Source organism: Medicago truncatula, chromosome 3 (genome assembly GCF_003473485.1).
Source record: "Medicago truncatula cultivar Jemalong A17 chromosome 3, MtrunA17r5.0-ANR, whole genome shotgun sequence".
In the NCBI taxonomy this organism is placed as follows: domain Eukaryota; kingdom Viridiplantae; phylum Streptophyta; class Magnoliopsida; order Fabales; family Fabaceae; genus Medicago; species Medicago truncatula.
Window position 1 is genome coordinate 3,934,790 of NC_053044.1, and position 62,127 is coordinate 3,996,916.

General features: G+C 33.1%; 8 protein-coding genes, 1 long non-coding RNA gene and 1 other non-coding gene across 11 annotated transcripts; 4 read left to right on the forward strand and 6 right to left on the reverse strand.

Moving 5' to 3' along the window:
- Positions 1 to 2,273: 2,273 nt before the first annotated feature.
- Positions 2,274 to 2,347, reverse strand: TRNAT-AGU (transfer RNA threonine (anticodon AGU)). The gene has a single exon. It is a non-coding gene; the product is annotated as a tRNA-Thr (tRNA).
- Positions 2,348 to 5,037: 2,690 nt separating this feature from the next.
- On the reverse strand, positions 5,038 to 6,541 carry LOC11434380 (glycine-rich RNA-binding protein 5, mitochondrial). The gene is made up of 4 exons (XM_003598414.2): positions 6,424 to 6,541; positions 6,279 to 6,335; positions 5,351 to 5,478; positions 5,038 to 5,151 (listed from the first exon to the last, which is right to left on the reverse strand). The coding sequence occupies exons 1-4, from the start codon at positions 6,539 to 6,541 to the stop codon at positions 5,038 to 5,040; spliced, it is 417 nt and encodes a 138-aa protein (XP_003598462.2).
- A 2,760-nt stretch (positions 6,542 to 9,301) lies between these two features.
- Positions 9,302 to 12,609, reverse strand: LOC11420362 (50S ribosomal protein L27). The gene is made up of 4 exons (XM_003598415.4): positions 12,477 to 12,609; positions 10,171 to 10,279; positions 9,958 to 10,082; positions 9,302 to 9,832 (listed from the first exon to the last, which is right to left on the reverse strand). Exons 2-4 carry the CDS (start codon positions 10,250 to 10,252, stop codon positions 9,593 to 9,595), a joined length of 447 nt encoding a protein of 148 aa, XP_003598463.1. The 5' UTR covers positions 10,253 to 10,279; positions 12,477 to 12,609; the 3' UTR covers positions 9,302 to 9,592.
- A 2,160-nt stretch (positions 12,610 to 14,769) lies between these two features.
- Positions 14,770 to 16,343, reverse strand: LOC112419958 (uncharacterized). The gene is made up of 3 exons (XR_003010124.2): positions 15,632 to 16,343; positions 15,499 to 15,505; positions 14,770 to 15,022 (listed from the first exon to the last, which is right to left on the reverse strand). It is a non-coding gene; the product is annotated as an uncharacterized lncRNA (long non-coding RNA).
- Positions 16,309 to 24,438, forward strand: LOC11423024 (ATP-dependent RNA helicase DEAH11, chloroplastic). The gene is made up of 5 exons (XM_003598417.4): positions 16,309 to 17,229; positions 18,586 to 21,718; positions 22,413 to 23,797; positions 23,895 to 24,019; positions 24,154 to 24,438. Exons 1-3 carry the CDS (start codon positions 16,381 to 16,383, stop codon positions 23,624 to 23,626), a joined length of 5,196 nt encoding a protein of 1,731 aa, XP_003598465.2. The 5' UTR covers positions 16,309 to 16,380; the 3' UTR covers positions 23,627 to 23,797; positions 23,895 to 24,019; positions 24,154 to 24,438.
- Positions 24,439 to 25,589: 1,151 nt separating this feature from the next.
- Positions 25,590 to 29,707, forward strand: LOC112416086 (putative disease resistance RPP13-like protein 1). Its single transcript, XM_024778592.1, has 2 exons — positions 25,590 to 28,136; positions 28,223 to 29,707. The coding sequence occupies exon 1, from the start codon at positions 25,664 to 25,666 to the stop codon at positions 27,257 to 27,259; it is 1,596 nt and encodes a 531-aa protein (XP_024634360.1). The 5' UTR covers positions 25,590 to 25,663; the 3' UTR covers positions 27,260 to 28,136; positions 28,223 to 29,707.
- LOC11415267 (putative disease resistance protein At3g14460) lies at positions 27,626 to 28,858 on the forward strand. The gene has a single exon (XM_024778619.1). It carries the CDS (start codon positions 27,626 to 27,628, stop codon positions 28,856 to 28,858), a length of 1,233 nt encoding a protein of 410 aa, XP_024634387.1.
- Positions 29,708 to 37,728: 8,021 nt separating the features above from the next.
- LOC11434284 (14-3-3-like protein B) lies at positions 37,729 to 40,326 on the reverse strand. The gene is made up of 4 exons (XM_003598420.2): positions 39,835 to 40,326; positions 38,279 to 38,401; positions 37,871 to 37,984; positions 37,729 to 37,749 (listed from the first exon to the last, which is right to left on the reverse strand). Exons 1-4 carry the CDS (start codon positions 40,324 to 40,326, stop codon positions 37,729 to 37,731), a joined length of 750 nt encoding a protein of 249 aa, XP_003598468.2.
- A 4,565-nt stretch (positions 40,327 to 44,891) lies between these two features.
- On the forward strand, positions 44,892 to 50,251 carry LOC112419843 (protein FAR1-RELATED SEQUENCE 5). The gene is made up of 3 exons (XM_024777841.2): positions 44,892 to 44,975; positions 45,626 to 48,685; positions 49,533 to 50,251. Exons 1-2 carry the CDS (start codon positions 44,960 to 44,962, stop codon positions 47,707 to 47,709), a joined length of 2,100 nt encoding a protein of 699 aa, XP_024633609.1. The 5' UTR covers positions 44,892 to 44,959; the 3' UTR covers positions 47,710 to 48,685; positions 49,533 to 50,251.
- Positions 50,252 to 50,940: 689 nt separating this feature from the next.
- LOC11429182 (putative disease resistance RPP13-like protein 1) lies at positions 50,941 to 55,711 on the reverse strand. Of its 2 annotated transcripts, XM_013603507.3 has the most exons (3): positions 52,132 to 55,711; positions 51,798 to 52,026; positions 50,941 to 51,693 (listed from the first exon to the last, which is right to left on the reverse strand). In XM_013603507.3, exons 1-2 carry the CDS (start codon positions 55,547 to 55,549, stop codon positions 51,806 to 51,808), a joined length of 3,639 nt encoding a protein of 1,212 aa, XP_013458961.1. In that variant the 5' UTR covers positions 55,550 to 55,711; the 3' UTR covers positions 50,941 to 51,693; positions 51,798 to 51,805. The 2 variants fall into 2 exon arrangements, with proteins under 2 accessions (XP_013458961.1, XP_003598470.1); XM_003598422.4 differs by having other exon boundaries at positions 51,798 to 55,711.
- Positions 55,712 to 62,127: the final 6,416 nt, after the last annotated feature.

The window sequence follows — 62,127 nt, forward strand, 5'->3', positions numbered from 1 at the left end:
AAATAGCCTCATTAGAATTACCTACGTTTTGTCCGTAGATAAAGGTGGAAAACATGTAATGACAACCATTTGCCGCCTTCTCCTTCATACCCTCCTGATCTTATCTCCCCCTCCCTATCATATTACAATATCTATCTTATTCATTAATCTCTCGTTAAACTATTTTTTCCTCCTCCATCTTTCTTTCTTTTCTTCCTCTCTCTTCCCTCTATCTCTATGGTATTCCTCTCGTTTTTCCTTTTTCTCCTTTCTTTCACTCTCTCATGTAAATGAAAAATGAAGAGAGAAAGAAGAAGGTGAAAAGGGGAAACGAGAAACTGAAGAGAAAAATATAAAAAGACAATAAAAAATAAGAAGAGAAACCGAGAAAGAGAGAGAGGAGAATGAGCGAAATGAAAAGTGAATCTCGAGAATAAAATAGAGAGATAAATATTAGAAATGTGAGAGTTAACTTAAAATCAGGTTTCTGCATAATCGTGGCACGATGGGGTCACATCGTGGCACGATGGTGCGCTGGCGGCGAATAATATAAACGTATTTTTGGGTGCAGATTTGTTTCAAATTTTAAGCGAAACTTTTACTATAAATATAGACCTTGTATCAGAGCAAACTTGGAGATAGAGGGGGCTGAAACAAGGGTTTAGAAAGGCAACAACAAAACTAGGGTTTGTATAGAGTTTGTCTCTTCGGAACAAACACTAGGGTTTGTGGGTTGATTCACCTTGGGAAACACTATTAGGATTGAGTCTCTTGGTTACGGGAAGAGGCTGAGACTTTGGGTAGAATTAGGCGGGAGACTTATTCTTGTAACACATTGATTTCTCTTTGTAACAATACTCATCATATAGTGGATCGTAGGGCTGCTCTCTCCCCCAGACTAGGTCAATTTGGACCGAACTGGGTCAACAAATTCTTTTGTGTTCTTCTCGCCGTTGTTTTCTACTTTTGGCTTGTATTTTAATTGTTTCATACACTTTGTTTTGGTTGCTTAACTATCCCTTATTCCACACATCAAGTTGTTATTGGTGTGACTTTTCGATCGAATTCACAACAAGAAAGAAAGAATAAAAAAATATGAGATAAATAAAAAGATGATTAAAAAAATAGAATAAAATAATTTTGACGGACGGTAAATATAAACTTTTTGTAAATGTGTTTTGAGCTCTAAGTGTTTCCTTACCTTTTTTTGAAGAAAAGTTTTTCCATAACTTAAATTAGGATATCACCCCTTTATTCTAAATTATTATTATTAAAAAATAAAACATCTTGTAATATAGTACCGTAACTTTTAAAAAAAGTACTATATTTTCTTTTTATTGCAGACCCCAAAAAGACAAAGAAAAAGTTTTTGGTTAGTTCATGCTTCATGAATTCTGTTCATTATCCAAATGGTTTCGCTCATTCTCAAAATAAAAGATATTTTTACCCTTACGCAACTTAATATGCGCTAGTGTAAATTGAAACGTGACTTAAGGCAGGTAGCGTGACTTAAGGCAGGTAGCGTGACTTAAGTCACGCTAGTGCAATATGAAACGTAACTTAAGTCACGTTACTAGACTTAAGTCACGTTGCTTGACTTAAGGCACACTAGTTCTGTCTCTGGTACAAAGCATGCACCAAAAACTTCAATGAGTAGCGTGAGTAGCGTGACTTAACTCACGCTGGTGCTTCTGCTATGCACGCTGCAGACCAGAGTGACAGTGGCAATAGCTACTGCCTTTGTTCCTTCATTCCCTATTTAGTGAACATGCAATTATTCAATAATAATTTTGGTACAACCATAACGAATAACTTAGAGAACGAATAATTTTAGAAACACAATTTTAACGAAAAGTTGGGAAATGAGGGAATTGTGCTGCTGTGTTGCTGAAAACTGGCTTAAGTAACGTCGCGTGACTTAACTTACGTTGCATGACTTAAGTCATGTTCGCCTTATAACTAACGTATGTTAACTCACGCTACGCAAGTTAACATACGTAGGGCGTTTTCAACTTTTACTTTGAGAATGAGCGATACTGTTTAAGTAATTAGCAAAATTCATGCTTCATTATACAACAAACTTGAAGTTTTCACTTTTTTTATGGGTGATGTTTTTATTTTGGGTGAAAGATCCATGTGACCGACCAGTGAGTGATTTTAATTTTTAAACTGGCCACAATAATTTCGTTAAAAAAAAGTTTAAAAATTAATTAACCACAAAGTAGTGTATATGTTTGCAAAATTTGGTCCAAAAGATGTATAAAATTTAAAAAAAAAACAAAATTAAAATAGTTTGCTTTCATTGAGAGTTGAACTCAAGACCTCCCGCTTACTAAACGGGTGCTCTAACCAACTGAGCTATGAAAGCTGCTTGTTGGTTTTTTGAATCAAACATATAAATACAATATTGGTAAATGCTTCAAAGAAATTGTTTCACTCAATGAAGAACTAATAGAGAAAGCATGACACATATGCTCGGTAATCCTACTATTGGAACACAAATTTTTATTTTATTCCTCAAATGAATAACACACTTTTTATTTTATGGGTTTGCATAACATGTGTAATATTGCAGATGTTAACATCAATTTTTTTAATTGAAAAACAACAATAAAAATTTGCACATAACATATATTTAATGTAGAATGCACAAGTTCTAAAACAAACATTATTTTAAACTTCTTAACATATACAAATTTACATATGATAGGAAAACTCTTATTTTATTTTGGATGAAACGGTACTTTGTTATAAATACAAATTGAAACAATATTGTACCGCAAATAATGCACCAACGGCGTAGCCTGTGCGTCCGTGCAGATATAACACTAGTTGTATGACCAAATACCATAAATCATCCTCAATGGTCTCATCACTAAAACATCGACTCATCCTTCAACCTCCTCCATCAGTGGCGTGCCAGGAACCTAGAGCAGGAGGTTCAAACTTTTAAAATTTAATTAATAATTATAATATTATATAATAATATATATTAATATAATTCACAAGACAATTATTGGTTTAACGATCACTATTATGATAATAGAATTGCTTACATGAAATTATAGATGAGACCGTTGATTTTAATGTTACCCGTCATGTTAGGTGGGTTTTTTTGACAGGAAAATTGCCATCATTTTGCATCAATTAAGATATACTTCATTCGATCACATTTATAAGCAATTTATATTTTTTTTTCTAGTGCATTAAATACGTGATGTTTATATACTACATTATATTTGTAATAAATCAATCATGAGTCTTTTGTTCATTTTACATATATTAAGAAGTGTATTAGTGAAAAATAGAGATGAAAATTATTTTGAGTGTCTTGTCAAGGATTGATGCATTCCACATTATCATAAATGCAAATTAAAATATACTGAATTGAGAGTGATGAAAGTAATATTAATTAGAGTTATAATTGAAAAAAGTAATTAAAATTGTATTGAAAAGTGAAATGAGTTAATTATTTTAAAATAATTTTTTTTTGCAAATGACTCACTTATTATAGGATGGAAGGAGTAATTTATAAATTGTTTTTTAGACAAGATATTTTGTAGGTCAAAATATTAGTAATTCCACTTCCAATTACTCGATAAAGTAGTGTGTTTTGACTTTGTAGCCTGCACAACTAGCTGATTTTGACTATAGAATGGAGTGTGTGCATCTTTAATTGTCCAAAAGTCCAATATGCTGGTGCAACACACAGCTTTCTTTGCACATAGGTGAGATATTGGGTTCAAGCTGCAAATTTGAGGGGGGTTCAAGCATTAAAATAACATGACAAATAGGTGTAAATGTAAAAAGTGAGAGGTGTAAATGACAAGGTAGTTTAAATTTGGAGTAATCATGTGTCAATGCCATGTTCGACACTGACATGCGTCGGGTATTGAACACACCTTCAAATATAAAGCGTCGGTGCTATACAAACCATCATAATAAAATTACTATAAATGTAGTTGCAATCAATCCTTGAAAACTCTTACATTTACATCATCAGTCATTAAGCTGACAAACTATCACAATGAAGTTCTGAAAACTAAATGGGGAAAAAGTAAACAAATGTTTGAAACTCAATTGATTATATCATCAAAACCCACATGTTTCTTGCTTTTTGCAAGGAGTATCTTCAAGTATTGTCAGCAAACTCCGCAGGTTGAACTCAACCTTCTTTGCACTTATACAATCATCTTGGTCGCTATCAAGTTCACCATCATATTCTAAATTGGAGTTAATGCTGAATTCACCATCAGCAGCGTAACTACAGTAGAAACTCTATAAATTAATAATGTCGGGATCGGAGAAATTTATTAATTTAGAGAGTTATTAATTTATCGATAAATTAATAATTATTAATTTAAAGAGTTTTTAAGTAATTATATTGTACATACCAAACAAAAAGGCAAATTAGTCTATGTCTCTTAGAATTACGTTGCACCAAATCTTGGGACTCAATGTAAATTAATAAGGGTTTGTCTAACATGTGCAATATTGCACATGTTAAGGTAACTAAAGGTAGTAACTTTTCATTGAAAATCAGCAATTATTGATTAAAAGCTACATATTTAATATAAAAAACACAAGTTCCAAGCTAAAGTTACTACTTTAAACTTCTTAACATGTGCAAATTTGCACATGATAGAAAAACCCAATTAATAAATATTATATTCATATCCATTGGAAATATGACTTTTGACTTTTGAAGTGTATAGTAAATGTAAACAAGTGGAATGTTCAATGTATTCTTAAGCAAAAATACAACACCTCAGCTATTGGATGCAATAAGAAAAGTTAGAGATGAGTTTCAAACAGACTTGAACTTTAAAGGAAAACAAACAACTATTGAATCATATTTCAACAAAGTGTAATATTTTTTTTTTCAGTTTCTATGAATTATTAATTTATGATTTTCTTGGGACCGAAAATTATAAAGGGATCTCTCAAAAAATTATTATCTTATTATTTTATCGAATTATTCAATTTTTTACACTGGCCCAAGTCGGGACCGGACAAATTTATTATTTTAGAGAGTTTATTAATTTACCGAGTATTAATTTAAAGAGTTTCTACTGTAGTCTCGAGATGGCAGCTGTGATAGCCACCACCACTAAACCCAGGACCCGACTTTTCTGTAGCATAGTTCACTCGTACCTTCCGACCATAAAGATCCTGTGACAACACAATTTTAGATGCTACAAGAAGCATTGCCAACATTTTGAGTTTTGCAAAGAGCAGCAAAATGTGTCGAATGAAACAAACGGCAAAAATGAGTTATGGTGAAATTGCAATACAAACTGTCGTATAAAATTTTGGCCAAATATCTCTCGAGGTTCTTTAAGGTAAAGTAGTTTAGTTAAACTAACAATACCTGGTTTTTCATGGACTTAATGGCAAGACTCATGGTCTGAAGGGCAGCAGATGCCTCCTCCGTCGTTGCAAAAGTTACAAAACCAAAACCTCGAGGCCTTCCTGTTTCACGATCTCTGATAATCTTTGCTGAAGGAACATTAAAAACAACTACAATTGTAAATTAATTCTAACAAAAAGAGAGGAACAAAGAACAAAACAAAGTACACCCACACAAGAAACAATAGCATTTAAGAGTACACAGGTATAAATAAGTGACCTTCACTTGAAAATTTCATTTTATCCAAACAAAGTAACCACTCAATCAAATCATATATAAAATTAGGGTGCGTTTCATTTGCTAAAAAATGAGACAGGACAGAACAACTTTAGTTGTCCGGTGTTTGATTTGTAAAACTGTTTCAGGTACAAGACAAACTGGAGGCAAAGGACAGGACAAAAACTCATATTTTTGTCCCTCGCCAAACCACAACACAACTTTTTGTCCCACGTACAAGTTGTCTAAAATACCAAAATAGCATTTTGTCCCCAAAAATCATATAAAACAAAAAATTACTCAATGCCATAAAAAATTTGTCCTGTGCTGTTATGCGTTATGTTGTAATGTTCTATCTTGTACTGTTCTGTGCAGTACTTACTGTTTTGCAAACCAAACACCCAGGTTAAATATACTTTTACCCCTTTCATTTGAGCCCATTCGGGTTTATTCCCGGTAAAAAGTCGAAGATTCTTCTCTTTAAAACCTTCATAACATCAAATTACAAGATTAAGCGTATTATCATCCTATGTCATCTGTGTAAACTAAAATTCGCTCAAATGATAGTAGACAAAGTTACATTTGGCCCACATTGAGAAACAATTTAAAAGCGGGAAACTCGTGTTTTTTGTTATTGCATCTAGTAGATTGTGAGACTGAAAAAGTAAATTACCATCAAGAACTTTCCCATAGAGAGAAAAATGTTTTCGGAGAGTATTATATGAAATACCTGCATTTTGATTGAAACTTGAAAAATTATAGCCACATTACATTACATTTAGACTTAGAAATATGAACATGATAAATTACTAACATACCTCCTAGAAAAAGATTTGCAGATGACATTGATCTAGTTGCTTGAAATACCGACATAGATAAATCATGATTGACAGCAGAATTCTTGAGTAGCTTCCCCGTTTTACCAAATAACGCCATTGCTCAAAGCTTAAAAAAAATCAAGCCACGTAAAATTAGTACTCCGTCTCAAATTAGGTGTCGTTTTGAGTTTTTACATCTATGAAGCACAAACATCCATCGTATCACGCGTATCTCGGTGTCGGACACACTAGGACACATGTCGAGTGCGACACCGACACTTGCAAATGTGGTTTTTTCAAATTATTAGCTGTGTCGGCGTGTCAGTGTCCGTGTCTGAGTTTGTGCCTGTGCCCGTGCTTCATAGGTTATTAACGATTCTTATACTATATGAAAAACTCACATAATTCAGTATAATTACAAGTGTCGGTGTCTGACACGACACGTGTCCAAGCTCATGAGAGGAGTGTATGTGCTTCATAGGTGCTCCGTCTCAAATTAGGTGTCGTTTTTGAGTTTTCACATAATTCATATTTTTTTATTTTATCACATGTATTATTTTTGGCAAAATGTGACCTTTACGAGTACGTAGTTATGAAGAGTAATCAACGATTTTTTTTGTTTTCAAGTATTTTGACACAAGTTAAAATACGATGATAGAGGAAAGGATATACATATCCTTTTCAAAGCCATCTCTTTGTCTGTTGACAAATAATGGAGTTCAGGAGTCTTGGACTGGACTCAATTACTGAAGAACTACCCAGTTGTCTATATTTTGAGAGATGATAGTGTAGAGAGAACTAGAATTATCAATGGTCAATGGTTAACGCTGGTGGCACTATATCAATAACTATTCTGAAAGCTTGGTTCTGTGTCATTGAAAGTAAGTTCCTCTTCGACGATTTATTTGAATTTTCGTTAATTCTTGTATGTTGTTTGATCTTTTATTTTATTATTTTCGCTATTGGCAACGGTGGAAATTGGGGATTTTAGAGGGCAGAAAGATATTTATGGGGAGTTTAGAGGTGATTCGAGAATTGACTCAAAAGACGAAGAAGGTCTTGGAGTAAATGATTTACAATTGTTCAATTTATCTCTATTTAACAAATGGGTTTGGAAATGTTTGTCGGATGAGAATGCAATCTGGTTTAATGTAATTAAATTTATGTACAAATTTGTGGCGACTAAATTGCTTAGTTCGGAAGGTGAAAGTGGTAGAAGGAAGGGATTTTGAAGGTGAATCAAAAAACTGGTTTAGAATTACGATTAGAAGAAATGTAGGAAGTGGGGAAATACTGCATTTTAGAAGGAATTGTGGCTAGGGTATCGTGTTTCTCCCATGAATATCCTGATTTATTTGTGCTTGTATAAGAACGTTTCAATAGCGCAGAAAAGAATCTGTGATGGAAGATCTCATGATTGGAACTAGAATTGGCTTCACGACCTGAATCAGAATGAACCTTTGGAGGTGAAAGATTTGGTGTCAAAACTTATGGCATGGATCTGCAGACCGGTGTGGAAGATAGGTTCGGCTGGAGATTCGAGGATGGCACAGGTTTCACTGTCAGAGGGTGTTACCAGTTGTTGTGCAGCCTGCAATTGCATGATGATTTCAACGACGATTGCAGATTAATACTAAAATACCGTCAAAGAGATGTTTATTCGGTTAGAGATTACTCGAAGACAAGTAAGGCAGGTTGAATTATGGAGACGATGCGTTATTAGTGATATACACGAATAATGTTGCGATTTTTTTTGCAGAGAAAGAATCATTTGATTTTACTTATATGCTTTTTCTTGATAATGATGCTGCTCAACTCATTTTCGGAGAAATTTATTGTCCTTTTAGGTTATCTTTTAGGATTATGTTCTACAGCTCAACTCTTTGTTGAACTTCAAGTTGACTCTGTAATATGCAATTTAAGTGCACTTTTACAGGACCATTTGGGTATGATAAGAATAGTAAACGTTTAGAATAATTGATTGAAAGAACTGAACTAAAAACGACTAACAAGAAAAGAATGGACGTAATAGGCAAAACATCAGCAGCAACAATTTATAAAAATGATAGAATGAAATTCCTAATTGTTTCCACACAAGTCCTCTGTAAACTATTTTCTACATAAGTGTGCCTCCATTGATACTCTACTAATACAAGAGACACACATTGACATATTGTTCTCTCACCCTCGCCTTCTCACACTTGTCGTTGACTGTTCCCTCGGGGTGCGTTTGATTTGTTAAAAAATGAAGGACAAGACAGAACAACTCCAGTTGTCCGGTGTTTGATTTGTAAAACTGTTTCAGGGACAGAACATACTGGAGACAAGAGACATGACAAAACCTGAAATTTTTGTCCCTCACCAAACCACAGCACAACTTTTTGTCCTACGTACAAGTTTTCTAAAACACCAAAATAGCATTTTGTCCCCCAAAAATCATATAAAACAAGAAATTATTCAATACCATAAAAACTTGTCATGTGTTGTTATGCCTTGTGCCGTTCTGCATTGTACTGTTATGTTCAGTACTTACTGTTTTGCAAACCAAAGCACCCTCGGTCTCATCAATTTGATTCTCTCTTCATCGTTGTCTCACTCAAACTCTTTCTAACTCATCTCTCGCGTGCCCTCCAAATTACTAACCTCCAAATTACTAATTTTGTTCTCTTTCGGATTATATAATCCAAACAATTTCCATGATTTATCAGAATTTATAATTTGAATCATAAAAAGTAAAAATTCATAAAACACATTCAAATCACTCTGGTTCCTCACTGGTTCCTCATTTGACCAATTCATGGTTAAACTGATGAATGCCATCTGAGATTTTGAACCAACAAAATCTAAATTGTCTTGTTGTCAAGCTCAACCAAAACTATTCAAAGGTTAAAAATCGAAGGAATTATTTAGGTCCGCAAATACCTCTTTATACAACTATTCAACCAAAACAAATGTTAACCAACTGATTGGTTATATAACATTTTGACAAATAAAAAAATGGCATAAAACTGAAGCACCAACTACTAATTCCTTCTAGAATCAACCCATTAAATGCTCTCAGTAGAAAACCATGTGAAAAACAACACACTTCAGAGTTGGAACATTTAGGAGCTCACATAAGCCAAAAAAATTGATCACTGATAAAAACTTTGATCATGCGTGAACTTGGTCAGATTGCGACACCAACTTTTGGTTCAGATGCAGAAACATCGGCAAACACGGGGTGGAGGACATGACCTTCCTTAGGCTCAACATGCACCCACTTGCGACCAGTCAGCTTGTTGCGTTCAAACTTCACCCATCCCTCTTTCAAAGCAAAAAGAGTATGATCTTTCCCCAATCCAACATAGTTTCCTGGATGAAAACGAGTACCACGTTGCCTAACAATGATGTTTCCAGGTATTACCCTCTGCATAACAACAAAAATAAGAAAGAGTCTCTTCATGGTGAATAAAATGAATCATGTTCAGAAAGTCCAGGTTCAGTCCTCTCCCACTAATTGCATGTCATAAACTTGAAGCATAAATCTCTTACCTCTCCACCAAATTTCTTCACTCCAAGGTTCTTAGGTTTTGAATCGCGTCCATTTTTTGTGGACCCAGCTGTCTTTTTGGTAGCCCAACGGCGGAAAACTAGACTCAACCCCTCTCCAGAAACATCTAAAATAATGAGTTTAAAAAGTCATTAGTCTAGCTTGCTTCTGAAAGTCATGATACAAATAGCCAACATAGGATCATTAAGGTATACCGGCAGTGCTTCTGTAGACAGGAACATTTGTCACAAGTTCCTTGATATTCAATCTTCTGCACAACGATGATGCAAAATTCATGCTGTTTTTCTGCGATAATGACAATCCCTGAAACACAAAATAGTACAACAGCGTTGGAAAAAAAAATCAAATACTCAGAAAGTTAATCAATGATGTCCTTTCAAACAACATATTGAAGCAATTGTGGTCATGGCAGTTCATTCACCCGTGATCATTACAGGGTATTTCTATATTTAATAAGACCAGAAATTATAATTAAGATAAGATGTCTCATAAAAAAATAAAGGTTGTTTTGAAAAATAAAAACCATTCATGAACATTAACCTTAAATGCTATCAATAAACTCTACAGCAAAAGCCCCTCAGACTTGGAAAGTTATGAAAAAAATGGCTAACCCAATAACTGATCCTACAACCGCCACTGTTGAAACCAATGAAGCAAATGATTGAGCCAATAATATCATCCAGATAAACGGAAAATACCAAAAAGTTCAAATCCATATCTAATAACATTGATTCATTGTATAGGAACTATGTAAAATGAGTGATGGAAAAAAAATATTAACATATACTTGAAGCGTTCATGATGTTCTGGTCTGTATATCAAAGACAAGCTGGATCAGAAACCACCATATATTACTCAAAAATAACCAACCGAGGCAGAGACTTAAGTGTAAAAGTACATACAAGTTCATAAAAAAAAATTGGATTAGTCGGTGCGAATTTCGGTGGACTTGTCCATACAGAGCTTTGCTCTAGCTTCTAAATGCTCCCCACAAGTTGACAGTGGGATTGGACCCCTCAGATTAGTCGGTCCTTGAACCGGATACCGAATTTTAAAAAAAGTGTAGAAGTACAAGTTCAAAGAACAGCTGAAAATGGGAAGTTGAAAGAACTGAGAAGAACTAAAAGTCCACTATCAAGTAACCTTGAAAGCCCCGTGCAAATTTGGAGTACTATGCAATCTGGAAAAACTTTTGGAAGAATGTATCTCTAGCAAATGCAAATCCCCTTTCTTCGTGTTGTCAGCACAAATCAAAGAAAACAACATGGAGAAATAGATTCAATTGCACTAGGCTCCCATTTGGATTGAATTATCTGAGCTTATGAAAAATAGCTTAGCTTTTATGTTAATTCATAAGTTCTCATTAATGAAAAGTGTATCATCATATGTTGTTTTTTCATAAACTACCTTGACAAGCTTATGAACAAAACATAAAAGCTTATTTTTTTGCATAAGCTCGATAATAAGCCAATCCAAATGGGCCCTGTCTTAGACATTAAAAAATCTGGTACCTTCCCATCTCTCCTACATCCTCTCTCACGGTTTCATGTCAATCTGATAACATAAGACTTGTTTATAGAAGGCACATTATTATAAGTTCTTTTCATTCTGAACATATTTTCTGACTCATTATTTATCAAAACAAAAAAAATAATATTTCTTTCACTCACTATCTTCTTGAAGCCTAATTTATTTTGGTACTCTACCATGGCTAAAGAATATTTCTAGGCCTTCCTATGCCTCTAATGAAATTGATTTCATTATCCTCCATCTGATTTACTCTCCTAACTATAGAATCTACAAGTCTTCTCTCTACATGCCAAAACCATCTAAGCCAAGTTTCTATTATTTTTTCTACAATACGTGCGACCCTAACTTTCTCTAATCTTACCACATGTCATTTACACAAACAATGTGTTAGGACTTAAGCCCATGAGGAGAGCCCAACCCAAAAGACTAGTCCAAATGGTGGGAGAGCCTCGTAGCTTAAGTACCACATCAAGCATTTAAATCTACTCGATGTGAGACTCCTAACACAATGCCTAAAAACCAAACAGCAGAAGTATCAAAACTCTTTTAAAAACAGATCAAGCTTTATAAAAACCCACATTCAACTTTGAAATTATAAAAACGATATAACAGTTAACTGAATAGACACAAAGCAACTAATTAATCAATCAAAATGATAGAGAGAAAAAAAAAGAATGCATAGATACGTAGCTTAGAAAAATAGTATGTGACAAACATTTTGAAGTAAAAGCCGTTGTGGCATTTTATCAAACATATAATGTGCACAAGATGCAAATTAAGGAAGATAAGGCTAATCATAATTTTTTTAGGGAAGATGCAAATAGAACAGTGTAGAATGAAAGTGAAAGCACCAATTTGAGATTTGAAGAGTTAAGGTTTATACCAGAAGAGGGAAAACCATAAAATTGATCAAATGAACCTTTTAATACACAAAAGAGATAAATGAAGAAGGATGATGAAGAGAGCTTACCGATGAGAGAAGAGGAAGAAAGCGACGGTGACGAAAAGATAGCCGCAGCGGTGTTGGCTGTTCTCCGGCGGGGGAACTGATTTCCTGGGTTTTCACTTGAAATGAAAAGAGGATCAAGGAAATGGCGTGAATTTCTATAGCTTATTATATATATATATATATATATATATATATATATATATATATTTTCTTTTTAAATTCTATAGCTATTATCTATCTACGGTACTAGAATAAAAAAATACTCATAATCATCATATTAATGTTTTTTTACAAGATATTAGTTTCATTTATAGTTTAATCGTGGTGGATTGATTGTCAAAAACAATTTTACATATGACTGATCAAAATATTTTCAATTGTCACGTCAATTAAAATTAGAGCAATAATTTAATTGATATGACAATTTAAAAATGTTTTGATCGGTCGTGCTGTGCAAAATTGTTTTGGGCTGTCAACCCACCACCATTAAACTCTTTTATTTACTTGTTTAAAAAAACTCTTTTATTTAATTTGACTATTTATAATTTTTTTTTTTTGTTGATGGGTATATAATGTCATTTTCTAAGATAAAAAAAATTAATTTATTCATTTTTATAAAAAAAATATTTTTCTAGTTATCACTTCCAAATGCCTTCATCAAATCATGTATTGAGGCTACTGATGTTCCCTTTTAATTCGCTTCAACAGTTTACCATAGATGGTTTTTCGTCTCCGATGTTTTTCCCAGCAGACGGTCTACCAAATACGTAGAAATTTCTCATAATATGTAACTGTGAGAATCTAACATTCCTTCCTCATGAATACTTGGACAATTACACATCACTTGAGGAATTGAAAATATCTTATAGCTATAATTCAATGATATCATTTAACTTGGGTGCTCTCCCTGTTCTCAAGAGTCTGTTTATTGAGGGCTGTAGAAATTTGAAATCGATATCAATTGCAGAAAATGCATTAGAAAAGAGTCTTTCATATCTTAGAAGCATTAAAATATGGGACTATAATGAACTGGAGTCATTTCCTTCAGGTGGATTGGCGACTTCAAACCTTGTTTATATTGCATTGTGGAAGTGTGAAAAGCTTTATTCACTGCCAGAAGCAATGAACAGTCTAAAGCTAGCCTTCAAGAAATGGAAATTAATAATCTACCAAATCTTCGTAGATGATTTGCCTAGCAGTTTACATGAGCTGACTGTTGGCTCTGTTGGAGGGATTATGTGGAATACTGAGCAAAATTGGGAACAACTCACTTGTCTTTTTGTGTTGCAAATTAACGGTAATGATACGGTGAACTCGTTGATGGTGCCATTGCTACCTGCATCTCTCATGACACTATGCATTTGTGGTCTTATTAATACAAGCATCGATGGGAAGTGGCTTCAACATCTCACTTCTCTCCAAAAACTTTGAGATTGTTAACGCTCCCAAACTCATGTCCATTACTTGAAGCAAGTTTGCGGAGGAAGCGAGGGAAGAAGTGGTGTAAAATTGCTCACGTGCCTGCCATAATTATTGATGACGAACTGATCACATAAGTTTCATGTCTAGGTGAGTCTTTGAGATATTTCTCTAGTTTATTAATTCAATGAATATCATTTATGCATTTCCACATTTTGTGTTTATCTAACTGTCTTGACTTAATATGTTTGCTCCTGTTTGTCAATTAGAACTATTTCCTTGAAGAAGGTTCCTTTCGAGCAGAAGTAAAATTAGTCATTTCGAGGGCGCGCGAGAGATGAGTAAGGTAGGGAAAGATATTCGAAAAAAACTCAACTTTTTTTTAATGCCTACTTAAGACTAGGTGTGGACACGGGGCGGGTTCGGACCCATAATAGCAACCTAGTCCAAACCAAATGTTGAGACATATGTCCCAATTCTACCTCAAAGTGATGTGTGGCTGGTGCGGGTTTGGGTTTATGAATTCTTTAGGTCTACGAACGATTATATTTAGGTTAGACCATATTTGACCCAAACTGACATTGTCAACCCAATTGAAATTTTTAATTTTTTTTATCAAACTTACTGTGTTTTTTTATTATAAAAATGGTGCCAAAATCTACCAAGTTGAAAACTCTTTAATTTATCTTGATTTTTAACTTATTTTGCGAAATCGTCTATGAATAAAAATTGAAGTAGGTGTTTGAAATTAAAAATGTATCAATTGTTGATTAACTTTCAAATTATCAAACATAACAATGAAATTTAAATTTATACTAGATTAAAACTGAAATTTTAAAATCATCTTTACCAATGTAAATATTAAAAATTTAATACAGTCATCTAGATGGGGAAAGAAAAGTCATTATAATTCAACTATGTAACAGATGTAGGTGTATGCATTATACAAGTTAATTCACAATGGGGCACCATCGCACCATGAAAAACAAGATATTTGATAAACTATAATTTTATCAACAAACTAGATAAAATAAACATGATAAAATACTTACATCATCCAAAGTAAAATGGATCATGATGCTTTAAGATTCAAAGCAAATTTGCAACTTAACATCATCCATAGACAACATTGGCATGCTTAATTAAAGCTGCAGATGCAAAAACGGTAAACCACAAACATGAAAACGGTGAAAATATTGAATCAATTTCAAACCACAAGACATTGAGCAAGAATACCTATGTATTTTCAACAAATGTGAACGCACAAATTCACTCAAATTAAACTTTTGGTTCTACATAATCACAATTAGATGATATCAGTTCTAAAGTTTTAACCAATAACCTATTTGACATATAATCCTTAGTATTTTTAAAAAAAAAATGTACCAATGATTCAAGTGTCAACCAAGTTTTCTCCAAATCAGCTAAGAATTTTTTTTTATAGAAAACTTTTTATGGTATGACACTTATTGAATATTATCAATATAACCAAGAAAAGATTAATGAATTATTTTCATTTTAAATAATTGGACAAACAACACTAACTTTTTTTAGTGTGAACGTGTATCTTAAATTCTAAAACAAGGGACAAAACCTAATAATTTTTTTTAGTCTAAATATGTACCTTCATTCTGCAGCAGATCATGGAGGGCAAAGATGTGAATCATGAAACAAAAAACAAAAACAAAAACAAATAGTAAAAAACCCTAAATCAAGAAATAAAATAAATAGTAGACATTAAGAACAGAAGATTTTACCTTTAGATTTGTAACATATGCAGAGTAGAGATGTGAATCATGAAACAAGAAACAAAAGCAAATGGTCAGAAACCCTAAATCGAAAAAAAAATTAGAAAAAAAAATGACAAACATTAAAAGCAGAAGATATGACCTTTGATTTGAGCGTAGTTACACATAGAGAGAGTCAACAAGATGAATGAAAGATCGAGATCTGGGTTCGAAATTGTTTCTACGTAGATCGAGTGAGTCGTGAGGGCTAGATGTGGTGGTGAGTGCGAGTTAAACAACGACGATGACTGAAGGTTCTACGATTGTGTTCGTGACTCAGAGTGAGATAGAGCTTGAAGACCAGCCTCCATGTTTTTGTTAGTGAAGTGAGAGAATCTAAGGAGGCAAGGCAACAAGATCGAGTTTGAGCGAATGAATGGGTTATGCAAACCCTAAAAATCAAAACGCAAGCGTTTAACATCAAAACGACGTCGCTTGATATACCATATACATGGAGGTTTGGTTATCCGCAATCTAAATCTTTCCACTCGAACTTGCCTTCAACTTGCTGACTCGTGACCACCCGTTTCGCTCTTTTTCAGTTACTCGTAGGTTGAGTCGTCGTGTGTTTGTCCAACTCTATTTAAGACTTGGACATCAAGTTTTAATCAATAAAAAAAAACTATTTAATCAAAGTCTAGTGAGAATCAACCTACTTTTACTTGTTTTTGACTTAAAACAATTAGGGTTAAAATTAGGGTTTAATTATTTAATCCCTGATGAAGAAAACCTTTCCCACCACCAACCACCGCACCACCACCCGGCATGACTCTTATCTCCGCCGTCAACCACCGTGGCGAGCTGACCATCACTGGAACCCCAGATTCCAATCCAACCACCTCTATTATCGCCCCCGCCTCCCCTATTTCATCGTCAACCTCCGCCTCACCCACCGCCTTAACCTCCGCCGTGAAGAGATCGAGACCCTGATCGCCGATTGCAAACCAAATCCTGACAAATTTTCATTCCAACCAAACGAAAGCATCACTGCTTCTCTCAATTTCAATAACGGAACAGATGCGATCAGCGCCGTCGTTTGGTTCTGGGAATCACGTTTATCAGAATGCCGTCACGAATTATCGCCCGAGTTCATCGAAATGAACTCCGACAATTCCAAACACGGAGACGAACTCAAAGCTCGTCTCCGAAGCGTATTCATGAGCCATGTGAAAGAACTAATGGAAGGAAAAGAAATAAACCGTTGGATAAAAGAATGGGATCGTTTATCAAAAGAGATTAAAGAAGTTAATAGCTTATTAGGTAAACCTTTTCCAGTTAGGGTTCAAGATGAGAATATTGATAGAAAAAAAATGCTTGATGGTGAAAAAAATTTGGTTGAGAAAAGATTAAAGGAATTTGAATATGCTATGGAGAATATTTTGATGTATTTAGAAGAAAATAATAATAATAATGATGATGATGATGATGTTAATGTGATTAGGTTTGGTGAAAGGTTTGATTGGGAGAAGATTTGTAATTTTATTGTTAGGGAAAGGAGGAGACTTGAAGATGGTTTGCCTATTTATGCTTATAGGAAGGAAATTCTTCAGCAAATATATCATCAACAGGTACCTTATATTTCTTCTATACAAGCTTGAAAAAGTAGTAATTTTTTAAGATGGTACTGGCCCCATTTGGATTGATCTTATTTTGAGCTTATGAAAAATAGCTTATGCAAATAAATAAGTTTTTATATTAATTCATAAGTTAGAACTAACAAAAACTTTACCTTCTTAAGTTGTTTTTTCATAAACTACCTTAACTAGATTATGAATAATAAATAAAAGCTAATTTATTTACATAAGCTGTTTTGTATAAGCTCAATCCAAACATGACCTAAGCCATTTTAGTGTTTAAATGTGTAAGATATTTTTTAAGGGTGTCTTTGATTCGCAAAACAATGAAAACGGGACATAAATGACAGTACTAAACTATGAATTGTATTGTGCATAGATAGTTAGATAGAGATAATATTTTTCTATTTTTTATTTTGGAACATAAAATACCTATTTTTCTATTTTTGATAGTTTGTTATCTAGAAAAAATTGTCCCATGGTTTAGTAAGGACAAAACAATTCATGTTTATGTCAAGTCCCTTGTTACCTGTTTTGTCTAGTTCCATGACTAGTTCCTAAATAAAAAAGGGCAAGGAGAAAAAGTTGTCAAGTTCAGTTTGTTTTCTAGCAAATCAAACGCACCCTAATGTATCAAGAGTATAATAAACATGTTCCCAAGTGTCTTTTTAGTTAGTCATGTTGCTCCTTTTGTTAGCGTCACATGTGTTTAATTGTTGGTCAATTTCGTCCATAAAATTACAAACAAAAGAGATACATAATGTATCTGCACATTTGATACATTGAAGGTTTAAAATAGTCCTTTCTCAGGCAAATGCTAACATTAACATAAGGAACATGTTAGTAAACTAAATGCTATGTAAATATTATCATGAAATTCATGCATTTAATTCCTTGAAATTTATGCATTCTATTTTTAGATTCTTATATGAATCCACTTAGTGGGATAAGGCTTGTCGTCGTCGTCGTCGTTGTTGTATATGACCCAATTTTTATAGGTTTGATAAGTCATCATTGGGGTAGGTCAATCATGTATGAACTCAAAAAGTACTATATAATTGAAGACTCCTTTTGACTCGACTTAATTTGGTATTAAAGACTATTTTAAAATTAAAGCTAAAAATAAGAGAGGTAATTATAAATTATTAAAAAGCTCAGGGGCTTAATTATAAATTTGTAGAGTAATTTAATTTTTTTTAAAGACTTTCTTGTGTAGTGTTCATTGGAAGAGATGCAAGTTTTACAAATTTGAAAATTTAATTTTGCTCTTTGCCGGTTTATACTATTGATTATGTTGATATTTAGAGATCTTGTTGTTCTTGTTCATCTGATTAGTGTATGCATGTACAGATAACAGTGTTGATTGGAGAGACAGGTTCTGGGAAGAGTACTCAATTAGTGCAGTTTCTTGCTGATTCGGGTGTTGGGGCCAATGAGTCAATTGTGTGCACTCAGCCTCGCAGGATTGCTGCAAAATCATTGGCTGAAAGGGTCCGGGAAGAAAGTGGTGGATGTTATGAAGACAGTTCAATCAAGTGTTATTCTTCATTTTCATCTTGGAACAAGTTCGATTCCAGGATAATCTTCATGACAGATCATTGTTTATTGCAGCACTACATGAGTGATAAAAATTTTACTGGGATTTCGTGTATTATAGTGGACGAGGCTCATGAAAGGAGTATAAATACTGATTTACTGTTGGCATTGATAAAGAATTTACTTTCTAAGAGGGTTGAAATGCGGCTTATCATCATGTCTGCCACAGCTGATGCAAAGCAGTTATCTGATTACTTCTATGGTTGTGGAATTTTTCGTGTGCCAGGGAGAAACTTCCCTGTGGAGGTGAGATATGTTCCATCTGAATATGAAGGACGATCTCATTCTTCTGTTGTGGACCCTTATGTTTCCGATGTTGTTAAAATGGCAACTGAAATTCATAGAACAGAGAAAGAAGGAACTATTCTTGCCTTTCTTACATCACAGTTAGATGTAGAATGGGCTTGTGAAAAGTTTGAAGCCCCCTCTGCAGTAGCTTTGCCCTTGCATGGAAAACTTTCGTCTGAAGAGCAATTTCATATTTTCAAGAACTATCCTGGAAAAAGAAAAGTGATATTTTCAACGAATGTCGCAGAGACATCACTTACAATTCCTGGTGTTAAGTATGTGATAGATTCTGGATTGGTTAAAGATAGTCGTTTTGATCCTAGCAGTGGGATGAATGTACTTAAGGTTTGCTGGATCAGCCAGAGTTCTGCTAAGCAACGGGCTGGTCGTGCTGGGAGGACCGAGCCTGGTAGATGCTATAGACTGTACTCAGAAGCTGATTATCAGTCTATGGAAACAAATCAAGATCCCGAAATTCGAAGAGTTCATCTTGGCGTAGCAGTTTTGAAGATCCTTGCTTTAGGGGTGAAGAATGTCCAGGATTTCGATTTTGTGGATGCTCCATCCACTAGCTCTATTGAGAGGGCAATCGGGAATCTAATTCAATTAGGAGCCATTAAACTCAACAATGATGTTTATGAATTAACTCCTGAAGGTAGGCGCTTAGCAAGAATGGAGATTGAACCTAGGCTTGGTAAACTCATTCTTGGTTGTTTCCAATATACCTTGGGTAGGGAAGGCATTGCCCTAGCTGCCATGATGGCCAATGCTAGAAGCGTATTTTGCAGAGTTGGTAATGAAGGTGATAAGCAAAAATCTGATTGTCAGAAAGTGCAATTTTGCCATTGCGAGGGTGACCTTTTTACTCTTCTCTCTGTGTACATGGAATGGGAAGTCCAGCCTCAAAATTGGAAGAATAAATGGTGTTGGGAAAACAGCATCAATGCCAAATCTATGAGGAGATGCCAAAACACATTTTTGGAGTTAGAATCTTGCCTAGAGAGTGAACTTGGCCTTGTTGTTCCAAGTTACTGGCGCTGGGACCCTCATAACCCTTCTATTCACGATAAGAACATGAAAAAGGCTATACTGTCCTCACTTTCTGAAAATGTAGCCATGTACTCTGGACGCAATCAACTTGGTTACATAGTAGCTCAAACGGAGAAACATGTTCAACTACATCCATCTTGTTCCTTGCTTGTATTTTCCCAGAGGCCTAGTTGGGTGGTTTTTTATGAGCTTCGTTCAGAGTCTAATGAATATTTGTTCTGTGTGAGTGCTGTTGACTTTCAATCATTATACAGCCTTAAACCTCCTCCCTTGTTTGATGTATCCAAGATGGAAGAGCAGAAGTTGCAAACAAAGACGCTGGTTGGTTTTGGCAAACATGTTCTCAAGAGATTTTGTGGGAAAGGAAATTTGCTCGGTCATGTTTCTCGTATTAGGAAAGCTTGTATGGATGAAAGAATATTTGTTGACGTGAATTTTGACGAGAACCACATTCAGTTGTATGCCTGTTCCAATGATATGAATACAGCTAGTAAGCTGGTGAATGATGTTTTACAATATGAGAAGAAGAGGTTACACACTGAATGTATGGAAAAATGTTTGTATCATGGGTTTGGTTCCTCATCACCCGTGGCTATGTTTGGCTCTGGTGCTGAGATAAAGCATTTGGAACTTGAGAAGCTTCCCTTGAGTGTTGATGTGTTTCACCCAAACGTAAATGCAATTGACGAAATGGAGCTCCTGATGTTTTTTGAGAAAAATACTTCTGGTTGTATATGTGACATGCAAAAGTTCACAGGCATGGTGAAAGATGTTGAGGATAAAGCAAAATGGGGCAAGATAACATTTATGACCTCCAATGCTGCCAAAAGAGCTGCTGAGCTGGATGGAGAAGAGTTTTGTGGTTCGCCCCTAAAAATAGTTCATTCACAGTCAGCTATGGGAGGGGATACAACATTTTCATTTCCTGCAGTTGAAGCAAGAATTTCTTGGCTTCGTAGGCCTATCAAAGCAGTTGGCATAATCAAATGTGATAAAAATGACGTGGATTTCATCATTAGAGATTTTGAAAACCTCATCGTAGATGGAAGAAGGTATGTTCGTTGTGCTCCCAGTGATAAGTATTTGGACAACATTCTTATAACTGGGCTTGACAAAGAGGTTCCTGAGACTAAAATTTTGGATATACTAAGATCTGCTACTAGTAGAAGGATTCTAGATTTTTTCTTTAAGAGAGGAGACGCTGTTGAAAATCCACCATGCAGTATGATTGCAGAGACAATATTAAAAGAAATCTCCCCCTTAATGCCCAAAAAAAAACCTCACATTAGTTCTTGCCGTGTTCAGGTGTTTCCACCTAAGCCGAAGGATTATTCGATGAATGCTTTAATTCATTTTGATGGAAGATTACATTTAGAAGCAGCAAAAGCTTTGGAGAAAATTGATGGAAAGGTGTTGCCCGGATTTCATTCTTGGCAGAAGATAAAGACCCAGCGTTTGTTTCACAGCACCTTGATATTTTCTCCTCCAGTGTATCATGTGATTAAGGGACAACTGGAAAAAGTGCTGGCACGTTTCAACAATTTAGAAGGTATTTCGTTACAATGCTTCTTTTCTTTTGTAGATGCTTGTAATTCATCTATTGATGCCTTTTCAAAAGTCAAGCCTTCTATTTACACACACGGCGGCACCTTAACATGTACCCCAAAAGTGTTGATTTTCGCAATGCCTATTGTTCATTTGCGAGTGTATATATATATATATATATATATAAAATTAATTAATTGTTGTAGCTTAACTTTAGCAGTATGTTTTCATTCTCCTTCCCCCATCCCAAATAAATAACAGGTTTGGAAAAACTGAAAGGAAAAGAGTAGGAGTGTTTTTTGTTGTTGTTGTTGGTCCCCTTGTTTTACTTGTATCTTAGTAGTTACTGCATTTAAATGTATGATCTTGGATTTAAGGCAGTCTTTGTTTAAGCTTAAAATAATTTAAGGTAGTGTATAAAGTTATTTTTATTTTATAAATTAATGTATAGTGAAAATTATTATGTGTTAATTACATTTTTACAACTGTATAGACCATCTATTATCAGCCATTTAATACCTCTTATTTATTTATTTTTTTGTTTGACAATTGTAACATTGACTAGATTAGTTATTATGTTAAATTTTACAAACTGGCCATTCATGGTTTGTTGGAATCCTATTTTTATTGTGAGACATTCAATGGCATTATAATCTTATTACTATTTTACCGCTGACACTGATTGGTCTTCTTATTAGGTCTTGAGTGGAAACTAGACATAACTCCTAATGGCTCCCACCGAGTGAAAATAACAGCCAATGCCACAAAGACGGTGGCAGAAGGTAGGAGACTTCTGGAAGAACTGTGGAGAGGGAAAGTCATTGTCCACGACAACCTCACCCCTGCCACTCTACAGCCCATATTGTCCAAAGATGGTTCTAGTCTTACAAGCTCAATACAGAAAGCGACTTCAACTTACATTCAATTTGATAGGCGCAACATGAAGTTACGGATATTTGGTTCGCCGGACAAGATTGCTTTGGCTGAGAAAAAGTTAATTCAATCTCTCTTGTCCCTCCATGACGAAAAACAGTCAGTAATCTGTCTGAGTGGAAGGGACCTACCTTCTGATTTTATGAAGCAAGTGGTTAAGAATTTCGGGCCAGATCTTCATGGACTAAAAGAGAAGGTACCCGGGGCAGATCTTAGGCTTAACACACGCAACCGGACAATCCTTTGTCATGGTAACTCGGAGTTGAAATCAAGAGTGGAGGAAATAACTTTTGAGATTGCACGTTTAAGCAATCCTTCAAGCGAGAGATTTGACACTGGACCTAGTTGCCCAATTTGCTTGTGTGAGGTTGAGGATGGATATCAGCTTGAAGGTTGTGGTCATTTGTTCTGCCAGTCATGTATGGTGGAGCAGTGTGAATCTGCTATAAAAAACCAAGGCAGTTTCCCAATACGTTGTGCTCATCAGGGCTGTGGAAATCATATTTTGCTTGTAGATTTCAGAACTCTCCTGTCAAATGATAAGTTGGAAGAACTTTTCAGGGCTTCTTTGGGAGCTTTTGTAGCCTCAAGTTCAGGAACCTATAGGTTTTGTCCATCTCCTGACTGCCCCTCAATCTATAGAGTTGCAGATCCCGACACAGCTAGTGCGCCATTTGTTTGTGGGGCATGTTATTCAGAGACTTGTACCAGGTGCCATATAGAGTATCATCCGTACGTTTCATGTGAGAGATACCGACAATTCAAGGATGACCCGGATTCTTCTCTGAGGGATTGGTGCAAAGGGAAAGAACAAGTTAAGAATTGCCCGGCATGTGGGCATGTAATTGAGAAGGTAGATGGGTGCAATCACATTGAGTGCAAGTGTGGAAAACATATTTGCTGGGTTTGCTTAGAGTTCTTTACAACCAGCGGTGAATGTTATAGCCATATGGATACTATACACTTGGGCGTAGATTAAATTGCCATTTCATTTACATATGAAAATTAGGTATTTCTTGAGAAAATTGAAGATTAAATATGAAAAAGCATATATACCAAGCTTCTTTTGCAATTAACTGTTGCAGGTATTTCTTGAGAAAATTGAAATATGTGAAAGAAAAGCAATGGGCAAGTGTTAGCCATGAATCAGGTATGCACATTGTGCTTTTCATTTCCAATCTTTATCAAATTAATTGGAATCTGTTTTGCTTTGGCTATTTTGGTATTAACTATAAGCATTGTATTAGTTTTCCTTTTGTTAGGTGAATTGCTCCGTTGGATTTTATGCTTAGCGTTTGGCCTCTTTGTGGGGTTCTTTCTTTTTGTTTATTCATAAACAAAGCATGGCTAGAATCAAAGCCATAAATTGAAGGTAAAATAGAAACCTCATTTCTAAACTACAAGTCTTCTTAAATTTTGATTATTGTTAACAAACAAACCGAAAACTAAAGATACTTTAGGAACCTTCTTTTGATGGTTTGCTTGTGTTTTTATCATTCATTTCAGTACACTGCAAATCTGGCCGGGAATGAGATTTCGATATTGCCTCTACCTGCATTTCATGTTGTCAATGGAAGCTCACATGAACGAAACAAGTTGGAAATGCAAGTAATTTAAGATGTCATGACTTTTTCAACTTTAAGCTGGCAATACATCAAACAATAGAAATGTTGTTTCACTTTTAAGACCTATTGAAGCAAAGTTCAAAGTGGAACAAATTTGACAATACAGGGATATGTTTTATATGATTAAAATATATTGGCAGGTCGCATATACTGTAAAATGAATGAAAAATGAGTTTTTATTTTAACGGGATCAAAATAAAAAATGAGAATATTTACTGGCACGAAAAACATTTATCTCTAATGTTTAATTATAAAATTGTGAGGGTGATTCATTACACACAATTTTCAAAGATTTTATTTCTACTTTTAGTTTTTTAATTTTGTGGATGTCATTCAAACAACATCATCTTGAAGCAACCCACTTATATTGAATCCTACAATTTTACCTTATATATTAATATTTAATTATATTTGACTTTATTACAACTTAAGAAGACTCCAACCATTTTCTATGCAAAAACTCTCATTTTCAAGTGACATGTTGGCGAACGCAACTAAAAAAGTAGCCATAGCTTTAAGGGTGCAAATTAGCATCTTCCTTTCATCGACCTTTTTACATTGAATTTTATTGTTTCTTCACTATATCCATCAAAGTAAGTTAAATATGACAACATATAAAAACAACAAATTAGTGTTCACATTTGCTACTTTTTTGTTTCATTGACTTTAGATCAACTCTCAGCGTCAATTAGAGGGACTATGCTCAATATGACAGCAACCTTTATAAGTTATCAATATATTTGACTTCACACATAAACAACCTTTGCTTGAAGGAAACATAGTTTTCTTGATTTTCTTTTTAACCAATTTATTTGACTTCACACATAAACAATCTATATTTTCAAAACCTATGTCCATTTGTGTTTACTTTTGCTATTTTTTTATGAGTAAATACCAATTTGGTCCTTAAATTTGTAGGATAGTATCAACTTAGTCCTTCACATTATCAATATTCTAAAATGTTCCCTAAAAATTGCAAAAATATTAATAATGATATTATGTTGGTATGTCAAAGATAAATTTGAAACTAAGTGAATAATCTCTAGAATGCATATGTTAACATATTCAGATAGAGAGATTAACTTGTTTGACATCTTGCAATTCAAGAAATCATTTTAGAATATTGATAATGTGAGGAGCTAGGATGAAACATGCTAGAATTTCATGGACCAACTTAATATTTTTATTATTTTTATTTGTTGACTTTAAATCAACTCTCACTGTCAATTAGAGTGACTATGCTCAATAAGAAAGCAACCTTTAGCAATTTATTTGACTTCGCATAAACAACCTTTGCTAGAAGGAAACATAGTTTATTTCCACACTGATTTTCTTGTTAGCCAATTTCTACTTTGTCATCATCCTATTGAACCAAGAAAAAACATACATACATGGCTGCTGCATTTGTAGGAGAAGCATTCCTTTCGGCTTCGGTAGAGGTGCTATTAAACAAGATCGTTTCCAACGAGTTTTTAAATTTCTTTCATAGCAAGGAACTTGATGTTTCACTCCTCAAAAAGCTGAAAATAACACTGTTAAGTCTTCAAGCTGTGTTGAATGATGCTGAGGAGAAGCAAATCACCAACCCTGCTGTCAAAGAATGGCTGGATGAGCTCACACATGTTGTTTTTGATGCTGATGATTTGCTTGATGAGATCAACACTGAGGCTTTGCGGTGGAAAATCGAAGGTTGCCCTCAAAGTCAAACCATCATTGATCAGGTCATATATCTTTACTCTTCTCCTTTTAAACGGTTTCCGGAAGCTATCTATTCTAGAATACATGAATTGTTTCAGAGATTAGAGCATTTTGCATTGCAAAAAGACATCCTGCAACTTAAACAAGGTGTTTCCAATAGTATTTGGTATGGAAATCCTACAAGTTCTGTTGTTGTTGATGAATCTTCTATTTGTGGTAGAGATGATGAAAAGAAGAAACTTAAAGAGTTTTTGCTTTTAGAAGATGGTAGTGTAAGTGGAAGTAAAATAGGAGTGATTTCCATTGTAGGCATGGGAGGGCTTGGAAAAACAACACTAGCTAAACTCCTTTTCAATGATCATGAAGTAGAAGACAATTTTGATCTTAAAGCTTGGGCATATATTTCAAAGGATTTTGATGTTTGTAGGGTTACTAAAGTAATTCTTGAATCTATTACTTTTAAACCTGTAGACACAAATAACCTCAACATTCTACAAGTGGAATTGCAACAAAGCTTAAGAAATAGGAGATTTTTACTTGTACTAGATGATATTTGGGATGGAAGCTATGTTGATTGGAATAATCTAATGGACATTTTTAGTGCTGGTGAAAAGGGAAGTAGAATCATTGTCACGACACGAGATGAAAGTGTTGCAAGGTCTATGCAAACCTCTTTTCCTATCTACCATTTGCTGCCTTTGGCGAGCGAAGATTGCTGGTCTTTACTTGCCAAACATGCATTTGGACCATATAATTGCAGAAACCGGTCGAACCTAGAATTTATTGGCAAAGAAATTGTGAAAAAGTGTGATGGCTTACCAATAGCTGCAGTAGCACTAGGCGGTCTTCTTCGATCCGAGTTATCAGAAAATCGCTGGAACAAGGTATTAAAAAGCAACATTTGGGATTTACCAAATGTTAAGGTGCTTCCGGCTTTGCTATTGAGTTATCATCATCTACCTTCTCCTTTAAAGCAATGTTTCACTTATTGTTCGATTTTTCCTAAGAACTTCATCTTAGAAAAACAGATGGTGGTTCAGCTGTGGATTGCAGAAGGCTTTGTACACCAGTCCAAAAGTGGAAAAACTATGGAAGAAGTGGCTGATGAATACTTTGATGAACTAGTATCGAGGTCACTTATACATCGATGGTCAGTCAATGATTGTGTACACTACAAAATGCATGACCTCATTAATGATTTAGCTACAATGGTTTCATCTTCATACTGTATCAGGTATGGCGACCGAAAGTTACAAGAAAGTGTCGAAAGAGTACGTCATTTGTCATAAAACAAAGGCAAGTATAACTCTTTCAATAAATTTGACAGCCTCTATGAATCGAAACGCCTTCGAACATTCATATCGTTACCAGTAAGACTAGAGTGGCTACCAGACCAACATTATGCTAAATATTTCTTATCAAACAAGGTTTTACATGACTTGTTATCAGAAATACGACCTCTACGGGTATTGTCCTTGTCATACTACCTTAATATCACCGATCTGCCTCAATATCTTGGAAACTTGATTCATCTCCGATATCTGGATCTTTCCAACACTAAAATTCAAAGGTTGCCATATGAAACATGCAAGCTCTACAATTTGCAGACTTTGTTGTTGTCCAGATGTTGGTTACTAATTGAATTGCCTGAGGATATGGGAAATTTGATCAATCTAAGACACCTTGATATTTGTGGCACAAACTTGAAGTACATGCCTTCACAAATAGCCAAACTACAAAATCTTCAAACTTTGTCTGCCTTTATTGTCAGCAAATCGCAAGACGGTTTGAAGGTTGGAGAGCTAAAAAACTTCACCAATCTACAAGGTAAACTTTCCATTTCAAAACTACAAAATGTTACTGATCCCTTTGAAGCTTTTCGAGCCAATTTGAAAAGCAAAGAGAAAGTTGATGAGTTATCGTTAGAATGGGATTACGGTGCTACTTTGGATACACAAATTGAAAGACTTGTACTTGAACAACTACAACCTCCTTCAAGTTTGAAGAAACTAACCATAAAATCCTATGGTGGAACTAGCTTTCCGAATTGGTTTGGTGATTCTTCATTTGCTCATATGGTGTACTTGTGCATAAGTGATTGTGATCATTGTTGGTCACTTCCACCACTTGGACAACTACTTGGTCTCAGGGAACTATACATTTCTGGTATGAAATCAGTGAAGATTGTTGGTGCTGAATTCTATGGAAGTAGTTCTAGTTCCTCTTTATTTCAACCATTTCCCTCCTTGCAGGTTTTGCGCTTCAGAGATATGCCAGAGTGGGAGGACTGGAACTTGATTGGAGATACAACAACAGATTTTCCAAATTTGTTACATCTATCTCTAAAGGATTGTCCAAAACTTAAAGGAACCTTACCTATAAACCAAATTTCCTCAACTTTTGAATTATCTGGCTGTCCTCTATTGTTTCCTAACTCAATGTTATACTTCACAGAAAACATACCAACAAACTTTCATTCATCACTTGTGCTCAACTGCACCAACTTGATCCTAGACTTAACCCTCTCGAGAATTCCTTCCTCGGCTTCATTCCCTAGAGACGGTCTACCTACAACTTTGCGGTCACTCACTTTACGTGATTGTGAGAATCTAGAATTCCTTCCTCATGAATCTTTGTGTAATTACAAATCACTTGAGGAATTGGAAATACACAATAGTTGTCATTCATTGACATCTTTTACTCTAGGCTCTCTTCCTGTGCTCAAAAGTCTTAGAATTATGCGTTGTGAACATCTGAAACTCATTTCAATTGCGGAAAATCCAACACAAAGTCTCTTGTTTCTTCAGTATTTGAGCATACGTTCTTGTTCTGAACTTGAGTCGTTTTCCACAAATGAATTTAGTGCGCACCTAATCTTACCTATTTGAATGTGTCAATGTGTGACAAGCTTAATTCACTTCCAGAACCAATCAATATTTTCACTGGCCTAAAACAATTAACTATTCAAAATCTTCCAAATCTTGTGTCTTTTGCAAATGAAGGTTTACCTATCAATTTACGAAGTTTAAACGTCTGCAGTCGCGGAAGTTCTTGGACAAGAGCTATCAGTGAGTGGATTTTGCAAAGGCTCACTTTTCTTACAACATTGCGCATTGGAGGTGATGATCTTTTGAATGCACTTATGGAAATGAATGTGCCATTGCTTCCAAATTCTCTGGTGTCACTATACATATATAATCTTCTTGATGTAAAATGCTTGGATGGAAAGTGGCTGCAGCATCTCACATCTCTTGAAAACCTTGAGATTGCATACTGTCGAAAACTCGAATCCTTGCCAGAAGAGGGACTTCCTTCTTCTCTTTCTGTATTGACCATCAAGAAGTGTCCTTTACTGGAAGCAAGTTGCAAAAGCAATGGAGGGAAAGAGTGGCCTAAAATTTCTCACATTCCATGTTTAATTATCAACAGACAAGTGATCATATGAGTGACTAGGTGAGGTGAGTCCTTGTTTGTTTTTTGCCATCATCATGTATTAACTTTCTAAAAATATTCAGTTTTCAATTTCTAAAATCTGTGTTTATAAATTCCTAAGAAGTATATGGAAGACAAATGTAGTCAATAATTGTGATAGAGACAAGTGATCTTATTCGTTTTAATAAAGTTTCTTAAAACACTATTTTCATTAGTCTCTTAAAGAAATAATGAAAATAGTGTTTTGACTACTGAACTATTGTAAACGAAAATGGTGAGCGAAATGTTGAATTTCCATTCTCTTATGTTTATTAGTTGAGGTGAAAATGAAAACAGTAAACTAGATTTTACTACTGAACTAAAGATGTTGCAATCATATGTATCTTGCCGGAGTGTCTCGGCAGTCATCCTTCAAAGGTGACAATATCAGTAGACTTTGCCATTTGCATGTCTTCTATCCTTTGCTCATGACACTTAAACTGTACCTTTTTGAACTGGACTGATTCTTTGCGAACCGAACTATACCAAATTGTTATAGTAAAACTGAAATTAGGATATATAAAAAGAAAATTAAACTGAACCGAATCAAATATAAGAGTTAAAAAAAACAAAAACAGTTAAATCAAACTGAATTGCACCAAATGAACTGAGTTGTGACAGATATAGTTCACGAACTGAATTCGTGAACAACCATCATAGTTCCATTCTTTTCAAGTGCAGTTAGTATGGTGGGTTAGATTGTATTGATTTTCCACTTAGACATAGCCAAGTTTTTCCAAGTTCTGTCTTAGTAAATAAGTTAATGTCACTTATTAATCTTCCATACAAAACCTTAGGGATTTTTTATTTTTTTATTTTTTTATGTTTTCCTAGTAAGGACAAATTAAATGAACTTCTTGGAAAAATGTAAGGCCTAGCAGCCAGACCTATTACAGTTAGAGGCAGTGGATTGGCTCACATCATCAAGGTAAAGATTGGTTTTTGCGAAAACAAACGATCTTTTTTTCAATGTCATTCAATATCGCATAGTTGTCAAATCGAGATTTAAATTGTTAATCTGAAGATCTATTTTTTTAATGGTGAATCGAATCTTACTAGATATATATCATCAACAAAAAATATAACATTTTTAAGTGCAAGAAAGCAACATAGCAACGTCATTTGAAAGGTTAGAGTCAGCTAATGCCTTCACTTTTAAGGCTCGTCGTTTGAAAGGTTTTGTATTGTATCACAATACTCGATTATTTAACAGTGTTGTAACCGAGCAAGAGATCGATTTAGTAAGTATGTCTTTCTCGAAACAAATTATATATTCGAGCCCAAGGCATAAATCAGATTATGGTGCTCATTTATTTTATCAAGTATGAAGATTAATCTTTCGTGTTAATTACTCTATAGATACTATCGGGAAAGAAGATTGCAGGAGACATGGAAAATATACCTAAAAAAATCCTTTTGAATTATTGTATTTGAAAAAATAAATTATTATTCATAAAATGATTTTATTACGACTAGCGAAAAGACGGGCACGTTGCGCCAACGTTTGAAAATTATTAACGATGTTCTTTTTATGAAATTTTGATTTGGATTAAAACTAAAAATATAAATGTTTGTTGCTTTTAAGTTATAACAAACCAAACTAATCATGATTATTTATTTCAATGACACCGATATAAAAAAATATATAATATAAATTCTTTATTTAATGACACCAACAACAATCTTTATTATAGAAAAAATTGTTCAAAGGTATCTCAATTTTACATAAGAATTGTTTGCTACTACATATATCAACAAGATGCATCTTTTTTTCAAAGGTGACAATAGAATATCAGTAAAAATATAAATGTTTGTTGTTTCAAGTTATAACAAATCAAGCTAACCATGATTATTTATTTCAATGACACAAAAAAATATAATCTAAATTTGTTTTTTTTCAATGAAACCAACAACAATCTTTATTGTAGAAAAAGTTGTTTAAGGGTATAATTGAGATAATGAAAAAGTAAATATAAATATACTCATCTCGTTTGTTACATTTTTTAAATGATAAAGGAAAACAAAAAACAGACATATATATAAGAATAAATTTAAATATTAAAAAAATATAACAGACACGATATGAATATATATATATATGTTTGTGTGTGCGCGCGCGCGTGTCTGTGTTTTTTTTCCTTTATTATTTAAAAAATGTAACAACTAGATGAGTATATATATACTAACTTTTTCATTATCCCAATTATACTTTTAAACAATTTTTTTTATAATTAAAATTGTTGTTGGTGTAATTAAAAAAAAGAATTTAGATTATAATTTTTTGTTATATTGTTAGTGTCGTTTAAATAAATAATAATGATTAGTTTGGTTTGTTTTTTTTTATTTAGGGAATTAGTTTGGTTTGTTATAACTTGAAAGCAACAAACATTTATATTTTTAGTTTTAATCCAAATCAAAATTTCATAAAAAAAAAAATTAAAAAAAAATAATAATAATTCTAGATTACCCTATCTTGTTTAGAGAGTATTTACCCCTTCATGATATCAACCAATCAAAATGTAATATATATTGACAACATTAAATGTCATAAATGACTCAATTTTTTCTAAAAAAAAAAAAAATCAATTTTAATCATAAGGTAACTTTTAATACTTTTAATTTTTATTAAATTATAGACAGGATTACATTATAGGTCTTTTATCTTATTTATTTGTAACACTTTGGTCCTTTATCTTTATTTTTTTTTTCCATTTTGGTCTTTTATCTCTCATAAAAGCACATACACATATTTTTTTTTAATATATTTTTATTAAAAATGAAAAAATCCAGAATTATGATGAAGATGTTCATCATCTTCGTAGAATCAAAAAAATTTCTACACAAATATATCTCCAAATATCATGAATTAATGTTATGTTCCCCTCAAATCTTCTTTTAAACACAAAAATCAAAACCCTATTGGAGAAAGAGATTTAGTTTCATCACAAAAAAAAAAAAAAGATTTAGTTATATAAATTATCACACCGTATATTATTATTATTATTTTTTTTTTTTAACTCAATATTCAAATCCGGCATAAAAATAACCCCAAAATTGAGAGCAGCTTTGCACATCAATTTTTTTGTTTCCAGAACAATCTTAACTTTCGTAAAGCCTAACCCTTCCGCCGGTGACTAAGCCTCCACCATCCACCTTGCAACATTTGTGAAATTAAGGTTTTGAATTTTGTGTTTAAAAGAAGATTTGAGGTGAATATAACATTAATTCACGATATTTGAAGATATGTTTTAGTAGAATTTTTTTATTTTATTTAAAGAAGATGATGAAGATTCAAAGGAAGAAGATGAAGATGATGAACATCTTCATCATATTTCTGAATTTTTTTCATTTTTAATAAAAATATATTTTTAAAAATAAAATAATGTATTTTTTAATAAAAAAAAAATGAGAAAAAAGATGTATATGTAATCTTGACTTAATTACATTTAGGTGTTCAATCTTAATTAATTTACGCTACATGATTGGCTTAAAAAAATTCAAATTTCACATCAAATTTCATTCATCTGCCGCATTTTGATTGTTCAATTTTGATTCATTCATCAAATTTCATTATCAGTTACATTCATAAAATTTTTTCTTCCCATTTTGATTGTTCAATTTTGTCGTTCCAAACTGCCGCATTTTTTAATTTTCGTGAGAATCGTCGTCGTTTGTTTGATTCCAAATATCGTGTGAATTTTCGTTATTTCCAGTACCACGTCAAGTATGGTGATTTGATTTTTCTTTTTGATTTGATTTTTCTTTGTTGTGAGGTAGTTAATTATAACAATTGAGTAAGTCATCTGTTGTACTTTGAGGACTGCTAGCAGGTGTTGCCGCTGTGATGTTGTGGGAGTTTGCTAGCATTTTTTTCGGTTGCTGCTGAAATTGTTATGTGATGAGGCTTTTGTTCTTTTGTTTGGACTTAAATGTTTTGGATGATAGTGAGGCAGGTCTATACGTGTTAGCAGATTTTATTAGGTTGGCCGCTTAAATAAAAAAAAAAGTCACGATACCTGACACGGTTTTAGAAACAACGACAATTCTCACTATAATTGGAAACTGCGGCAGTTTGGAACGACAAAATTGAACAATCAAAATGGGAAGAAGAATGAAAAAGAAACAAGAATTGATCAATTTGGAAGAATAAAGAAGAAGAAATTTGAATGAATGAGATGTTTTTGTTCTCACGTTCGGGGTTTTAGAATGAAAGAAATTTTATGAATGTAAGTGATGAATTTAAGGATATCCAGATGAAAAAAAAAAATTTGATGTAAAATTTTATTTGTTATAAGTCTTGTAGTGTAAATTAATTAAGATTGAACACCTTAATATAATTAAATAAAAATTTAAAGTATTAAAAGTTACTATATGATTAAGATTAACTCTCCTTACAAAAAAAGATTAAGATTAACACTTTTTTGGTAAAAAAAAATAGATTAACTCTTTTATTTTTAGAAAAAATCTACTCATTTATTTGACATTTAGTGTTTTCTATGTATATTATATTTTGATTGATTGATATCATGAGAGTGTAATTACCCTCTAAACAAGAGAGGGTAACGTAAGCCTAATAATTTTAAAGCGTTAGCGCAATAAAAAGATCGGAAAGACGACCACTCACTGTTTTTTTGCTAAAATGTTATACCTTAAAAAAAACTAAAATGCTGTAATATTTTGAAAGATATGGTCTTGTAACAAACATTTCCGATATATTTTAAAAAGCAAAACTAATCCATCCCTAAAAAAAACTAACTTATCCGATAAATTTCACTGCTTTTAAAAAAAAAAAAAAAAAAAAAAAACTAGTCACACGGATCGAAGCTTGTGATCGTTGATAACATAGTCATCCGACGGTCATAAATTTATGTAATCCAAATTGAATATTTTAGTTAGTGCTATAAATAAACATCCCCAGATCATAGTTTACTTCACTTCACACATAAAATTCAACACTCAAACTCGGCAGTTGTTAATGGCTATCGTTAAGCAAAAACTCTTTGGGTCAGAAAAGAGCAAGCAAAAGATCAAGTCTACTGGAGTTCAAGCACCAAGAAAAGTCGCTCGTAAATTCGCTCGGAAAACAACTCCAGCCTTCAAGATGGTGAAGAAACCTACACTTGAGATTAATGGATACGTCTGGGTTATTCACAAATCTTAGTTTTTTTTTGTTGTTTTTAGAAGAAATCCATGTCATAGTTGTTATGCAAATTATGTACCGTACTCTTGTTCAATGAAATTATTGTGTAAACGGTTTAATTCAATAAAGTTGGTTCGATGTTGCATGTATATTATGGGAAAAGACAATAAAAAAAAAAAATCCATCGATTTTACCATCTTATATTTGCGTGTATCCTTTAGAATTTCTATCGATTTTACGATTTTATGCACTCGTAACAAGCTTATAATATTAGACGAACAATTATTTTTATTTTGGGATGATAAAAATCCTCTTAGGTTTACACTTTACGGGACATGTCATCACCCTTAACAATGTTTGCTAACATAGATTAACAAAAAGAAAACTCGATAGACATTTTATGATTGAGGAATAGATTGAATCATTCATATTGTCAAGGCTACATGAATTTGAGCAAACTGATACAAAGAAAAAAGAGCTTCTGCAATATTTCAAGGATGTGGATGTGGTATATAGATAGATAGATAGCCAATTTTGTCTCTCCACGTTAGCCTTTGGAATAGAAACTGCAACAAATACGATCCTTTTCTCCTTATTTTATGCCAAAATCATTAAAATAAATCTTCCACTATATATTCTCCTATTATTTCTTCTTCTTTTTTCATATAAAACATGATTTTCATTAACAAATATAGCATAATTGTTCTTCAACTGCGGGTTGTTTTGCTTCATGGTGTGTCAACAAACCCTTCACTCATCTTCATTAACAAATATCTAAAAGGCATAAGACAATTGATGAATTAGTTTTATAACAGTTACAAATTTTGATTCCAAAAGACTTAATAGGTTTACTGGGTTGAAAAAATCATCGATGTAGCAATTGTTGCATCATTATTATTTTTTTCCAATCTAATAATAAACTTGTTAAGTTCTTCAGGAATTAAATTTTGAAACTCTTGTAAAATGAATTCTTGATTCTTGTTGTTGCCTTTGAGATCTTTGTTAGTGATAAATGGTGAAGGATCAATTTAATCTCTAATCTCTAGTATATTTTTTCACGTGGTTAAAGTTTAGATGAGTTATCCCGTGAGCTTAGTTCAGTTGGTATGGATATTGCATATTATATGCAGGAGCCGGGGTTCGAACTCCGGACACTCCACTTCTCCACAATTAAATTGTGTGAGCTCTAGCCACTAGACTACTTGACAAAAAAAAAAAAAGTTTAGGTGAGTTTAAAGCTCTTTATAATTTATTGTTTAAGTGATTCTCTCAATATTATTTTTTTAAGAAGATGCTCTCGGTATCTATAAATATACCACTCAATAAATAACACATAACAAATAGATCTATACTATCCTTTCAGCACTTTTGGGTTGAATTTTTTTTTTCTTTCAAAAATACCCTTACTTTTCAATATAAATAACACATACACATAAGTATAGTAATACTTACTTTTTCATCATTTCAATCATACCCTTAAACAACTTTTTCTATAATAAAATTGTTGTTATATTATATTATTGTCGGTCTCGTTGAAATAGATAATCATGGTTAGTTTGATTTTTTATAACTTGAAAACAACAAACATTTATATTTTTTAAAGTTTTAATCAAAATCAAAATTTTATAAAAAAAACACCGTTTATAGATTTCAAACGTTAGCGCAATAAAAAGAGCGAAAAGACGGACACATCGCTAGTCATGTATAAAGATTTAAAAGATTGTAAAAATCAAGTTTTTTTTAGATGTCAAAATTTTTCAATTGAAAAAAAAAATTGCACTTGAAATTTAGGCTTTAATACATTGTTATTCTATTTTTTAAACTAATTTGTCTATGATAAATATAGTTTGTTATGATATGAAACTGCAAATTTTTCATACCTATAATTTTAATCAAAACTAAAATTTCTAGAAAAATTAATGTTGTTGTTTTATACTCATTATCCCCATTCGCCATATAAATAGCGGATGCGTATGACTTATATTCACTTCATGGTTCGGTTTAGAAAGAAAATCGATCTGATCTTTAAAGCAGTCGGTAAAATTGAACTAAACTATAACGGTTCGTCCCAAACCAAACTGGAATTGTCTTTAAAAAAAAAAAAAAAAGAACTGTCTTTTTGAACTAGACATAGCCAAGTCTTTCATAGTTCTGTCTTAGTAAATAAGATTTTTTTTATGTTATCCTAGTAAAGGACAAAAAGAGCTTGGCAGTTATTAAAAAATATGATGGCCTTTCTAGGAAGAGAATATCACATGTAAGAGCTTCTTGGAAGGATGTAAGGTCTGCGAAAACAAACGATCCTTTTTAAAATATGATTCAATGTCTTCAGAGCATAGTTGTCAAATCGAAATTTAAATTGTGAATCTGAAGATCTATTTTTCTAATGGTGAATCAAATCTTATTAGATATATTTGCAACAAAAATATTAACATTTTTAAGTACAAGAAAGCAACATAGCTTGAAAGGTTAGAGTTAGCTAACCCTTCACTTTTCAGGCTCATCGTTTGAAAGGTTTTGTATTGTATCACAAAATACTCGATTATTAAACAGTGTGGTGACCGAGCAAGAGATCGATTTGGTAAGTATGTCTTTCTCGAAACAAATTATATATTCGAGCCCAAGGCATAAATGGTGGCGTTATGGTGCTCATTTATTTTACCAAGTATGAAGATTAATGTTTGGTGTTACTCTATAGATACTATCAAGAAAACTGTAGGAAAAAGAAGAATGCATGAGATATAATTTAATTGGATCTCCAATTCAGACAAAATATTCAAATCATTAGACATGAAAAATAAACCTAAAAAGGTCAGAGTGATTTTTTATTTTTATTTTGTTGAATGGCAAATAGATATATATAGATATATAAGAAAAAGGTAATCAATGTACATGAGGAATGGAACACACAAAATGCCCAAAAACACCCCAACCAAACCTGAAGAAAGAGCACCTACAACACTGAAACCAACAACAAAAAGACCATCCCTGTCCTCCTAGCTAATGACTAAAATCAAAAGCAAAATGGACCTAATGAGGGTGATTCTTAAATAATACTTATATGGAATGACTAAAATGACATTCATAGCACATCTCCTTCAGAGGAAGAATACACCCCGTCCGTCAACCTATATGGAATATCAGTGCTCAATGCTCGTCTAGCTGGTCCTGCAAGAAGCCAAATATAGCTTTAACTTAGATTATGATCAACTTTGGATAATATTATAAAGAGATCAATGATTATTAATCAAAATGCTTTGACGTGATGATTATTGTATAGACATTTTACCATGTCATCAAAAGTCCAGAGGATGATGTTGTTTCTCAAAAGTTGCATGCGAACCGTGCTGTCTTTGTAGTATTCATCTCCCAATTTGAGCTCATTACGTGCTTCATCTAAAGCCTATCAACAAGGAAAAGAAAATTGATTCAGTACATGTACAAGCCAAACATGAACAGAAAAGAGAGACACATAAAGCATTTGATAAGAATAGGTCTTTGTTCATTCACCGACACATATAATTACATGCAATATTATTAATTTTCTCAAACTATTATCATTGTTGACGTATCCGTGCTTCATAGAAAACATTCATCACAAATTAATGGAAGAACACAACTATTAGTATAACTTCATAGTGCATATATCCCTCATAGTCATTGCAAAACAAACAAACAAGATTGGATTAACACAAACCTGTCTAGCCATGTCAAGACCTTCGTCAAACCGGTTAAGAATTTCATAATAGAAAACCGAGAAATTCAAAGCCAAACCCAATCTTATAGGATGAGAAGATCGAAGATCTGCCGCAGCAATATCCTTCAAACAATCACAACAAATTAGTTAATAAATCTTTCAAATTAAAAATCTTCTTATATATTAAAGTTAACAAGTAAGCCCTAATTTTAACCTAAACCCTATTGCATAATTTTACTGTTTTAACCCTAATGTTCACACCTAATCTCCTATTTTCATGAACAATCTTCTTATATATTAAAGTTAACATGTAAGCCCTAATTTTAACCTAAACCCTATTGCATAATTTTACTGTTTTAACCCTAATGTTCACACCTAATCTCCTATTTTCATGAACAATCCTAATGCTCTCTCCTAATCTTCTTATCTTCTTATATATTAAAGTTAACAAGTAAGCCCTAATTTTAACCTAAACCCTATTGCATAATTTTACTGTTTTAACCCTAATGTTCACACCTAATCTCCTATTTTCATGAACAATCCTATTGCTCTCGCCTAATCTTCTTATATATTAAAGGTAACCCGTAAGCCCTAATTTTAACCTAAATCCTATTGCATAATTTTACCGTTTTAACCCTAATGCTCACACCTAATCTTATATTTTCATGAACAACCCTAATGCTCACACCTAATCTCATATTTTCATGAGCCCTAATTTTAACCTAAACCCTGTTGCATAATTTTACCGTTTTAACCCTAATGCTCACACCTAATCTTCTATTTTCATGAACAACGCCAATGCTCACACCTAATCTCCTATTTTCACGAACAAAGCAAATCGGCATCGCTTTATTTCCCCTATTTCTTCAAAACAAATCGCCCTATTTCTTCAACAAAACAAATCGCCCTATTGGAATAAAAGGGTTTTGAAAGATTATAGCAACATTTTTTTTGTTAATATTACACTTTTCATCCAGATTAGAACTGAACTCTCTTTGTTAAATATTTACCACAAAATGCACCTGAATTTTGCAATCTATATAAACAGGTGGAAGAAACATTTCAACAAACAGTTAAAGGATATCATTTACGGTAAATGCCAAATATTCGATAAAAGGAAAATTATTTAAATAAAACATTTTACATGTTGAGGTTAAGAATGAACTATTTTTAGGTACATAATATAACATTAACATATAATTTTTACAAAAGAATGAAGTAACATTTTTTCAAAAAAAAAAAAAAAAATACGAAGTAACATACCAATAATATAATATTGACATATAATTTTAACAAAAGAATGAAGTAACACACGATTGATAAAAATTAATATTTTTTTGGTGAATAAGCGTGGTGTCTGAGGTTCAAATTCCAACATCTGCATATATTTGGGACCACATATTTCATTCTCTTTAATATGCATTGAGATTTGTTTTTGTCTACTATATCTACAATGTATATGACCCGTGCGGCAGCACGGGTGGAAAGTCTAGTAATAATAATAACTAAATAAAACAACTTTTTTTTTAGGGTTAGGGTTTAGAGAAAAAAAAAACCTGTGCAGCCTTGTAAGACAAGATAATATCCTCAACAGCAGATTTTTTGTCATCACCAATCTTAAACTCAGCCATATACCTTTGATAATCACCTTTCATCTGATAATAAACAACCCTAATCTCACTCGATGAAGCAGAAGGTATAAGTTTCGAATCCAGCAACTCCAGAATACTACCACAAACATTCTCCAACTCGGATTCAACTTTGGACTTGTATTTCTTAACATGCACAAAGTGATCATCTTCATTCTTTCTACCTTCTTCCTCCTTCGAAAGGATTCTCAACGCCGCACGAAGTGGTTCGGTCGCGTTCTTGTAAGCGACAGATAGTAGGTTCATCTCTTCCAAGCTAAGCTCTGAGGCTGGTGTGTACCCTACAACTATCTTCTGCATGAAGGAAACCATCTCCTCGTAGCGTTCCGCTTGTTGTGCTAGTTTTGCATGGAACACATACTCTTCTCTCCTTAGTCTCTCTGCGACCGTAAAACCCATGATTCTCTTCTCTCGTTTGTTTGACTGTTTTGTTTTTCGATCGAGTGTGAGTGTGTGATTGTGAGAGTCACGATACCTATATATACACATACGAATGAAATAACTGAATTGAGTAATTTGCGTAAAAGATATGTATTAACTTTGTGTTTTGTAACAAAATAAATCTTTCTCTAATTATCTTATTATGCAAGTTAATGATCAACTAAAACACAATTTTACCTCATCTTAATCTTTTGAATCTCAGCATATATTTACGCTTTTATTTTTTCTAACTTAAAATCCTATTTAGATGAGAGAAAAACCGACTTTCAAAAGATCCATGTGATTTTCTAACAAAAAAAATCCTTTTGAATTATTGTATTTGAAAAAATAAATTATTATTCATAAAATGATTTTATTACGACTTAGCGAAAAGACGGGCACGTTACGTCAACGTTTGAAAATTATTAACGGTGTTTTTTGTATGAAATTTTGATATGGATTAAAACTAAAAATATAAATGTTTGTTGCTTTTAAGTTATAACAAACCAAACTAATCATGATTATTTATTTCAATGACACCAATATAACAAAAAAAAAAATATAATACAAATTCTTTTTTTAATGACATCAACAACAATCTTTATTATAGAAAAAATTGTTCAAAGGTATCTCAATTTTACATAAGAATTGTTTGGTACTACATATACCAACAAGATGCATCTTTTTTTCGACAACACAAATCATAAGAACTCCACAATAAAGCATGCTTGACTTGGAGCAATTTTGGTATGGGTGACCTTCTGGAAAGTTTCCCAAAAAGCGTGTGAGTATGGACAAAACAAGGTGAAAAGACTCGTGTTGATCTGTGGGGTCAGTCAGCAATTCTGAAAATGGTATGGGATGTTACAAGTAGTATCAGAGCATACCTCTTCTGGTACGATGTGGTTCGGCGAGAAACCAAGCAGAAGTTGATGGCCATGTAACGCTTGAGGCTGACGAGGGTGGAGAGTGGTCGTGCGGTGAACAAGGCATGACAATAAGTGGCTCCGGCAGCTTCTAAGCAACCGAATTCACGTCAGAATGAGTTAGTGAGAGAGAGAGAGAGAGAGAGAGAGAGAGAGAGAGAGAGAGAACAAGTGGTAAAGTTAATAAAAGTAGTGAATGAAAGTTTTTGGTGAGGGTTAGGGTTGATGTTGAATGTTTCACGGTGAGAAAGGGTTTCAGTGAGGGTTCCACGTCGACGGTGAGGAGAGAGGGTTGATGATGATGAATTTGGGTTTCATGAGCTGGTTGATAGTGATAAGAAAGAGTTTATGTGAAAATTTGGGGGAAATGGTTTCCCCAGGGTGAGAATTTTGAATTTTGGACTTTAATGAATTTGGGGCTTCTGATTTTTATATACGTTTGTTATATTTTAATTTAAATATATTTTAAATGGGGTTAAACCATTAAATCATTTAATATCTATTGAGGTTAAAATCCTCTCTCTAACCAGGTTTTTAAGTCAAGTGGATAACTGCCTACTTAAAATCTTTGAGCTAATAAGTGTTTATTATACCAGTGAAACTCTTGTGTACTTCTTAAATATAAACATAATCCTCAATCTTAAATGACACAAAACTAAACTAAATATTAGTCAAAAGACCAAAACAAAACTAATAGAGAAGCTAAAAGATCAAATATATAATTAGGCATTTTGTATTCTTGTAAAAAAGAACGTAATTTATATTCTAGTAACTCAAAGCATGATGAAAAAGGAATCGAGATCCTCTCCTGCCACTGGACGGTCTTCTCAATCTCGATCATTGATTTTATTTTCATGCTTGCGATCAACAATACATAATGATGGAGGAACAACTCTAATTAGAACAAAGAAAGTAAAATAAGGGGAAGCACATAAGATAATTTGGGTCCTAATAAAAGCTCCTCCCTCCAACTCTAAATCATAGTCGTTTAAGGTTTGTTAAGAAAATGATTAATTGTATTAATTTCAATGATAAAATTAATATCATTTACTAAAACATTCTTATTAGTTGTAGTTAGTGGGGTACTTAAGTTGGATGAAATTCAATAAATAAGGGTATAATAATGGAAAAAAATAATAAATGTTACATTGGTATTCAAGAGTAACAATTATTTTGAGAAAAAGAAAAATGCTAAAGACACAAATATTGTGAGACGAAAAGAGTATATTTTTTTTATATATAAAGCTATAGATGGAACTAAGGATATGTTTGTTACCGATTAAAACAAAATGATTTTGACATTGAATAACTTAGAGATTATTATTTAAAGATTGAGAAATACTAGCAACACATATTTTTCAACACATTCTCTTTGATTGGTTAAAATTCACATGGGTCCCACCAAATCATGTGCACATGATTTGGTGGGACCCATGTGAATTTTAACCAATCAAAGAGAGTGTGTTGAAAAGTGTGTGTTAAATGTATGTTGTTAGCATTCCTCTTAGAGATTTTATAAAAAATCAAAATTTATTTTGCATTTGTTTATCGTAATAAAATCACTTAAAAAGGAACATAATTTAGTTTGTTTGGCAAAAAAAGGATTTTGTTTTTCACAACAATACATCAATTTTTTGACATTAAGTCAATTTCTTTTTTTAACAAACAAAAAATGAATTATATTAACATCAACAATGTAGTCTCTTTAGCAAAAGGTGTGCCAAAAAAGACCACTAAAATATACAAAAGACAACTAAGTAATAAGACAATAAGGCCAAATTAACTAATTTCAAAATAAGTAAATGAGCACGACCACCAACTATGATAGTCTAAGACAAAAGTTATGTTATGTCCTAGAACGATGTTATCTTGAGGAAGATAATAATACTCACATTGATACGACAGATTGATGAAGAAGATGCTTCGTTGTGGAAGATTTTGCTGGAATCCATGGAAGAAACCCTGTTGTCAGTGAGACAGAAGGGGGTGGTACCTGCACACGCGCTCTGACGCCCAAGTCAGGTGGAAAACAATGAGGTTGGGAGGTTTATAAGATAGAATGAACTTACTTGGAATTGTGGTGGAGTGTTGTATATAGACTATTACTTTTCCCACCCTATGGCCTTCTCCCGCGCCCTGTAATTTTTCAAAAAATGCCCTTGTGCATTCCGGATTTTAAAATCCAGATTCATGTTTACTATTTCGGATTTTATAATCCGAACAATTCTTATGTATAATCAGCCATCAGACTCTCTCAAATTTTAACAGTTTTGAGTTTTGTTTTTAAAAACAACAAAAAAAAACTAAGTAAAAAATGTTTAAAACATGTCAAATAAAATCATAAAAATATAAAAATAGCACCAAAAAATTCTAAAAATCAAATAAAACTAATGCAAATTTTTTCGGATTTTTCTGAGAATATGAAAAATTAAAAATGGATCTAAACGATTGAATTTTGGATTTTGAGGGGCGGAGTCCCGTAAGAAATTCCTTCTAAGGGTGTCATGGTCCTTGAATTTTTTCTGATTTTCTGGGCAAGTTTCCGAGCAATCCGATCAAGTAATCTGAAAACCCGATTTTTGACTAAGAACATGTAACAATGACCCAAAGCAGAAGGATGAGAGTTATGAAGATTAATATTGTCCATAAAATGATCATCCATGTTACAAACATGTTTAGAATTTGTGCTGATACAGTTCGGATTATATAATCCGAACTGTTTTACCTTGAAAAAGGGTGTTTAGGGGGTTTCCGGATTATGTAATCCAAAAACATCATGTAACGCGCTCTATTTTTTGAAGTTTTCGGATTACAAAATCCGGAAAAACCAGTAACTCCACTTTTCACCCTATAACAAAGGAAAACACCATTCCGGATTATGAAATCCGGAATGATTCGAGGGTAATTTTGGAAGAAAAAAAAATAGGGCGCACGAGGAAAGGCATAGGGTGGAAAAAGTAATGCTCCAGTGTATATAGGCATATGAGAGTATAATGGACTTGAAGCCTTAGACGGACCGAAACAATTTACATTCTTTGCCTTTATCCACCAAAAGAAATAAAGTTTAACTTTATCCAACATCTGAGGTATGAAGTTCTCTTTATTTTTTAATAATCTATTATTTCGTTAGAAGCCAAAATGAATTAAAATATCAATCTCAAGCACAAAGTGTGCCAAAGAAAAAGCCTAAGTTTACAAAATGTTTACAAAAAATCTACACATAACTACATATCTTTTAAAGTTGTTTTTACATTTTTTTAAGATTCATATTTTTTTAAAAACTATAACAAACGGAATTAATCCTCTTAAAAATCCTGTAACAAACGGGCAATAGTAAAATAAAAAATTTATCCTTTAAACAAATCAAAACTCACTTAAATTGATCTGGTGGTGTTGGTTTGTAACCTTAAAGTGTGCTCCTTTTCAAAGTATCAGGGTCGATTTTAGTTAGGCTAATTTAGTTTCTTAAAAAATAAAATGAAAAATCGAAAATTGAAGAAAAAAAGATAACTTGGAAATCTTTCGTTTCTTATTTCTCTAGTTGACATGTGGCAAATTAAAAATTAACGGTTGTGATTTGAAGTTTTAAAATCAATTTTATTAAGAGAAAAGGTCACACCTCTTCTTCTTCTTCAACTTGAAAGCGTCTGTTGAAAGAGTACCTTCCGAACACCCCACCGCCGCATATGAGTAGCGTTTCTGGTAATTTTCGTTTTTTCTTCTTCTTCTTCTTTTTTTTCTTAATTTTCTATGAATATTATTAGGGTAAACAATCATTGTGTCTCTGTGTCGCTTTTTGTTTGTAATGTTATTGATTAAATTGACGAACAACACATTTGAAGGACCAAAGTGACTAACTAAAGCGACACGTGTCTGCAATTTCGATACATTCAGTGACTATAATGACACCACATTACACATTCAGATATCAAAATGGTTGTGCTGCATGTACCTTAAAATCGCTATTATGACAATTTGTGAGTGAAATCATTGAGTCTATTGATCACGGGAAGAGATTTGGAATAAGGATAGAAATTAGGGTTTATTGTTTAAGGTTAATTTTTTGTAACCCTTGTATCTCTTAGTAATATAAACTCATTGATATTGAATTGGAGAGACCTCTCTTCTTGAGACGTAGGTCATTGTTGGGTCGAACTCGATAAATAAATATCGATGCGTTTTTTCTTCTTCTCCTTTATCTATTTTTATTATCGGTGTTTGTTTGATTAATTTAGTTTGATTGCTGCTAATTTTGCTCTACACATCAAAGTATTGGTGTGAGTTTTAATCGAATTCACAGCAGGTTGTTTACTTATATTATTATTGACAAGCTGACTCTATTAATTTTTAAGGAAACATGAATGGGGCAACAATTCCAATAGTTGAAGGTGTAGAGAAATTGGGGAACAATATTGATGTGAATATTGTGCAAAATGGAGAAGAGAGTGTTGTTGATTATATACCACACTTGGAAATGGAGTTTGAATCTGAGGCAGCGGCATATGAATTTTATAATAAGTATAGTAGGAGAATTGGGTTCGGTATTCGTCGAGAATATGGAAATAAAAGCAAAAAAGATGGAATTCTGACTTCAAGAAGATTCACGTGCTTTAAAGAGGGTAAACGGGGTGTTGACAAACGAGACCATTTGACAAAAGAGGGGAGAGTGGAAACCAGAACGGGATGTGATGCACGTATGGTTATTTCACTTGATCGAAAGATTGGTAAGTACAAGGTTGTTGACTTTGTAGCTCAACATAATCATCTTCTTGAACCGCCAGGGTATTTTCATACTCCTCGCTCCCATCGACAAATATCTGAGTCACGAGCATGTCAAGTTGTAGCGGCTGATGAATCTAGATTAAAACGAAAAGATTTTCAGGAATATGTGTTCAAGCAAGATGGTGGGATAGATGATGTTGGTTATCTTCAAACTAGAAGGATGCGGTCACTAATGTATGGTGAAGTGGGTGCGTTGTTGATGCATTTCAAACGGCAAAGTGAAAATCCTTCATTCTATTATGACTTCCAAATGGATGTTGAAGAGAAAATAACAAATGTATTTTGGGCGGATGCACAAATGATAAACGATTATGGATGCTCCGGTGATGTCATCACTTTTGACACGACATACATGACAAATAAGGATTATCGCCCGTTGGGAGTATTTGTTGGACTAAATAATCACAAGCAGATGGTTGTTTTTGGTGCAACATTGCTATATGATGAAACAATCCCTTCTTTTCAATGGTTATTTGAAACTTTTCTCAAAGCAATGGGTGGAGAAAAGCCTAAAACCCTTCTAACTGATCAAGATGAAGCAATGGCTAAGGCTATTTCTGTAGTTATGCCGCAAACATTTCATGGGTTGTGCACTTGGCGTATAAGAGAAAATGCACAGACACATGTGAACCATCTTTATCAAAAGAGTTCAAAATTCTGCTCAGATTTTGAAGCATGCATTGATCTACATGAAGAGGAAGGTGAATTTTTGAACTCATGGAATGTTTTACTTGTTGAACATAATGTTTCTGAAGATTCATGGCTCCGTATGATTTTTCAATTAAAGGAAAAATGGGCATGGGTGTATGTTCGAAAACATTTCACTGCAGGTATGAGATCTACTCAATTAAGTGAGAGTTTTAATGCTGAGTTGAAAAATTATTTGAAGTCAGATTTAAATTTAGTTCAATTTTTCTCACACTTTGGAAGGATTGTCCATGGAATACGGAACAATGAATCAGAAGCCGATTATGAGTCAAGACACAAGTTGCCTAAATTGAAAATGAAAAGGGCTCCTATGCTTGTACAAGCCGGAAATATTTACACTCCAAAAACCTTTGAGGAATTTCAAGAAGAATATGAGGAATATCTAGGCACTTGCGTAAAGAATTTGAAAGAAGGGTTGTATGTTGTTACAAATTATGATAATAATAAGGAGCGGATGGTAATAGGGAATCTTATGGATCAAAAGGTTGCTTGTGATTGTCGTAAATTTGAGACACACGGCATCTTATGCAGTCATGCTTTGAAAGTATTAGATGTTATGAATATTAAGCTGATTCCTCAACACTATATACTGAAGCGATGGACAAGAGATGCAAGATTGGGAAGTAATCATGATTTGAAAGGGCAGCATATTGAACTGGATACAAAAGCTCATTTCATGAGGCGATACAATGATTTATGTCCTCAAATGATTAAATTGATCAACAAAGCATCAAAATCTCATGAAACTTACACATTTTTGTCCAAAGTTTTTGAAGAGTCTGATAAAATAATTGATGATATGTTAGCTAAAAAGTTTGTGGGTGTAGAATCACTTGAGATGTCTCATGTATCCATACCCGTTGCCATGGAAAAAATTGACAACAATGTCCACACTCTGGATGTCGGTGGGGAGCAGGGTATAAAGAAAGCTAGATTGCTCAAATAATGCTAAAAAAAGGGTTGGACGTAATCCAGTTGTCCCAGTGTCATTTACTCAGGTCATAACATCGAAAAGCAGCATAAGAAGACCATCACATCCTGAGTGGATGGTGATTGGACTTAATTCTATTGAAGAGTTCAAGTTTCTCTTAGATCCTACCCAAGAAATGTTCTCCCCACAACATTACAATCTCTCACTTTTCTTTCTTGTGAGAATCTAGAATTCTTTCCTCATGAATCCTTACCATATTACACTTCACTTGAGTAATTGCAAATATTCAATATCTGTGATTCATTGACATCCTCTCAGCTAGTTCTCTCCCAGTCGTCAAAAGTCTTTTCATCTCAGGTTGTAAAAATCTAAAAGCTTTTTCTTTTTCAGAAGAGGCGTCACATAGTCATCCCTTTCTTCAAAGTTTATCCATATATGCTTGTCCTAATCTTCATTCATTTCCACTTCATAGACTAAATGCTCACCAATTCACAGTCTATCTAGCCTTTATCAATTGAGTGTGTATGGACGTCCAAAACTGCAGGCTTTTGCACAAGAAAATTTACAATGAATTTAAGGATACTTGAAGTGTCCTATTTTGGGAGTGTCTACTTCAGCTATCACTAGGTGGGGTTTGCATTCCCTTTCCAGAGTTGCGAATTCGAGGTGATGGTCGTATGGATTCCGTGATGAACATTGGAGAGTCATTGCTTCCGACTTCTCTCGTATAGATACACATCTCCCATCTTTATTATTTAAAATGCTTAAAAGGGAAGTGGCTTCAGCATCTCACGTCTCTTGAAAACCTTGAGATTTCAGATTGTCGCCGGCTTAAATCCTTACCGGACGAAAGACTGCCTTCCTCGCTTTCAGTAGTGACTATCAAGTGATGCTTTTACTACAACCAAGCTGTCAGGGCAAGGAGGGAAAGAGTGGCATAAGATTGCACATACTCCATGCTTTTACTACAAAGTGATAAATGAATCTTCAGGTGAGTTGTCTAAAATGATGCTTCATGTTTTCTTTTTGTCATTACATTGGTGAGCATTGCAGCTTTAATTATTATATTGTACTTTATTCTATATCCCCTGCTGAATACCATGTCATGCAATTTTAGTTTTTTCAGAATTTCTACCGCGTATAACTGGAAAAAAAAAAAAATTATTGAGATCATTGAACTTAGATCTTGAACCAATTGAACTAAACATCAAATGAAAATTGACCTTGTTAAATAAACTATATGAACTTTGGATATGTATAGTTTGAGTATTTTGGTTCATAAACTAACTTGGCGTGTGTGATTAAATTCAGATGATTAATTTTATACTTAAATTCATAGTAAAAAAAAAAATTATATGAAATAAAAATGTCTAGGATCTATCATCACTCAGTTTTGTTTGGGTCAAAAAAATACATGCATAAAAAAGGGCAAAAATTTGAGAAGAAATAGCAAAAAATGAAGAAATATTCAATCAACAAAATATTGATGAAATTTGACTTGAGTGATCATGTGTCCATGAGAGTTCATGTTGGTTTCTGCGTTATCATCACATATTTACTTTCTAAAAATATTATCAATTTATTCTAAACAATGTTGACTTGAGTGAACAATTGTGATAGTGAAGGCTAGCTAGGAAGAATGCATTTTTAGAAATAATGAAGACCGTGTTTCGGCTCACGCCATCGAAATAAAGATTGTTGTGGGTGAAAATAAATGAATCTATTGTATTGTAACAATACACTCGTGTGTTGTTTATGCTTAGCTTCTTTAGTATGTTTGATTCGTGTATATCTGAGAATTGAAATAAAATCCAATTTGTGTCGGTTTCTCTTTCCAGGTTAGAGTGGAGTTTGCATCCAAGAAATGGTCCTCTGAAACATTTTTGTGCTGTCTGCTCTCACACACTTCAGCAATTCTGCAAGAATTTCTAGTGATGGCCGGTGATTTGAATGAGGGAGTTTTGCCTAATAGCGAAGGACCGCACTTGAGGAGTTTGTGGACAGGCCCAAAAAAAGAGGAGTTTTTGAAAGGAAGCATGTAAGAATCAAGTGACCTAGCAAGAAGTTTCTAGAATTCTGAGCTGGCAGCAAGCTTTGGTGAGAATTAGTTATATTAAGGGAATAAAGCGGTGTAAGAGAATCATCTTGGAATTCTGCTGTTATGGAAAGAGAGCATTCTCTTTGGAGCCACTTGGCTAGGCTAGTAGTATCCCTCTGCTATATTTTGTTTTCTTTCTTTTCAGTTTTGCTGTAACTACCTCCTCTAGTATTCAACAAAATTCCATTTTAGTCTTTCTCAATCTTGATCTCATCAGCTGGTCATCCTGTGTCTTCTGAGATGTTGTTGAGTTCAGATTCTGCTATTAAATTCTGGAAGGTTTTTAATTGACAGGATTGAGTAGAGAAAGGTTTTAGAATGATGATGTGTTATGAATTTCATATCTAAATGTTGATGCTTCTGATTTTTATTTAGTTTCATTCATTATGTATCTCAAGTTTTATGTTGTTTGTCACACTAAATATGATGTCAATATAAGTTCTAGCTGGTTAAAATGAAGATTGTTTGTTTTGTTTTATGATATCTCACCGGCTAATAGACATACAGTAGAAAGATTGAACTAAGAATTAGTGAATTATTTTTTTTTCCACCAAAGTTAAAATAAAATAAGTTCCGGAGGTTGTTATATTGTCTGCATCATACACAATACGACAAGAGTTTATTCATTTTCTTTTAACCGGATATCTTCTACGCGCAATTGCAAAGACTAATCCCTCGAGTTTATTCTTTCTAAAACATATCATATATCATACATGTCTAGCAAGTTTATGTGTGTGTCTGATGAGTGCAAGACTAATCCCTCGAGTTTATTCTTTCTATATCATATCATATATGTCTAGCAAGTTTATGTGTGTCCTATCAGTACTATATAGTTTGTAATTGATTGTATCTTTTTGTCGAAGCAACTCTTCTGAAGAACATAAATGTGACTCTTTAGAACCTAAATGTAGAATCAACCTGACCTCTGCATAAATTTCACACAAATTAAATCACTAGACACAACTTTCGAATAAAAGAGTCCTAAAAGTTTTTTAAAAAAAATGTATATCATGTATTTTATTAATAAAATTGATTCCAGCTAACTAATCTCATTGCTAAAGCACCAACTTATCAAGGTCAAATTGTGTGGAATCATATTGTCTTAACTTGTACAAATTTTCACGCAAAATATAAATCACAAATGTAACTTTTGAAGAGAATATTTATAAGAATATTTATAAAAAAATTTAAGAAAATTATGACATGTATCTGATTTCAGTACAAATGAAGTTCATAGTAGATAACATAGTCACTTCACAGGATTGTACATGTGCAACATAGTCACATCATCTTCTCTTATTAATTCTCAAAATATCATTTTGATATGTAGAATTATACAAATGATGTTCCTCTTTTCTTGTTCAATCTTTTTGGTGTTCATTAGCTAGAGGAATAATATAAAAGAAAGTTACAGCATGTACTACTATCTATAATATGAAATTATCCTAAGTTATCAACAGACTGAGTTGATTTTTCAGATCCTGCCCATTATGGCATGTTTTCATTATTCTAGTAAATACACATCAACCATATTCTGAGTAAACAATCAAGTTGGTCCCTATCTCTGTAAGCTACTCTCAAATTAGTCCCTAACTCTATTAATATTTTAAACTAGTTCTTTTGTTCAAAAAAAATATTTTAAACTAGTTCCTGTTTTTGTCAAACGTTTCTCAGTTAGGTTCATGTCTTTATGTTTTTGTCACATGGCGAATACTAAGGAAAAGACCTAACTGAGAAACATTTGGCGAAGACTATTTTGAAATATTAACAGAGTCAGGACCTATTAGGTGGTTTACTCACAATATTACAGTTCAAGAACTAGTAGTATTAAGTTACCACCTGCAACTGGTAGTAAATGGAGAGGATCCACAAGTCACCTCTGAACGGTGACAGAGGTTTCCCTGCACAAGTTCATAATAGGGATAAGCTACCGATGTTGTGATACTTAAAAGACCAGTAATGTAATGGCTAAAGCAAACATGAATCATCACTTTGGGTCACTCACCTGAATATTCATATTATCACTTTTTTATCAATAATTATGCATGGAATATGTGAAATCTTAGGCCACTCTTTGCCTCCATTGCTCTGACAGTTTGCTTGCAGTAAAAGGCATCGCTTGATAGTCAGTACCGAAAGAGAGGAAGGCAGTCCCTCTTCCGGTAAGGATTCAAGCCGGCGACAATCTGAAATCTCAAGGTTTTCAAGAGACGTGAGATGCTGAAGCCACTTCCCTGTTAAGCATTTTTTATAATAAAGATGAGAGATGTGTATCGATACGAGAGAATTCGGAAGCAATGACTCTTCCATTTTCATCAGGGAATTCACAAGACCATCACCTCGAATTCGCAACTCAGCAAGACAAGTAAGGTACTTCAAACCCCACTTAGTGATAGCTGAAGTAGACAAACTCCCACAATTCGACACTTCAAGTATCCTTAAATTGCTTGGTAAACTCTCCTGTGCAAAGGTCTGCAGTTTTGGAAGTCCATACACAATCAATTGATAAAGGCTGGATAGACTGTGAATAGGTTCAGGTAGTGACTTAAGCTTAGGACAACTTGACACCATGAAACTATTGAGGTTAGGAGTAGTGAGTCCATGAAATGGAAATGATTCAAGATTAGGACAGGCATATATGGATAAACTTTGAAGAAAGGAATGACTATGTGATGCATCATCTTCTGCAACAGAAATAGATTTTAGATTTTTACAGCCTAAGATGAAGAGACTTTTGAGGACAGGGAAACAGCCTAGATAAAAGGATGTCATTGAATTACAGCTGTTGAATATTTGCAATTTCTCAAGTGAAGTGTCAATAGGTGAGGATTCGTGAGGTAAGAATTCTAGATTCTCACAAGAAAGGAAAGTGAGAGATTTTAATGTTCTAGGGAGAAGTTCTAATGGGAAGGAACTCAGAGAAACAATGCTTGAGATAGTCAACTGTTTGAGAGAATTGAGTTCAATCATCATCCACTCGGGATGTGATGGCCTTCGAATGCTGCTGCTGATGCTGCTATCAACCTCTTGTGACCTGAGCAGAGGACATTTTGACAACTCGAGTTCAACTAAAGAAGGAAGGTTCTGTGGTATGTTTCCTTTGAGTTTCGGACAATCACATAGAAACAAACGCCTTAGACTAGGAAACTCAATAGTGGTACCTCCAATCATGTTCCATTCCTTCCATTCTGGCATATCCTCGAAACACAAAATTTCCAAGGAGGGAAATGGTTGAAAGGAAAGGGAACTAATGCTTCCGTAAAACTCAGTACCAACCATTTTCACTGATATTAGTCCAGAAATGAAGAGTTCTTTGAGACTAAGCAACTCTCCTAGGGGAGGAAGTGACCAACAATGATCACAACCACTGATGCGCAAATACATCATGTTGCGAAATGAGGAATCTCCTAACCAATTCGGAAAGCTGGTTCCACCAAAGAATTGGATTGTGAGTTTCTTCAAATTTGTTGAGGGCTGCAACTGTTCAAGTACAAGTCTTTCCATTTGCGAGTCTTCTGTTGTATCACGATCCCATTCTAATGTCAACTCATCAATTTCTTCTTTCTTCTCCAAGTTGGCATGAACAGCATCAGAGAGGTCAGTAACATTTTGTAACTTTGAGATTGACAATTTCCCTTGTAGATGTGGAAATTTTCTCAGCTCCCCAATCTTCAACCCGTTTGATTGTCTGCTGACAACAAATGAAGACAGTGTTTGAAGATTTTGCAGTTTGGCTATTTGTATAGGCATCACCTTCAACTTAGTGTCACTTAAATCGAGGTGACGTAGATTAACCAAATTTCCAATGTCCTCGGGTAATTCAGTAAGAGAGCTACATTTCGACAACAATAAGGTTTGAAGATTGTAGAGCTTGCATATTACATCTGGCAATTTTTCTATTTTAGTGTTGGAGAGATCTAAATACCGCAGATGTATTAAATTTACGAAAGAGTTAGGCAACTCAGTGATATTGTTATAGTGTGACAAAGATAACACCCTCAACCGTTTCATTGCAGGTAACAAATCAAATAGTAACTTGCTTGATAGATAATGGCTTCTCAGATTAGGATATTTTGATGACCACCAATGTCTTAACGGTAAGGCTAGTAAGGTTCGAAGACACTTTGATTCATGAAACATATTGAATTTATTGAAGCAGTCATAATTCCCTCGAATGTATGACAAATGACGAGCTCTTTCAAGACTTTCACATGGCTTTGGATCCTCAAGCCTGATACAAAATGCAGATGAAACAGTTGTTGCTAATTCATTGATAAGGTCATGCATCATGAAGCTTTCTTTCGCATTGACCATCTGTCTACGTATTAGCGACCGTGATACAAGTTCATCAAAGTATTCTTCTCCTACCTCTTCTATAGTTTTTTCACCTTTATACTGATGTACCAAGTCTTCTGCCATCCATAGCAGAACCACCATCTTCTTATCTAAACCGGAGTTCTTTGGAAAAATTGAACAATAAGCAAAACATCGCTTCAAAGGAGCAGGAAGATAGTGATAGCTCAATAGAAGAGCCGGTAGCACTTTGATATTTGGCAAATCCCAGATGTTACTTTTTAATACCTTATTCCAGTTCTTTTCTGATAATTTGGTGCGGAGAAGACCCCCAACGGCTTCTGCAGCTAACGGCAAGCCACCACATCTTTTTGCAATTTCTTTGCCAATTACTTCAAGTTTCGATTGTTCCTTGCAGTTATTCGGTCCAAATGCGTGATGCGCAAGTAAAGACCAACAATCTTCACTACGAAGAGATCTCAAATAGTGGACAGGAAGATGAGTTTGCATTGCTAATGCAACACTTTCATCCCGTGTTGTGATGACGATCTTACTTCCCACTTCCCCGGCTTCAAAAACAGCCTTCAGTTTGTTCCATTCATCATAACTTCCATCCCAGACATCATCCAGAACAAGCAAATATCTTTTTTTTCTCAAACTTTGCTGTAACTCCACTTGTAGATTATTCAAGTTATCCGTGACAACCGGCTTTGAACTGACACATTCAAGAAGAATTTTTGTCACCCTACAAACATCAAAATCCTTTGATATATATGCCCAAGCTTTTAGGTCAAAATTCTCTCCTACCTCAAGATCATTGTAAAGTAGTTTAGCTAGTGTTGTTTTTCCAATCCCTCCCATACCAACAATAGATATCACTCCTATGTTCCTTCCACCATCTTTTGATAGTAAAAACTCTTTGAGTTTCTTTCTATCATCATCTCTACCATAAATAGCAGATTCATCAACAACAGAACTAGTAGGTATTCCATGCCAAACTTTGCCACAAACACCTTGTTTCAATCCAAGGATATCTTTTTGCAATGAAAATTGTTCCAATCTTTGAAAAACATCTTGTATTTCAGAATTAACAACTCTAAAAAAGCTTTTGAAAGGAGAAGAAAGAAAATTCAAAACCTGATCACTAAAAGGTTGTTGAATTTGAGACTCAGCTTCCAATTTGCATCTCAAAGATTCAGTGTTGATTTCATCCAACAAATCATCAGCATCATAGAGAGCATCTCTTAGTTCATCCAACCATTGTTTAACAGCAGGGTTGGTGATTTGTTTCTCCTCAGCATCATTCATCACAGCTTGAAGACTCAACAGTGTTATTTTCAGCTTTTTGAGGAGTGATGTGTCAAGTTCTTTGTTCCTAGAAAAGTATAGTAACTCATCAGGAATGATTCTGTCTAGCAATACTTCCAAAGAAGCTGAGAGGAATGCTTCTCCAACAAATGCCATATCAATGTATATTCTGTTGCTTGGATTAGATATTTGGATCCAATGAGACACAAAATTTTACAATATATCATATAGTTTTAAGAAACCAGAAAAGAAAATATGTGGTGGAGGTGAAGAGTTTTTGCTACAACTCTCAAGGTCAATGGTGGTTTTTTTTTTTTTTTTTTGACAAGATCAATGGTGGTTGTAAGTAACCTCTAATTTATTGCAAAAATATTTAGATGAGTAAAAGTTTATCTTCTTAAAAACTTAAGTCACCTTTGTTTTGCACATTTTTATTAAAAAATTAAAAATACAGAAAAAGTAAAAGTATGTCTCTCCAAATTATTTAGGTTCTCTGCTTTAGATGTAAACAAAATAAAAGACTTCTTATCTATTAAAAAAAATTATCTCATTTATTTATTTGTTTAAAAAAAAATGTGTTCTCTTTTTCCATATAAATAAAATTTGAGTTATTCCAACATGTGCCTAGAATTCCACGAAATAAAATTAATTTTTTATATACTATCATTTTTTTAGGTGGTTAATAAAGTTTAGTTAAAGTTAAATCGATTGGGATTAACCGATTCTATCTCTAACTAAGATAATATTAGTTATAGATAAGAGTATTTTATTGTCTTTCTCAAATTAGTATGATTTTTTTTCTCATAGGAAGAAGATAAGATCAAAAAATATATGAAAAAAGTTTAAGAAGAAGGGAAGAGCCTACTGCAAGGAAAATTGCACTTACAAAAAAATTGCATTTATTAAAAAGGAAAATAACCAAGTGGGTCTTGAATTCACAACATTGGTCTTTTTTTGGGTTTGGTCAATCTATGTTAATCCGTAAATTTACTAGTTTACGTATTTATATAGAGGTCCAACCTAATACATTAATCAAGTAAACTATCAAAATAGTTGTTGACTTTGTGGACAATCTCAATTTCAGGATCTTGAATTAGAATTTTAAGAAAGTTTAAAAGACCTTTTTTATTGATAAAACTAAAAGACTTTTTTAAAATAATTTTTTTTTTTGTATTCAATTAGGATAATAAAAAAATATATTATACAGGACAACAAAACAAAATACGGTCTTGTTCAATTGAGATTTATCATAACTTATAATGAATTTTTATCACATATTTTGAATATTTGAAAGTACATAATGAATTTTTAAAATTTTAAAAAAAATATTTCTTCAAAATAGTATTTTAAAATCTTAGTTCAGTACACCCTTCCTTAGTCCTTGAAAATATAATTGTCATAAATTAATCCCAACTATGTAAAATGTTTCTCATATTCATCCTTCTATGAATGTCCATGACTAAACATTGTGTTATTTGATATTGGTTTGTTAAGTGTATTATTAGAATATATTTTTTGAGGGGGAGTGTACTATTAGAAGTTATAACCACATAATGAAGAACACAAAATGAAACTGCCAAATTGGACGTCGACTCTGTAAAATGGTCTCAAATTAGTCATTGAGATTATGAAAATTCCAGAAAACAACACTTCATTCATTTATAAATGGCACTCAAGTTAGTCTTTATGTGAAGATATATGAGTTTTTTTTAGAGAATGTGAAGATATATGAGTTGACGTCATCTTAAATTACTTATATGATCATTAAACATGTATACCTACAAATATTATGATGGTGTTTACCAGTGTTTTTGGTAAACAATCATTAGTGTTTTAAAATAAGGGTTATGCTAACAAGTGCTTAAAAATTCAAAAAAGGAAATAATCGTGAAATTTCATGTAAAAAAATTGCTTTTTAATCTTTAAATAAGTTGAATGCGCAATTTTTATGATAAAATTGTTATTTTAAGCTCTTAACGTTTACATTATCAAACTAGTAAATCCTATGAAGATAAAAAAAAAATTAATATTTGACAAGTCATAATATAGCAAACAATATTTGAATTTTGATGAGAAAAATAGTCGCATTTAATAACTAACATAAATCAAATATAGTTTTTTACGGGAGAAAAAATTAAGAGAAACTAAATAAAAAGAAGGCTTAATAGCAGTTTTAACCCCCTAAATTTTTTTAAGTTGTGATTTTGGCCCCTAAGAAAAAAAACTACAAAATCGCTCACTAAGTTTTGCATCTGTGGCAGTTTTGGCCCCCAAAGTCAATTTTGACTCGGTCTACACTAACGTGGCACCCTAAGTGAGGTGCCACGTGTTATTTTATTTTATTTTTTTATCAAAAAATGGTCTTGGAGGCCAAAACTACTACAATTGCAAAACTTAGGGACGGTTTTGTAGTTTTTTTTAGGTGACCAAAATCACAACTTCGTAAAAGTTAAGGAGCGAAAAATACACATGCAAAACGATTAAGTGAAAAATTTAGAAGGTAGAAAAAAGAAGCAAAAGAAACACTTGTACATTTTGTCACTCATGTGTAACACATGATACAAACCTCGTATCATGTTGATGTCGGGTGGAATGATTGGAGGCACACATTGTACTTGCAAATTAAAGGACAACACTGTTAATGGCCAAACTTTCCCCTTGTTGTAGTGCCCAATTATGTTTTGAACGATGATCATTTAAACCGTATTTTTCATCCGACAATACACAAATATAATAGGTTCCCTAAAAAAAAAACTAATATAATAGGAATTAATAAAGTGGTTGTCTTTAACGGGTTAATAAATTCTATTGAATGAATAATTTTAGGAAAATTTCAATTTAATTTATTTGTGAAACAATTTTTTTTAAGCATTGTGAAACAATTATTCTTTTAAACATATGCACTTCAACAATAAAAAAAATGGATCTAAACGAACAAATTATGTAAAAAAAGTACAAATGTTCGTCATAAGTTACTTAAATCAAATTTATAGGTTCATATCATAACCAAACGAATTACATATCTTAACATCAAGAATTGAATGAAAAGTGTTTGGAAAGCAAATTATGTGGTTTGGAAACTTTGAAACACCAAAATAATGACTGATAGTTTTGCTCACTGATCTGTCATACAGACAGTCCTTGAAGAAATAACTCTTTAATCCTTCGGCGGGGCCATTCCTAGAGTTTTATGAACCTTAGACATAATATGAGAAAATAGTCACTTGCATAATACATCAATACAAAAATTTGGTTCGTTGTTATGTTTTGTTTTTATTAGCTCTTTCATTTTGTTTTTTTTATTTCGCTTTTCACTACCAAATAAATGTTTTTTTAGACAACATTTGAAAATAAATCAAATACTCTATTGACACCAAAACAAAATAAAATACCGCAAAAGTTGAGAACAATAGCACCTACGAAGTAGACCGAAATTTTAGCACCCCAAAAGATTGTATGTCAAATGCAGCTATTGATAAAAAGAACAACAAAAATCCAGAAGTCCTAGCTCAACTGGCAAAATGCCGAAATTGTTAGGCCGGATGTCATGACCGGGGTTCGAACCCCGGTACCTCCACTTGTGTGTGTGAGTTTATAATGGCTTTGCCATTTCGTCTATCTACCAAAAAAAAAAAAAAAAAAAAAAAGAACAACAAAAAATAAACCTGAGTGTGGGCCACATGATCCCAAGCGTGTCTCACATCGGATTCATAAATTATGAATGCGTCTCGCATGATCTTGCATTATCAAATTCAATTATTCAATTCTTTCAATCAATTCAAGAAAGTTGACATTACTATATTGATATAATTTAATTTTTTTTTTTTGGAATCTTTGAAAGACAATATTAAGATAAATTTATCTTGTAAGCATATTTTCAACTAAAATAGAATTTGTTTTGTTATGAGAATTATCCCAACTTTTTTGGATGATAAATATCACCAACATTTTTAATATTAGTGAGACACATTTTTAATACCACCACCAGTTTAGTCCCTTCTTTTAAGTCAACGCATGTGTAGACTTCATATTTTTTAATGAAAATTTACAAGAATGTTTAGAATATTATAAGAATCTCTCAAAAAAAGAGATTTTTTTAACAAAACATGAATTAAATATGAATTTTTCTATTTTTGACGCTGAAAAAAATCATATTTAATTTATGTTTTGTCTCAAAAATTTAAAAGCTAAACATGAGTTTAGTTAAAAGTGGGGACCAAAAATGGTGATGAGATTTTTCCTGAGAGATTACAAGTTGAAAGAGAATTGTAAAGAGATTAAAATAAAAAGTTGATATATTTATAAAGACAAAAACATATTTAACCCGATCAAATTAAAGTAGATGTTATATATATATATATATATATATATATATATATATATATATATATATGTGTGTGTGTGTGTGTGTAAAACAAAGTTTAATAAAAAAAATGTATGCATAGATTTAAACAAAAAATATTTTTTTTAGAAATCCATGCACTTACGTTTTTTTGCTAAGCAAGACAGGTTAGATCGAACTCAGGTACTAAGTCAAAATTGACTAGGAAGTTTCAAAAAAAATAATTGACTAGGGAGTAAGAACAGAGATGTTGGAATATGATTTTGCGTAGTAAGTAATTATGTCATATCTTGTGTAGTAGATATATATCATTTTAGAATGAAATTATTGTCCTATGAAAATAACATCACCACTACAAGTTTAATGAAGACTTTATGATATAATTCCAACATTTGGATGGCAAAAAAACTAACTAAAAAATTGACAAACAATATATAAATCCAAATAACATACTAGATCAAAATCGCTTAAAAATATTATCATATCTTGGAATTATATTTATCCATACAAGCTTCAAATAAAAGTGACGAAATCAAGATGAGTTTCATTAAATAAAAGATGGCGTATTAAAAAAAATATTATAATAAATATTGTTATATATCCCTTTTATGGAATAAGCCTTTGAAAATGTCTTTTTTTATGTACATTTCAATCATAAAACTATTTCGCAACTATGTTTTTCATTCTGAGTGAATATTCAAGACGGTCCTTGAAATTGTAAGATTGTATAATATTAAAAAAAAAAATAAAGAAAGATAGAGAATAAAAGTCTAAGTTAGCATAGGGAGAATAACAATACCACGACAACCATTCAAGTTTAGTGAGAAGCTACAAAGGTCATCTTTACAATTTCACAATGAAAAATGATGTAAACATGCAACAACAATGACCCACTGAGTTATCAAACATAAACCAAGCATGTGTTTGATTATACGTTTTTATGCTGCTTCCACACGTTGAGAGAGAGAGAGAGAGAGAGAGAGAGAGAGAGAGAGAGAGTTGTCGTGGAAAAGAGAAACTATAAATTGTAGCTTCTTTGTGGACGCACATTACTTTGTTTCCACCGCAAACACAAACACTCGCTAAGTGTGTTTGTTTTTGTTGGACTAGTTTTCTTTCATCTATTATGTATGTATATCATATACCCACATTTAGTCGAATCAGGAATTATTATTTTTTATCTATGTAGTCGCAATTCAATATACAGAGATATAAATGGGAGGAGTCAAACTTCTTTATTATGAAAAAAGTTTTTGTATCTAATTGTATAAACACATGTGTGAATCTATGAATAAAAGATGTTGTACAAGTATCTATAGAACTGAAATTATGAACAAACTCTCAAAGCACGTCGAGAAATCAACATAGTCCGTCGTTAATTTCTTTGAGTTTCATTCTTGCGAACGTATTCACCCGTTGCTTATCATATCATAAACTCCAAATAAATTCAAAGTAAATTCTAGAGAGACGGAGAGAATGATAGTCTATGTAAGCAAAGGGAGAATAAAGAAATGACGGCAACCTCTCGAGGTTATCGAGAAACAACAAATATTAGCTTCACACTTTTACGACGTAAGTTGCAGACAAGCGGAAACGATGTCCTAGTTAGTTACCAAACATATGCCAAGTGTGTTTGTATTTGTTTTACCGATTTTCTTTCATCTATATCAAATATCTATATTTAGCCGAATCAGAAATGATTATTTTATCTTTGTATCCACAATTCAATACATATATATATATATATATATATATATATATATATATATATATATATATATATATATATGCAAGGAGTCAAACTTCTATTTTAGAAAGCTTTTGTATCTAACTATATATACACGTGTGCAAATCAATGAATACAAGATGTTACGTAAGTATTTGGACAACTTAAATTATCAATATGCTCTCCAAACACGTCGAAAATTCGACCCAGACCCCTGTCAATTCCTTTGAGTTTCATTCTTGCAAACTTACTCCCCATACATGATACATAACATATTACTGAACTAAAAGTTACACATTATAACTTCTAAAAATCATTACAGAGAAAAATTATAAATTCTCTGTAACAGTCATGTCCACACTACTCGTCCAAACACATACTAAATCCTTTATAGTATAACAAAATCATATCATATAGCATATAAACTTCTATTTTCCACTTCTCTGTCAAGCATGCAAGTGTTTTGAGGGCTTTAAAGCTCAAAGTCAAATCCAAGCCAACCCAAATGGTTTCCATCCATCCATTTTTCTGTATTTTTCATATTTGTTTGACTGATTTTCTTTCATCTATATTAGATATCCATATTTAACCGAATCAGAAATGATTATATTATCTCTGTATTCACAATTCAATAGACAAAGATATCTACATGAGGAGTCAAACTTC

What these genes read in the sequence shown, in the direction of transcription:
- LOC112416086 (XM_024778592.1), top strand. Translation starts at nt 25,664, where the DNA reads ATGGCTGCTGCATTTGTAGGAGAAGCATTCCTTTCGGCTTCGGTAGAG.
- LOC11429182 (XM_003598422.4), bottom strand. Translation starts at nt 55,549, where the DNA reads ATGGCATTTGTTGGAGAAGCATTCCTCTCAGCTTCTTTGGAAGTATTG.
- LOC11415267 (XM_024778619.1), top strand. Translation starts at nt 27,626, where the DNA reads ATGGGAAATTTGATCAATCTAAGACACCTTGATATTTGTGGCACAAAC.
- LOC11434380 (XM_003598414.2), bottom strand. Translation starts at nt 6,541, where the DNA reads ATGGCGTTATTTGGTAAAACGGGGAAGCTACTCAAGAATTCTGCTGTC. An exon ending in CTATGGGAAAGTTCTTGATG is followed by an intron (nt 5,479 to 6,278) that starts GTAATTTACTTT and finishes ATGTTCCTTCAG; the next exon opens with CAAAGATTATCAGAGATCGT. An exon ending in TTAAGTCCATGAAAAACCAG is followed by an intron (nt 5,152 to 5,350) that starts GTATTGTTAGTT and finishes GTGTTGTCACAG; the next exon opens with GATCTTTATGGTCGGAAGGT.
- LOC11420362 (XM_003598415.4), bottom strand. Translation starts at nt 10,252, where the DNA reads ATGAATTTTGCATCATCGTTGTGCAGAAGATTGAATATCAAGGAACTT. An exon ending in TGTCTACAGAAGCACTGCCG is followed by an intron (nt 10,083 to 10,170) that starts GTATACCTTAAT and finishes TCATTATTTTAG; the next exon opens with ATGTTTCTGGAGAGGGGTTG. An exon ending in TGAAGAAATTTGGTGGAGAG is followed by an intron (nt 9,833 to 9,957) that starts GTAAGAGATTTA and finishes GTTGTTATGCAG; the next exon opens with AGGGTAATACCTGGAAACAT.
- LOC11423024 (XM_003598417.4), top strand. Translation starts at nt 16,381, where the DNA reads ATGAAGAAAACCTTTCCCACCACCAACCACCGCACCACCACCCGGCAT. An exon ending in AGCAAATATATCATCAACAG is followed by an intron (nt 17,230 to 18,585) that starts GTACCTTATATT and finishes ATGCATGTACAG; the next exon opens with ATAACAGTGTTGATTGGAGA. An exon ending in ACGTTTCAACAATTTAGAAG is followed by an intron (nt 21,719 to 22,412) that starts GTATTTCGTTAC and finishes TCTTCTTATTAG; the next exon opens with GTCTTGAGTGGAAACTAGAC.
- LOC11434284 (XM_003598420.2), bottom strand. Translation starts at nt 40,326, where the DNA reads ATGGGTTTTACGGTCGCAGAGAGACTAAGGAGAGAAGAGTATGTGTTC. An exon ending in GTCTTGACATGGCTAGACAG is followed by an intron (nt 37,985 to 38,278) that starts GTTTGTGTTAAT and finishes CCTTGTTGATAG; the next exon opens with GCTTTAGATGAAGCACGTAA. An exon ending in TCTGGACTTTTGATGACATG is followed by an intron (nt 37,750 to 37,870) that starts GTAAAATGTCTA and finishes GGCTTCTTGCAG; the next exon opens with GACCAGCTAGACGAGCATTG.